The following is a 71,468-nucleotide window of genomic DNA, read 5'->3' on the forward strand; positions in this document are numbered from 1 at the left end:
CAGCTGCCTCATCGTGGCTGGTGAAATGCTAGCATGGAGCTCTTCCACTGAGAAGTTGGGTCCCTGAGAGAATCTCATATTTCTTGTGCAGAGGCCTCATGAAGCCTTACTGAATGGCTCCTGGTCAAAGCAGGTTTGGTCTCTCTTCACCTCTAGCTTTATCCATGGGACTGTAATGGCTTTGGGCAGCGAAGTAGCTGGAGGAAGGAGGATGGATTTGAATATGTTTGTTGAGGGCCACCTTCTCTCTAGTTCAACAGATGTTTTGTAGGCCATTCGTTGTTAAGAATCACTGATAAAGTTTATCTTGAACCTTGCTCTGCATTCAAAGAGGCCTTCTGCTATTGAGAGTGAAGAGTCTGAGCTGTATTTTTGATGACCATGACAGATGCATTGTCAGCTGAAGATAGGGCAGCCTGGGCAAGTGAATTCTCTCACCTGTGGAGAAGAAACACCTTGTTCAGTTTCTGTGTGCAGCCTGATAAATATTGCCCTCCTTGCAGCACAAGGGCAGGGCTGCTGACAAAGCAGCTGTCAGCTTTTAGCAAGCGGATAAAGTTTGCATGGGCCATGTGAAATTCTCTCACTGCAACTTCAGATATTGTACGTTTTTCCTTGCAGAAGAATTTGGTGTGAAGTGGTTCAGTAATGAAATTGTTCACTGCTGTTTGGTGTGCTTTTCCACCGGCAGAATAATGAACAATCTTAATAAAACTTGACAGGATTGTGTCTTCAAGGATGGTGTAAGGGATGGAAATGTCCTGGTCACTAACTGGGAAGAACTTGTAAAATACACTTCATCACCATATTCTTCTTCACTTCTGCTTCCTCCTTTTCAAACCAGATCTACTCTTCTCTTTTAGCTCTGAAGTATCTGGCCTCAAATTCCACCCTGCTGCTCTCCTACAGTTTTATGTGAAAAAGAGACATTCTGACTCAGCTTATATCTATTTTTTTATCTCAGTACGTGACTCTCTGGTGCGTTTGGTGTGGGAGTATAACCCTTTTCTAATACAAGTTTTTTGCATCCTAAGAACCAGACAACTGGAGAGCTGTTCCCTTGAGTTTGTCATTCTGTCTTCATGTAGCATTACCATGTATCTCTGTTATTGATTATTGGGAACACGTGTGTTTGAGTGGAATCTGGAATAAAGCTGTTTAGGACAAAAATTGAGGGAGATCTCTGAGGCTGCAGCAGTTTCTCCTTCATTGTTATTTTCATTTGTTCTGTGGGGCTTTCTGTTTGGGCAGGGTTTTTTGTACTTACCTTTCTATGGAGATAAACCAATCTTTTTCATTTTGTGACCAGGTAAGAAGAACAAATTGCGAGTTTACTATTTGTCCTGGTTAAGAAATAAAATCCTCCACAATGACCCTGAAGTAGAAAAGAAGCAGGGCTGGACAACGGTTGGCGATTTGGAGGGCTGTGTGCACTATAAAGTTGGTGAGTAGCAAATGCAGCAATCAAATTATCAGGATGAAAATTGTCTGAGAAAGGGAACTGCAGGGCATGTAGCTGCTGGCTTTGAGGTTTGGTTTTACTTGTAGCTGCCTTCCCTGTGCCTCGAAGTCAGCTGTTCTGACAAAGCACCAGAATAGATGGCAAGTTCCTGGATTAAACTGGATATAGATAGGAAAGGTTTTGCGACAGGATGCTGGACTGTGAACTGGAGTAGGGTGTAAATCCCCACCTGTCTTCCTGTAGTGGATGTAACTTCCAGAGGAGTGCTAATATGGACAGTGAGGGCTGGTAACATTTCTCCACCTCTGTTAGACCCTTTAGGTGACAGAGGGACTCTTGTCAACTAGCAGCTGTTCCCTTCACCAACAGGTTTCTGTGACAGTCTTTTACCATGATGAAATCATATGCTGGAACAGAGTGAAAAAAAGTGTCAGTAATATAGATTTTTAAGACTTGGGGGAAAAAAAAAGAGAGAAAGAGAGTGGGAGGAGAAAGCAAGCCCAGCAAGTGCACGAGCTTTGGGGAGGCATCTGGTAAGAGAAGCATATATTTAACTTCAAGATGATTCATCGATTCCCCTTAGCTCACAAAATTTCCTAATGCCTTCTCAGGTCCACTGCAGTACACTTATGAGATGAGGCTTATTTTCACTGAGCAGTTGCCTTTTGAATGGTGGCCTTAAGTAATTTAAATGGCTGTAGAAAGTTCCACCAAAACTAGTGGAAGATGTGTAGCATTCAGACAGCAGAGTATGCAGTGAGCCTGCTGCCCTGCAGGTGGGGATGTGAACCAAGAGCTCTTTCTCTCCCTTCTGTTTCATGATCCATCTTAATGGGCACTGGATGTTGCCTTTGATTTGCTTTCCTCCTAAGAAGCCCTCTCAGTTCCTTTCCAACTGTGCCAGTCAGTGTGGAGCAGCAGCAGCAGCCAGACTGAGCTCAGTCTCCTCCTGTCATGTGTATGCTTTTAGAAAAACCTTCTAGTGGGGTGCAATCACTAACAATGGCAGTAAGTAACAAGAGCTTGACCCCAAAAACAATTCATAATGTACTACTTCGGTGTCATACCCCAGGGTGTCAGCAGCATAATGAAGTGGCCTGTTAACAATACATGAACAGCTATTGAAAGGAGGCTTTCCAGCAGGAAAGTGCCTGAAACAAAGAGCATTGTCTTCCAGATGAAGAGAGATTTGTTACCCTGGGCTGCAGCTTGGCGCTGAACTTCCCTCTGAACCATAGACATACAGTAGACTTCTTCAGGTAGTGAGAGGCCTCTTTGACAGCTGAGCTTCAGTTCCCAAGAAGGATGAGCTCTGCCAATAGTTGGGCTCGTGGTCTGGAGGCTGCCATCGAGGCAGCTGGCACTGATTGCTTCCTTGTCTCTTTGATGCAACGGGGGTCTCGGACATCAGGGTGAAGTGGTATTTATGGATCTCGGTTGCCTCAGGCAATTTTTGGCTCCTCTAAATGATAAATTGCTCTTTTGAAACTTAAGATTTGGGTGAATTCCCAGATAGCATCCAGAGTAAAGAATGAGAATTATCAAAGGTCCCCTTTCACATAAAGGTGATTTTGCTTGACAACCCCCTTTTCCTCAAGAAAAAAAATCCAAGAAGCCTTGTAAGCTAAACAAGACTGAACAAAAGCTCTGTTTTTCAGATGGTACAGCTGTGGAGGTTGAGAGACTTTTTGTCTGTTGAAAGCACATCAAATCCTTTTAAAACTTATAGTTCAGTAGCCTTGCTTCCCTGCAGAGTAAAAAGGAGCAAACAGTAGCTTTTTCTCCTCGTTGCCTACCAAGAGATGACTACTGCAGGCTTGTACAGCAGTATAAGATATCCTGAGGGAAGCAATACAGTATTTATTAAAGAAGTGGTTTTCTCTCATGTCTAAGATTTTCAGTCCTGGTCAGTTTCAAAATCAGTTTTGTTTCAGAGATACAATGGCAGAAGGTAAAAGTGCACAGAATTATATTTAATTATATTGAAAAAGTGTTGTACTCCCCTAAAACTTTTGGTGAAGAAGTAGCAGAAATCTCCAAAGGTTTCTCAATGTCGTCCAAATGATGCTGCTGCTTTTTTTTCCCCTCCTTCCTAAACCATCACTGGAAACATGTTAAAAAAACTCAACTTTTGGAAATCCCCATGATCTGTTCCTTCCCAAACCCAAATGGAAACTGGAAATGCAGATCCAACAACAATTCTGGAATGGCCATTTCTAGACTTTTATCAGTGCCCTCCTGAGAACAGTAGCAGCAAAGAGAGGCTTTTTGATGGCTAATTTCACCAGCCGTTCTAATGTGGGAACAGAGAGAGATTTGAGAATATGTGGATCAGCTATGTCATGACACTTTATGTCTTTCTGATGAATTCTGTGGATTTTTTTTTTCAAATGAGCGTCTCAGTCTTCAGAGACAAAGGAAGGTGCTCTTTTATGAAACTTGCCCTATGAAATGGATTTGTTTCTTAACTTTTTGTTTCAGTTCCTTTTTTCCCCCCTCCTTTTCTCTGTGAGGACTTAGCCTTAGCAGAAAATACCAGTGCCAGTGCTGTGTCTGGATCTGCCAACACACTCTGCCACAGTCATAGCCTTCTTTTATTGGAAATGTCCCTTCCTGAACACTGATTTCTTTGTCTTGATGTGTAAGCACTGTCTAATGTGGAAAAAATCAGGTGTAAATAAGTGTGTACCAACTAGATAATTTGAAACATGGTGACAGGTTCATTTACTGGTAAGAGGAATGATTTTTGTCACATAAATGTGTCAAAATACTTAACAACATAGAATTTAGGAATCCTAACATGCTGCATTCCTAAAAACCTCCCAGTATATGTAAGAACAGAGAATTAGTGTTGGTTTCTGCTTCCTTGAAGTGATTGGAGTGACTTTGAAATTATTGCTGAATTCTTTTTGTTTGTTTGTTTAATTTCAGTAAAATATGAAAGAATCAAGTTCTTGGTAATTGCATTGAAGAGTTCTGTGGAAGTCTATGCATGGGCACCAAAGCCATACCATAAATTTATGGCCTTTAAGGTAAGAGTATATTTCAGCCAAACATTTGATTTTCTCATAGCCACTTGTAGTTAATCTTTTTACAAAAATATGTAAACATTTTATCATTGTCATATTCAAGTTATTCGGTAAATTTGTCGTCACATTCGTATTATATTCTAATTTAGGAGCTTCTTTAGCTCAAAGATGTGGTACACTTAAAATTCTAAATTGTAACAGAGCATAAACTAATAATAAAAATGACATAGTATGACAACTGTTCATTTCACCTCTGTAAATAAAACATTAAGCAGAGATACGTGAACCAAGTCTAAGCATCTTCATCTGAGCAGAACAAGTCATTAAGTGATAGCATTGCTATGTTTTTGAATGCAGTAAGAATGAAGTTAGCTGGCTGGGTATAATTATCAAACTGATCTACAGGCACTCAGTTACTGCCAGTTGTGTAGATTGAAATACAGGAGGTTAAAATTGCCCTGAACTTAGGGCAAAAGAGTTCTGAGTGAATACCAAACAGAACAACTAAAGTAAACCCCACAGAAAATAGCTTGCAATATTGTGTGATTGAAGTGCACCAAGGTGCAGAGTAATCTGTTCTTCTCTGTGAGAGTTATGTTGGCCTAACTAGTCTGGTGAATGGAGGCAAGAGGTCTGTGGGAGGAATAGACCCATAAAATGTACATTAGAGTATGTTTTTGTGAAACTCACTGTGGTTCCAAGCAGTAAAGTAAATCTCACTGATGGTTTTCTTACAGTCATTTGGAGAATTGGTACATAAGCCATTGCTGGTGGATCTAACTGTAGAAGAAGGTCAGAGACTGAAAGTGATCTATGGCTCCTGCGCTGGCTTCCATGCTGTTGATGTGGATTCAGGATCAGTCTATGATATTTATCTACCAACACATGTAAGAGCTGCTGCTGGGGTTGGGTTTTTTCTTTCCTTCTGGTTTTGCTCCCCCTCCCCCCTTCCTTCTCCCAGATGATCACTAGATGACAGGCTGTCCCTCAGGATCACTACCACAGGCTGGCGGGGGTGAATTGGGTAGAGGGATAGGAACAGATGTGGTCACCTGCATTTGAAGGCTCGTGCCTGACTCTCTGTCCTCTCCTCAGTGTCAGGATGTCTCCCTGGTTGGGAACTCTGACCACTCAGATCTGACATGGGCCAATGTGACCGTCTCAGGGGTAGCAGCTAAATGGCCGAGTGCATTGAAAATGCGTAGCTGAAGCTGCAGAAAAAGTGCAGTACAAATGACAGGACCAGCCCACTGATGAGGTTCAGTATGGTTGGTGGCCTTAGCTACCAAGATTTCCTGTTGTGCATTGTACACTGAGGTGTCAGATGGCCCTGCAATGTGCCATGCACCTCCCCAGGCACTAATCACTACGGTGCAGAGGTTTGAAGTCTCTGTCTGGGCTGCTTCCCCTAGGCTAGCTTTCTGCCCATGGAAGGGAATGGGCAGTCATACCAAGCAATTCATCTTTCCTGATTTTAGATGTGTGCCTTAAGATGAGAGAATTTGTGCCCCAGGGGGTTTCCTGGGTCTTCGTTGTCACTGTGTAGGGAAGCAGAGCTGGCACTTCTAAAGCAAGTGAATCCCTGTCAGCCAAAATCACCCAGCCCTTTCTCCCAGTGCAGGCTCTGTGACATTAAACCAAAAGACTCTTCCTTCCCTTTTGTCTCTGTAGATCCAGAGCAGTATCCAACCTCATGCAATCATCATTCTCCCAAACACGGATGGGATGGAACTACTGGTCTGCTACGAGGATGAAGGAGTTTATGTCAACACATATGGAAGGATCACCAAGGATGTGGTTTTGCAGTGGGGAGAAATGCCAACTTCAGTTGGTAAGTGCCTTGTCAAACACAACATGCCATGAGGGAGCTTGAGTGTGTGGCACATGAGCAGAAGGAAGATGTATCAAGTTCAGTGCTCAAGTATTTCTGGAAAAGAGCTGTGCAAAATGTAGAGTTAATTGCATGGATCTGTTCTGAGCTGAGTTTTTAAGAACAAGATACTAACAAGCAAACTGTGGAGTTCAAGACTGAAAAACTCACCAGGGTCTCTGTAGGCTGCTGCAGAATTTTTGGTAGCTGCAAAGTTGTGTAAACCCTTCAGTATAAAGGCATGTGAAGTTGCAGAAGGGTGGAATATTATTATGGGTACTTCTGTGGAGTTAACAGTCTGTATATCTGATTTGATGTTTTTACTTTAATTCACTTACGGATTACTCATCTATCCTAGCATGGTAATTCTCCCACATCTCTCCAGTTCAAAACAAAGTCGTTTTGAGAGTGGGAGCAAGGAGTTGAGTAGAATGGGCACAGATTTGTTACAGACACAAGTGCACACCATGGGATCTCTCTTACTGGTGTCTGTGCAGCTGTATTCCAGTGCTGAGCATAGCAGGGGCTGTAGTCACACCTTCCTTTTAGGAAAATGCATTGAGTTTTCATGGTTTGAAATCAATGCTTGTATTGGGAGAGGACTTCTGGTAGCTTTACTAGCAACACAAACAGTACAGGAGGAATTTTAAAAAGTTTCATGCACAGCATGTCCCCTCCTGTGGTGATTAACCCTTGACTAGATCTAAAAGCAAGCAGAATTTATCAGCTGGAGAATAGCAGAGCCTTTGGTGACTGGGGTGTCTGTGAAGTAAATGTCACAGAGGCAGCCAGCATCATCTGAACATCTAATCTGACAATTCTTATAAGCCATTTGGCCCAGGTACCTCTAGGGACATATTTAAAAACAAATAAATTTCTGGCATGATATTATATGCAATGTTACAGGTGTACATTATACTGTAGTAGATAATGAAATTTAACTTCACTGAAAATTAATCTCAACAAAAAAAATTCTGTAAAAGGGAAGTGCTGCAAAATTTAATATATTTTAATAATGCTTCCTAAGAGCTATTTTCTTCTTTTTGTTCATTTTTGTTGTTGTTTTTAAGTATGCATGCAAATCAGAAGCAACAGCTTATTTTTCATTAAGTTCCCATATGTTATTTTTGGCAGCATTCCTAAGACTGTCCATCAAGTTGCTTTTTCAATATACCTTTTCATAATGCTGGTGACTTTCTGCTCTACATGACTTTACTGCTATTAAGAACAGATTTTTTTCCTAATGTTAATGCTGTCTGTTTCACCTAGTGACAACCTTAAGGAAAAATGCTCGAGGTTTTTTGCTTTATTTGTGCACAAAAGAAAGTAGTGTGACAAATAACAATATTTTCACTTGGAGAGTTTAATACAAATCTCTTTTAAGATATACAGAATACTTTTCAGACCAGTAGGCTTTCTCTAAGAAGGAGAACATGTTTTAAAATATTACTCCTATTAAAGGAGGCTAGCTCATTATTTTTTTTTCTAGTTTTCCCTTTTATAGAATCATAGAATGGTTTGGGTTGGAAGGGACCTTAGAGATCATCTGGTTCCAAACCCCCTGCTTTCTCTCTCCCCTTTCACTGCTTTTGCTGACAGACACCTTCAAGGCAGGAAAATAACACTGTAAGACACTGAGCTGGTTCTGGGAACATGGTTTGGGTTGAGTGTGTTTAAGCCTTGGGTTCTGCTTTCTCCTTGTCAACACTTAATTAGGCGTCTCCTTGCCCAATTTGGGAGAAAAAGCCTGTGTAAAAACTCAGTGTTCCTTCCATTTAATTGAGGGTTCAAGTCTTTCCATTGTGTCACAAATACTCAGGCAAGATGTGTATTACTAATGTGGAAAACCCACAGGGAAATTAAAAATCAAAGGAATTTTTAGGCATCATGAAGCTGCTGAAGACAGGAAGGGTACTCTGGACATGTGTTTAGTCACAATAAATACATGCAGGTCATCTTTAACTGGAGTGCATCAATATATTCCTCTGCTTTTTCAGTGCCTCCATCTTGCTCTCTACCTAACAAACCCTGTGCTGTGTTTTCTTTCTAAAGCATACATCCGATCCAACCAGATCATGGGCTGGGGAGAAAAAGCTATCGAAATACGATCAGTGGAAACTGGACACTTGGATGGTGTGTTCATGCACAAAAGGGCACAAAGACTCAAGTTCTTATGCGAACGCAATGACAAGGTATAAGTCCTTCCTCCCCCTCCCAGCCCCTTGTCAAGGTGGTAGACATGTACTTGAACCTGGTTATTTGTGGTGTTGAGCCCTACCAGCACCTAGAGATCCACTCAGCCTCTCACTCACTCTCCTCTCCCTTGGGATGAGCATAAAGTAGAAGGAAAGCAAAAGACTCATGGATCCAGGATAAAGACAGCTCATGCAGGACAGCAGATGCTGCACACACTAGCCAGGCATAAGAAGGAATCCATTCCCCACTTCCCATTGGCAGCCAGATGTCCTGCCGCTTTCTGGGAAGCAGGGCTTCAGGATGGGTAGGGAAGACAGATGTCGTCACCACAGTGTTCCCCCATGTCCTGTCCCTTTCTCTGAGCTTTTATTGCTGAGCACGATGTTGCAGGACATCCCTTCAGTCAATTTGGGTCTGCTGTCCCAGCACTGTCCTCTTCTAGCCTCTTGCCCATCCCTAGCCCAGTGGCTCCTGTGGGGTGAGGGGGATGGAGAGAAAGCCTTGGTGCTGTGTAGGCATAGTTCAGCTGTAGCCAAAACCTTGGTGTGTTACTAACAAACCTGTTTAGCCACAAAATCAAAGCCCAGCACCATACAGGCTGCTGTGAAGAAAGACAACTCCATCCCCACCAGCCCCAGCAAAACACTGCAGTTTCACTGTGAGTGGCAGTGGCAGTAGAGGCAAATCAGAGCCTCTGCTGTCCTGCCTGTTGAATTTACCAGTCTCTTTTCTCTGCAGGTTTTCTTTGCCTCCGTACGGTCAGGTGGAAGCAGTCAAGTCTATTTCATGACCCTTGGCAGGACTTCTCTTCTGAGCTGGTAGAAGCAGTTGGGATATGGCGAGGAATTGCTGACATCCAGAGTCTGAGATCTTCATAACTCGGAATTATTTTTCAACTGGAGTACAGACCTGCACTAATGCAGCACTTTGTAAAAATGTGTGTGCAGGCATCACTGGTGTTAGGTTTCTTTTTTGTTTTTCAAGGGAGGCTGCGACGCAGCTGGTGCTGTAAAGATATTGCCATCAGGTGCTACAATGTCTTTGAGATTTGGGATCACGCTAGAAAGCTACAGGTCTTCTTTTCCCTTCAGCTCCAGGATTCCTAGGCTTTGAAGGACTCTGTTTGTTAGTGTTAAAACAGAGGGGGGGAAGAAAAAAGGAAAAATAAAAACCAGACTTAACCATGAACACGCTGTTGAGTGGACAGGAGGCAGGCAAAAGAAGGTGAGAAGTGGTGTAGAGAGTCAGACTGGCTGAAACAGAGGGCAGATCTAGTCTAGTAATGTTAACAATGTATTTAATTGACATTTCTTTTTTGTAATGTGACAATATGTGGACAAAGAGGAAGGTGCAGGTTTTAAGAAGTTAATATTTATAAAATGTGAAAGACACAGTGACTAGGATAACTTCTTCTTGGGGAAAGGGAGGGTGGGAAGGGGCTTGGGGTGGAATTCTTGGTTTTTTTTTTTGTTTTGCAGTTTTATTTTGGCCTGGCCAATAACTTCAGTAATTTTCTGTGTACCAGGTATTGCCTGAAACATGTGCAGATGATAAAAAAGAAAAAAAAAAAAAAAAAAGAAAAAAATTAAAAAAAAAAAAGAAAAAAATTTCATTTTCTATAATGATTCTGTGTTAGGCCAGAACTTGGTTATGTCACAGTATTAGCACTGCCTCAGTTAAAGGTTTAATTTTTGTTTAAACCTAGAAGTGCAACAACAGTTTTACCACAGTCTGCACTTGCAGAACTAAGAAAAAAGAAAAAGAAAAAAAAAGAAATAAAATCCAAACTACGTATGTTTATTTTTTTGTGCCTACCTCATTGTTTTTAATGCATAAAATAAAAGAGGTGGTTTAGTTTATACGTTTTTAGATGAAAACCATTAATGTCTAATTTAATCTTAATACCAAAACTACCAGATTGAAAGGTTTCTGACTGTTATTGGGTAGCAAGGTTCAGCAGGAGGAGAGAGTGGTCCATTGGGGCAACAGTGGTAGCGGTATGGCAGTGAGACACTGATGTAATTTGCTTACAGAATTTGGTAAAGCAGGCATTTTTTAAAACCAGTTTCGTCCTTAATTGAAGTCTGAATTTAGCCTAAAACCAGAGGTTTCACTCTCCTAACATATGGGCTTAGTAACAGGCAGGTAAAAATAACTAGGCTAGTTCTATAAACTGTTAAATGTTGTAGGAACCATTTTGGGGTGGTGATGTTTTTCTTTTTTAAGAATGCAATGCACTAAAACTCTTTTAAGAATGTAGTTAATACTGCTTATTCATAAAAACAGCGTATACCTGTGTTTAGATGTAAGATCCCAGCTCTGGCTTTTTTTTTTTTTTTTTTTTTTTCTTTTTTTTTTTTTTAAGTCAGTTTTATTTTATGAATAAGTTCTGACATTTGTAATAAATGTCTTGAGAGTAATAATTTGTTTAATGGCTACACGTTCATTACTTGAGAAACCTTGAGTGTATAATAATCTGTTGGTGGTGTAATAATGCACAGTGTCATGATTCAGCCGTTTTCCTCTTCGTTTTCACTTTTTTGGTTTTATTTTTCAAATTCCTTTGGTGGGGTACTTTGTTGACAGCTGCCTTAAGCTGTTCATTCAGTGAACAGGCTCTCAGTGTTTCATGGGCTTTGTCTTCTGCTGTGGTTACTTTTCCTTCATGGCATGACAAGGTAGGGCTTTTTAACCACGTACTCTCCAATCCAGTCAAGCCGACGGCTCGAGCGACCGGTCACACAATCAATTAAGAGCCAAGAGCACCGAGCGTGCAAAGCTCAGACTCAACAGACCCTTCTTTTGGTGTCAAATCTGACTGCTGTAAATCCTTCAACCCCGAGCAGCGCTGCTGCTGAAGACTCTCCTTCAAACATTGTAGATGGTTGAAAAGCGAGCGGTGAACGTCAGCCGCTGGCGCACGGGTGTGCACAACCCCCCAACTGCTCCCTCCTTCCCTCCCCCCCTCCAAAAAAAAAGAAAAAGAAAACAAAAAAAAATTAATCAAAACTCAAGAAAGCCTTACATTTGCTGGCGGAGGAATACCTAGAACTATTTTTTTTTTTTTTTTTTAAATTGTATGACTTTTGGATAGTGTTGAAGGTGAAGGATGTGTTCTTTTCAGGCCTGCTGTGGTCAGCCAGAAGAACGCTCAACCTTTTGTACTATAATGAACTTAAAGGGGACTCAGAAAAGCAACGTGATGGTAGATGTGGGTGCAGCCACACAGCTGCCCTTGTAGTGTAGTTTGCCGAAGCTGATTCGATCGAATGTCAGTCTGCGTGATTTAAATCTTCCAGCGCTCTGTGGTCAAAAATTAATCTATTCCTTGAAATCTGATGCTATTCACCTAGAGGAAGATGCTTCAGTTCTGTAGGGATGCCCAGGTTGTGGATATGTGCTGTTGAAGTTTTGAGGCTCCGGGGGGATGGGGAAAATCTCCTTCCTTCCTTCGGTGGGGCTGCCTGCCTGGCAGCCTCTGCCTCCACAGAAGTGCCAACACGGCGAGGTAAAAACAGTATTACAAAACCACTACATATACCAACATCAAAGTCTTCAAACAGTGCTTTTGTAAGCAAAGAAGAAAAGAAAAAAGCTCCTAGGTTTAGTTTTAAGCTTTAATAAGTAATAATTTTCTGTATCTTTAAGTCAAAGTAACCCTAACTTGTATGACTGCAGTGTTTTTATTTTTTATCTTATGCACATGTTATGTTGGAGAAAATGTTTACAAAAATGGTTTTGTTACACTAATGTGCATCACATATTTATGGTTTATTTGAAAGTGATTTTTGTGGGTTTTTTAGTTTTTCATAGTAGTCGTAGTACACTTTTTGTGATTTATAACCCCAAACTCTGCTGATTATAAAGATGCTAAACAATAATACAAAATGACAAACTGCATTAAAATTACTAATCGTAGAGCTGCAAAGCAGACTGGTGACAAGTAAAACACTCAGCCTTTTTTTTGCAGTGCTATCTAACTTGTCTTCTGTGTATTATGGAAATTACTGTTTTTTCCCCGTTTTTCCTTAAATAAAGTCAAATTGACACCTATTGTATGTGGAAAGTATTTTGAGTATCTGCTGGCTGCAGAAATCAAGCTGCATGTTGCCTGGTTGCATGTACCATAAGAACCGAAAGCCTTATTGTCAAATCTCATCATTTTTTAGAGACTTTGACAATAAACTTGGACTTTTGAGGGCTTTTTTGGTTGTTGATACATATTTTTTCATTAAAGCCCTCCCTCCTGGTCCAGTTGGTCTTTTGAGAATTACAGTTTTTGTTTTAAAGAAAAAAAGAAAAGCTAAGAAACATGAGTGTGAGTGCCCAGTGGTACAGAAACAAGTTGCACAAAGGAGAGGCTGGGTGTGTGGTGAAGGTGCTCTCCTACCACGGGGCTTTCAGGCTTGTGATTTTTGGGAGCTGGCATTTACATCTTGCTGAGAGTGTGATGAGCAGGAGTCCCAAGCCACATTCTTGCACAGCATAAGAGCAAAGCTCAGAGAACATCAGGCTTTTCGAGTTGCAACCTGCAAGTACCGAGTAGGTTTGATGCAAAGCTGCTGTTATGCACCCTTGGGTTTCTTGTTGGCCTTTGCCCATGTTTTCCCACCCTGGGCTGCATCTGTTTTCTGGAGTGGAGATAAGGAGCAGACATTTCCTTCTGGCTAGGCTGGTTTCTATGGGAGGAGGAAGCAGTCTGTGTTCCCGGGCTCTTGCCTTTCCTTGTGGTTTCAGCTGCAGAAGGCAGGGGATGTGGTGTAAGTTGGAAAAAATGTTTCAGGGTTTCACTTGCTTCCTATGGACAAAGGTATCTGAAATTCTCGAGCCCCACAACTTTTCCGCTGCTGACAGTGTTAGATACCAAGGGGGGGCTGAGCTGCAAAATGCCAGTCAGGCTCTTACTGGCACCAGTCCAGTTGCTGCTCTGGAGCTGCTGGTTTCCTTCAGTCATTCCTGATCCATTGATGTCTTCCCTCAGTAAAACATGCTTGGCAAAATCAAGCACCTTTGTTAGCCAGGGGGACTGATATGAGCTCCTCTCATTACAGTAAGCAGTGACTGGAAGCAGCAGCCCCAGGTGTGAGCTTTATGGCAGTCGCTGGCAGAGGCAGTAGAGAACATGCAAGACCTTCATGTTCCTGTGAAGAAAACCACAACTGCAGTGATGTACAGGAAAAAGGAATTAAAAAATAAGGAGAGCATTGAAAACTGAGCAGCAGGTATCATTTCTCTATGGGGCTTGTGTATGTAGCAGTTGTGGGGTCCAAAATCTCTACCTCATTAGGAGAGGAGGGATGGACACAGAATGGAAAAGAATGAAGTCCATGGCAGAAGAGTGTAAGCCTTTGAAATTAACTGCAGTAGCCCAACCAGGCAAAAAAAAAAGAAAGATCAAAATAAACATTTTGGGAAAAATATTTGAAGCTTCTAAATATATAAGTTAAATAGGATTAAAAAGTAAAGAACTCTCAACCATGACATGAAAGGTAAAAACCTGTAAATTACAAGTCAGCCCTTTACAAGGGGTTGCTTTGCTGAAAGACACATTCAAGAGCATTAGCATTGTATATGACCATTAGGATAGTATTTGAAGAGGAAAAGCCTCGTTTTGTGGGCTGCCTTCTTATGTGCAGAGAGCTTGTAATTTCTTTGGCTTGTATCTACACCATGATGTGGGATGAAGACTGTTCTACTACTTCAAATGCAAGAAGGGGGTATATGGCAGCAGGGGGGACTCAGCACTTTGTATTAAACATGGGATTCTGCTCTGTCAGAATGGTCCAAAGCAATTTGCTCAGTGTCCAGAGCCCTGTGTCCCCCCTGACTGTGAGCTGCAGCATCTCAGCCCAAACATATTTCTCCCATGGAAGAAAAACCAACACTGAGTCATGCCCTGCTGCTTGTGCATCATTCCCTGAGCACTTGTCATGACCAGCCTGGTTTTCTTGCTCCTGGCTTTTACTTTGCCCTTAAATCCCAAACAGCCCAGTGGGGAAGCAATCCTGGGAACTTAAATGTGAGAAGATTTCTTTCACTGTATGAGGGATGTGCCTTATGGCCAGGATTTCAGCTCCACAGGAAGGTTGTCCCTCCTTATGTCAGGCTATTTTGGTGCTTGTAGTGAGGGACCCAAGTTCAAAGAGCTGTGTGTGCCTGGCAGCTGTAAAAATGTTGGCTGCAGCTCTGAGCTCCAGCACCCAGCTGTTGGCTTGTTTCCAAGCCATCAGAGATGGAAAGACTGGTAACTTCTGTCTTCTTTCCACATAACCCCTGATTTTTTTTTTTTTACGAGCTTTTTTTTTTTTTTTTTTAATACATTGTGGTCTTGGTGCTGTTGGGAAGGTGTGGAAACACAGGGTCAGGCACCAGTGTTGGCACTTGGAGTGCTGTGGAGGCTAATGGTTGGGGGAATTGAAGAGGAGAACATCAGGTAATAGTTGCTTAATTTTCATTCTTATCATATGGCTCCACACAGCATAAGCTCTGATAAGGGAATACCAACCGTCTTAGTCTTTCTTCTTATCTCTCTGATTCACCCCACTCTTGTTCTAAACAACAATAAACTTGGGAGAGAAAGAAGGAGGAAGGTGTTTTGTTATTTAGGAAAATAGATCCCTGTCTCAATATAAGTATACCCATTGCAGCTGGGGAAATGACAGGGCTGTTTTTTTTTTCCCTTTGTTGAATTATAGCAGGAAATTCACTTCAACATTTCATTCTCAAGCTCTTGGGAGTCTGAGGAGTAAACACGTGGCATGGAAAAGTCAGATAAATTTGTTCCAACTGCCATGCACAGCTCAAATTTTGCTTGCCCTCTGTGTGGAATTTTTATTGCACAATCTCATTTTTGTCATTCAGCATAATTTTTCCATTAAAAGGCATTACCACACTTCCATTTTATTTTAACACGTGCATCTCCTCAGCAATTTTGCCTATGCCACATTAGCCATGGGAAAAACCAAAAAAACAACAAAAAACCCAAAATGCTTTCCTGACCGTGAAACAGCTATTGGAGTGAAGGAATTGTAAAATCATGTTTGCCTCAGCTCTTGTCACAGGGGGATTGCAGAAAGGTTTTGGGTGAATGCCATCAGGATGGTTAGCAAGACTATGGTCTTGCAGACAGGCAAAGCTGAAAGCCAGAAGAGGGTAAATAATATTTGGGAGCTTTTAGTGAGCCAGAGAGATAGTAAGGGAACAGAGGTTTTAATTTGAGGTCTTTGACCTCAACCATGAAACCATCTTAGCCCTTTGGGGTAGGTACTGCTGTCTCCTGTAGTGTTTGCTGTAGGATAACCCACACGGTCACTTTCCTGGGCCCAGAACTGCTATTTGCTAACCTCTGGCAATTCAGACAGAAAGCCATTAGCAAGGCAAGACTTGTGAGAAAGCAAAGCATAGAGGGAATCATAGAATCATAGAATTAGCCGGGTTGGAAGGGACCTCAGAGATCACCTAGTCCAACCCTTGACCCACCGGAGCAGTTGCTAGACCATGGCACTGAGTGCCACATCCAGTCTTTTTTTAAATGTCTCCAGGGACGGAGAATCTACCACCTCTCCGGGCAGTCCATTCCATAGCCTAATCACCCTCTCCGTGAAGAAATTCTTTCTAATATCTAACCTAAACCTCCCCTGGCACAACTTAAGACTGTGTCCTCTTGTCTTGTTGAAGGTCGTCTGTGAAAAGAGTCCAGTTCCCACCTCGCTACAGCCTCCTTTCAGGTAGTTGTAGACAGCAATGAGGTCTCCCCTGAGCCTCCTCTTCTTCAGGCTGAACAGCCCCAGCTCTCTCAGCCTCTCGTCATAGGGCCTGTGCTCGAGTCCCTTCACCAGCCTGGTTGCCCTCCTTTGGACCTGTTCCAGGACCTCTACATCCTTCTTAAACTGAGGGGCCCAGAACTGGACACAGTACTCGAGCTTCTTTCAATCCTCTTCTGTTGCGATGGTTTTTGCCAAATTTTTTCATCAGTGTGAAGCATACGTGTGAGTAGATGGCATAGATCATGCTTACTTTTCCAGTGAGGCAGGGTTCTGGCTTTTGGCAATACTGTGCCTCTTACTGGTGGTGCCACGGGGCAGAAAGTGGAGCTGGGTCGTCCTTAGAACAACCTTGTCAAGAGCCTTGTCAACTTCACTGTGAGTTTAAGCATTTTGTTCAACTCCAAACATAACATAACCATAATCTAATCTCCCTTCTCCTATGCACTTGCTTGTGTCCTTACCTCCACCCAGTGCTTAAATGTACTCTCAAACCTGCAGACAGGCTTCCAAGCAATGCATCCCATCATGGTGCTGACCAGACGGAGCTGCTGGCAGAGCCAGGCTTCTGTGCATGTACAGAAGCTCTGTCCTAGTAACTGGCTCTCTGGGCTTCATTAAGTCCTAATCCTACTCGAGTCAATTCACAGGAGCTTCCAGAAAATTCATATGGAAATTTTCTCGATGTTTTGGTAATGAAATTAACTGAAAGATAAGAAGAGAGCACAAGCAGGCGTAGAATGTTAAAATGCAGAGTATGTAATTACAGGCTCACAGTTGTAATGACTCTAATGGATATCAGAGACAAGTAGAAAAAGAGAATAAATTATTTCAGGGCATAAAAAAATCAGTTACGGGTAATTAGGCTGCAATTATCATTACTGTGCTGCTGTGATAGGTTTTTTCAAACTAATTTTTCTAAAATGGAATAATGTAAGTTAAGAACGAATCCATCTCTTATCTGCCTTTCAGATGAAAACATTTTTCTAGTGCTTTTTCAAAATGTGCCAGTGGGACACATCTCAGTTTTACACTACTGAAAACACGACGAGGGATTTTTATGAAATGAATTATTTCATGTCACACAGCTGCTCAGTGGCAGTGTTTAAACTCAGATCAGTCATTCAGGTTAGCCAGGAACTGGGTTCAACAGAGTTCTTCACATGCTGAAGATGAAGTGATTTGGTAAATTGGCAAGCCAGGGCTCTAATTCAGAGCAAGGATGGTGCATCTTAGGGTGGCCAATGTTCTTAATTTGATCCCCAGTGCTGAGATGGCTGAACCTGGGAAGTGATGGTGCCAATCTGTGGCCCTGTGCTTGGCATTGGTGAGACTGCACCTCTGGTACTGTGTTCATTTTTGGACCCCTCGCTACCAGAAAGACATTGAGGTTCAAGTGAGCTCAGAGAAGGGCAACCAAGCTGGTGAAGGGTCTGGAGAACAAACATCTCCTGAGGGAAATGGGATTGCTTAGTGTGGAGAAGAGGAGGCTGAGAGGAGACCTCATTGCTTGCTACAGCTCTCTGAAAGGAGGCTGTAAGGAGGTGGGTGCTGGTCTCTTCTCTTAAGTGAATAATAGCAGGACTAGAGGAAATGGCCTGAAGTTGCACCAGGGGAGGTTTAGACTAGATATCAGGAAGAAATTCTTTACTGAAAGAGTAGTTAGGTGTTAGAATGGGCTGCCCAGGGAGGTGGCACCACCATCCCCGGAAATATTTAAAAGCCATGTAGATGAGGCACTTTGGGACATGCTCTAGATATTGATACATATATTTTATTTGGGGAGATGCTGACCATTGGATATTAGAGGTCTTTTCCAACTGTGGTGATTCTGTGTGAAAATGTTCAATTTCCAATATTGAGATGAACGGTCACTGATATCACCTTGCCTTAAAAAGGCCCTTGTAAAATGTGTCAGGTGAGCAGCCGATTGATCCATGAGCAGGTGTGGTGTGTGAAGGACCTGAGTTCTGCTTATGAAACCAGAGACCTGAGATGGCAGTGGCGTTGCAAATCATGAGCCAGAGAGGCAGCAGGCACCTTTTGTCCATCTTAAGGCACTGAAGAAGTTGCAGCTGGAGAGTAACTCCTTATTGGTATCAATGTACAAACTCACACCTTAGAAGTGACAATGCAAAATACAGGCAGGGGTTAACTTTGCCTGTATTGCACAGTAACCCACACAAAAGACAAGGAAATGAAGGTTTGCTCCTAGCAGTGACTCTCTATAGATAACCCTAGTGGTATTTGCAGAGGGATTAATAAAAACCTGGAAGGCCTTTGGTATCCTGGCCAGCTTCCAGCTGCTGCTGCAGAAGTGTTGGGGTTCCCAGGGTGATGGGGGTGTCTCAGATACATCTGGAAGGAAACTACATGCTTGGGTAACCATCAGAGGTTTCAGCATGTTTGTCATGATTCTGAACTCCTCAATGTAGGGCTTGTCATCCACGGTGGGTGAGTGTGTGTACTGCCCTGCATAACTTAACCAGTTGCTGTAATACAAACCTAAAAAAAAGTTTTTTTTAAATGTAGCAAAATTGGAAAATACCAGCGTTTAATGTTCCTAATTTAAATTTAATCCAGACACTTTTTACTACTGCTCAGCATTTAATTACATTCAGAGACTTTTCTTGAAGTGCTATACTCACTACACAGATGGTCCTCATGGGAGGAATAAGTGTTCAACAGCTCTCTTTATCTTCATTAATTAGTTTGGAGCCTTATGTGTATCTTTTTTGGTGTCATCCAAAGTGCTCATTTTCTCATAAATTATATCAACTTAGTATGGTTCACAAATACTAATGAATTTCTCTATGTTCCTGTAAAATGAGGGAGGATTATTATTGAAGCATTTTTTTTCAGGAGCAAGAGGTTGGGGTTTTTTGGCTTTGTTTTGTTACATTTATTTTTTTAATGGAAGAGAATTTCGAAACCATCTTGTTTCAGAGAATTAGAAGTGAAATATTTCAATATTTAGTAAAAATGAATTCCTTCACTTCTATTAACTGTAATATTTGACTTAATGTAATAACCACTCAAATGTCATAATGTTAACTGTAATTTGAAATTTAATGGCGTTTTCATGTTGCTCCCTGCATCTGCCATCCCTACATGTGATGCTTTTTGAATGGACAGCTTCTCTCATGGTCCAGCTCATAAAGGTTATCTCTGAAGGAAATGTGTTACAACAGGTTACATTTACATTTTTGAGAGGTTGGTTATACCTGTAAAAACTCCCATGCTGGGTGAGAGAAGGAGCTGATGGGTAAATGCTTTGTAAATTTTATAGCATTGATTAAGTATTTCAGAGTGTATGGATTAAACAAAATATTCTGTCTCGGTCCAGCTGACCCATGACAGAATTTACCTCTTGCCTTCCTTGGTCAGAGAGTGTGTATTTCACAAGACCAGCATTCTTTCCCGTGGAGAGTCTAAGTTAAATAGAAAATTAATTTTCCAATTAAAGAAGATTAAGCTGGAAAATGCATAGCTCCCTGTGATATTTACATATGAAGCACTGAAGGGATGTGTTGTCCAGATGGCCAAAGTTTTACCTTGTGAGCTGCCCCGTGCCTTGCTATCTGTCCGGGTGAGGAGCCTCTTGTTGCCTCCAGGCCATGGCCCCCATAGGTCTCAGCTGCAGACTTGTGGACAAACAAGTGCTGGTCACACGTATTTTGGGTGGGTGCCTTGGAGTGATGGTTTGTGTTAGAACAACTGATATTTGGAGGGGGAAACCACAACAGACTGGAGAGCAGACAGACAGAGAGGGACCTGGGAGTTTGGATTGCCAGGAAGCTGAACATGAGCCAGCAGTGTGCCCAGGTGGCCAAGAAGGCCAATGGCATCCTGGCCTGTGTCAGGAACAGTGTGGCCAGCAGGTCCAAGGAAGTGATTCTGCCTCTGTACTCAGCCCTGGTGAGGCCACACCTCGAGTACTGTGTCCAGTTCTGGGCCCCCCAGTTCAGGAAGGATATTGAGGTCCTGGAGCAGGTCCAGAGAAGAGCAAGGAGGCTGTGAAGGGATCCAGCACAAATCCTATGAGGAAGGGCTGAGGGAGCTGGGGGTGTTCAGGCTGGAGAAGAGGAGGCTCAGGGGAGACCTCATCACTTTACAAGTCCCTGAAAGGAGGGTGTAGCCAGGGGGGGATCAGTGTCTTCTCCCAGGCAGCTCCCGGTAAAACAAGAGGGCATGGACTCGGGCTCTGCCAGGGGAGGTTTAGGTTGGATATTAGAAAGAATTTCTTTACCGAGAGGGTGATCAGACATTGGAATGGGCTGCCCAGGGAAGTAGTGGATTCTCCGTCCCTGAAGATATTTAAAAAGAGACTGGATGTGGCACTCAGTGCCATGGTCTGGTAACTGCAGTGGTAGTGGAATGCTGATGTCTACAACAGATGATAATTTCTGGTGCCTATTTTTTAAGCTTGTCTTTGGAAGAGGGTTTGTTCACTTCCTTTAAGCATGTCTTCTGCCTGCAAGGCATATACCTTGATCTTTCTTTTGTGAAAACAGTGCAAAGTTGATTTTTCCACACATTTTCTGCCTGGGGGCTTTTAGAGCAATTCATTGCATCACTGCTGCATGGAAGGTAGGTACAACCCCTCAGGCCACAGCACGTGTGCTCCCTGTTGCACATGTCCATGTGAATACAAATCAAACAGAGCATTATTCAGTACTGTTGTTCACACTTGCACAGAAAGTGTCTCACAATTGTGTTTCTTAACTGAGATTGATCCATATATTGATCGCCTGGGATGAGTTTGCAGCTGCGGTTCATTAGAGTAGAATGTTGGTTCCTAAAATACCATTCAGAACTGAGGGTCTAGAGAGTAGCCAAGAGTTAAAAGTATTCCTTTAGGTGTTTTTTTGTTTGTTTGTTTTTTGTTTTTTTCCAGTCAGTAAAACTGGAAGTGAAATTTATTAATCTGGATCCTGCAGGGACTTGAGTGGAATGTAATATGTAAGAAATCTGGAAATCTCTGTGCCTCTCTAAAGTTGACTGCATTTCAGGTATCTCGGGACAATGAAAGGTAATTCAGGTAATTTAGGTGAGACATAAGGAAGTGAGCAATGGAGAGCTGCATTCTACTGCTAGAAGCTGGTGAGCTCCACCTTCTGCTCTCTGATTTTTATGCACTCTGTGAACACAGCACAGCCAGAGATCACACTTGAGCTACTTACATACCTGTCTGTGGGCTCCTGAATGCACCAAGGCAAGGGAACAGGCAGCTCCACAATATCCTTGTGTCTGGGGTCTTCTGAATTCTGCTTCTGCAGGACAGACAAACCTCCTTTACCAGACCCTTTGGAGCCACTGATGATGATGAGGCTGGCCAGCCCGTGGCCATAGAGTGATACCAGCAAGCCCACATGAGCCTTTGCTGGCCCTCAGCATGGAAGGCAGTGATGTGCTCTTAGATGTATCAATGGTCTCCTTTCATGGAGTTGTCAATGTGGGTGACTTAAGCTGGGCTGAGGGATCTGTTGTGCTGCTCAGCGTGAGCTATAGTGAACTGTGCCATGCCTATTCCTCCTGGCAGCTCCACCATGGAGTGTAGGGAGAAGAGCAAGAGGTCACAAAAATTAACAAAGTGAAGCTGTTGATTTTTTTTTTTTCCTCACTTCTATAAATAGAACCAACCCTGTTGGTTTCAGTTTTATTTCGAGTCATGAAAAACATCAGGTTCCCACTTTCACTGCTGAAATGGCTAAAGTGGCTTCTAGGATTTTTTTTCTTATTCCTTTGAGATAACAGCACTTGGTGGAGGAAGAGATGATTTCCCAGTGTCTGTGAGATGTTTGCATGGCAATGCCGAGTATACAAGAGCTGAAGAGCTCACCTGACACCCTTTGGAGAGGAAGCAAAGACACCAGAGACTGCACACCAGTGGAGCTGGGGTTGAATGCTGCACCTTGGGGCTTGCCAAGCTGGGTGCCACTGCCTTGGGGAAGTTCCTTGCAGCAGATCCTACTGCTTGTTGAGGTCTGTTGTTTAGGATCATCCCACACCTGGCTACATTTGTTTTCTTCCCTCTGGCAAGCACCCCTTTAGGGCCTGCAGGACCTTCTCAGAAGCTTGAGAGGCTTGTATTTCAACTGTAAATTCAGTCTTACTTGGAGAAGTGTTACTGGTCCTGTTCCCTCCTCTTTTTCTTTGCTCTCTCTTTTCTGCTGTCTGTCCTTCCTTCCTTATTTGAGAAGCAATCATACTTCTGTTTCTGTCCAAAGCAATGTTTGTCTTGTAGTGTAATGGGTTAAAGAAACACACTGGAGTTGTTTTTTTTTTTCAGCTATTGCTGCTTCTAGCAAAGATGCAACTACATGATAGTGGGATTGCATTTCTGCACTGCAGTGTGAAACTGCGCGTATCCCAGTGCAAACTGTCCCAAGATGGACAGATACCCTAGCTTTTAATCAAACAGCTTTGGGCTAATGTGAAATATGTGAAAATAATAGCTTATTTGCTAGTAGGAATGAAACTGCAGAAGAGGTTTTGGGCAGGCCAAACCCAAATCTTGCTTCTAAATTGGCCATCTGTTTGCAAAATGTATATCACCAAATGCTATAATTTCATGTACGTGACTTGATTTCAAGTTGACTGTGGTAACTCTAAGGCTTGACTAACAAAGTTTTGTAATCACCATCTTCACTACTTGCTCTGGAAAGTGTTCTCTGTGCTGATATTTCTCAAACACCCCATGCAAAAGCCTAAAGGTTCCTTCTGGATTTGAAATATGGTGCTATTAAGCAATTCTGTTTTGCAAGTTTGAATCTCACTCCAGGAAACACCATTTTCATGAATAGGTGAAAAGATCAGAAAAGAGCATTCAGCTTCCTTCCAATAAGATCTGGTTGAGCTCGTATCTCTCAGCATGGATGATGAGTGCATACAGGATGGGCTCTTGTGGGAGTTTGTGCAGTAAGAATAGATTGAGAGATGCTTAAAAACCTTAAGTTTGCAGTTGCAGTGACAGTAAACGTTTTGCGAAAGTTGTAATGCTTCAGAGATTAAAAACTAAACTATGTTTTTGTCAGGTGGATGACACTGATGCTGTGCATGTAGATACTTCTAATCACAATGCACTAATTCTGCTTCTTGCATTATCTGGGCCACTTTGCATGTTCTAAATATTCCACATTCTTTTTTTACCCTTTTATTTTTTGATGAGCACTTTAAAATAGCCAGCTTCAGGCTGCAGTCCAAAGAGGCTCACAAGTAAAGAATGTTTAATTGCAACTTCACAGTAGGAGTTTTTACACAGATATTGGAGACTTGAGAGCTGCTTGGTGGTTGTTATCAGTGTGTATGATGTTCGTAGCATGCAGGCATAAAGAGGCTGCAAATCTCACCTTGGAAAGTTTTAATGATGACTGTATTTATTTGCAGATTTGTCAGATGTTAACGTTCAAGCCTACCCTAATAATACCTCCAGGAAAAACAAAGCTTCATTTACCCAAAGATAAAAAGCAGTTCTATTAATTGGGATTTCTTTTGGGGTTTTCCAAAAGCAGGGAAGTATTTCCTGGAAGGAACTTTGAGGTCACTGCTGCACTGCTGCTTTGATGATTAGTTGGGATAAAATCCTAGTGACAGCCAGCAAGGACCATTCCTTTCCCAGCAGAAATGCAGTACTTTTTAATTACACAGTCTTAGTCCCTTAGATGGAATGTAGTCATCTTTTTACTATGTTTTTAAAGTGTATTTTGACAGAACATATCAAGAGAGTGAGCTGCTAGCTATGCAAACTCACTTGTGGCTCCTTCTTATTTTCCTCTTCTTATTTCTCTGAGACTGGTGGGATGGCACTGCCTGCAGAAGCTGGTTGGGTACAACCTTTAAAAAAGACATTGGGTAAGACCAGAGACATCCTCTTATTTTGTCCTTTAGATTCTGCTTTCTGTTCCTTAAAAAACCAGAACATAACAAAACAGAACAAAACAAACTCAAACCAAACCAACAACAAACCCAAAACATCAAAATCCCCAAAGGTTTTGTCTAAGTGCTGTCATATAAATGTGTCAGAGACCCATTTCAGAGTCTTTCAGAGTTCTTTCCTGAGCTTAAAAGTTTCACCCTACTTTAGCTGAATATGACTGGAGTGTCAGATCCACCCAGTTTGGAAGGCATGGAACCTAATTTTGCCAAGGAGAGGGGTGAGATCTTGAGGTGTTACCTGGATGTCCTGTTCACAGCACACTACTGCACCCAAATACTGGCCAACCCTTTCATCAGAGTATGCTGGTAGTTGGGTTTCTTGAGGATTTGAAACAGATGGTTTGTAGTCCATCTTCCTATCAGTTCCCAGAGGGGTTCCCTTGACCTGCAATGATCTTGTGGCTTCTTCTTGGCTAAGTCTCTGACCTCCAGATGTAGTGACAGCAGACATGTAGCACCTCTGTTATAGCTCAAGTACTGTAAAAATGGCAAGTGTGCAATTTCACAAGTTAATCTTAAAAAAGCACAAGTGTAAATGTCAGTAACTTTTCACATAGATGCATAGCACTTTTCATATTGCTTTACTTTTTATACTTTTATATGGCCTTTTTATTGCAAGAAAATTGATATTAAGCTTAGCTATGATATTTAAAGGGTACCACAAAGAAATTAAAATGCTGTCTAAATAAACTCTGTCTAGGGACCTAGACCTTTCCTCATTGAGAGAACACATCTGAATTGTCTAGGCTGCATAAGAGTTAGAATGATAGAATCGTAGAATGGCTGGGCTTGGAATGGACCTTCAAGATCATCAAGGCCCAACCTGCCTGAATGGGCAGGGACACCTCCCACCAGACCAGGGTGCTCACATTCCCATCCAGCCTGGCCTTCAACACTTTCAGGGAGGGTGCAACCACAACTTCCCTGGGCAGCCTATGCCAGGGCCTCACCACCCTTTCAGGAAATAACTTCTTGCTAATGTCTAACCTAAATCTCCCCTCTTCAAGTTTTAAACCCTTCCCCTTGTCCTCTCATCTCACTACACACCTGTGTAAAAAGCCCTTTACACAGGGCTTTCTTGTAGGGCTTTCAAGTTGGACTTCAGCAAATCCCTTTGTGGTTGACAGAGGTTTTCCCCATTGGTTCATGTGGTGCTAAGACAAACAACCCTGAGACAGTCTCAGATGCATTCCCTGGGTCTGGGGTTTAGGCCAAATGTCCCCTTTGGGGTCATGACCATCTAACATTTTGCATAAAGTTTTGTGAGTATGTGGATACATGGATGGATGGATTTATTTTTCTCCTCAAATGCTGGTGTGTTGGGACTTAATTAAACTGATTTATTCCATCGCTGTTTGGAATTATTTTTAAAAAGTGATGTATTTGAGACATATTTAAAGGAAGCATGGCATCCTTGAAGTGAACAGTGTGTGATATGCAAAAAGAGAGGAGGGAACAAGCAGCTAAAAAAGGAGATAGTGAAGTTAGCAGTGTAAGTGCCACTGTGCACAGACAGATGGGTACCAGATGTCTTTCTGGTAGGTGTTAATATATACTGTATGAACTGATAAAGAAGAATGTACTTTGACTGAACACTTCTAACCTTGTAGAGGAAAAAAAATGTAAAAACCTTTATGAAACCTAGTTATTTTAATTTTTTTCTCAAAATAAGTAGGGCCATATTTGGTTTATGTTTTTCTTTAAGGGCATGTTTTTCTTTCATAATCTAATGGGAAAATATTTCAAGATGTTCCAGTCTCTAAAGCTGCTGAAAAACCTCTGGATAAATTATAAAATGAATATTTTTTTATATACCAATACACAAGGGAAGGGAACAGTTGTTTTTGGAGCCAGGCAAAAATGATGCATGACTTCTTTTTGTTGAAATGTTGATTGAATCTTCCAGAAAAAGAAAACAGATAGTGGACCAAAAAAGTACAAGCACCCATTAGAAAACACGAATTTTGTATCATACATTCAAACTTGACTAAGTGGAGAGAACAGTCCATTAAAAAAAGTCCCCAAAGAAATGGAAGAAGAGTGAAGAACAAGGGCTGAAAGGAGAGGTAAGTGAAAGACTGATGTGACAAATCACAGTGTGTCCTTTCCAGCAGCCACCTGCCCCATTCCACTGGCACTATGAACACAATTTCATTTGGCTGGATGCACACCCACTGATTCACTCTCCATACCTTACCAACAGGAATCATTGTAAAACAGTGTAAACCTTCAGCTCCAGCTGCTTGAAGGAAAGATTTTGTAGGGAACTCAGTCTATAATTTTCATAAAACCCCCAACATTCTGCCTTGATGCCTTGTTAGGTTGAGCAGGTCATGCTACCACCCAGCCTAGCTACCTATCTCTGGGTCGTATTTAGGGCAACCTTGACATGCCTGCTATTCACAATTACGGCTCTCAGTACTTTCATGTGGAGGGTGGTGATGAAATAAAAGGGAAAAAAATTCCCACATCCAACAAAACTGAAGAAATGTAGCTTGGAAGCATCCCACAATGCGGAAAAAATTCCTTGCCGTGTTTCTTAGGAAAAAAATCGTGCAGATACTATTAGGTGTAATCGATGTCCTGCAGAATGTCATAATCAGTAATTTGAGGCAGGATGCTCGAACTCCTGTATCTTAGGCTCTGCAGAAAACCTTGAAAATGTACTTCAACAAGCCACATTAAACTTTATGACATTAATGATTATAATGGTAATTTGGCTTGATATCTTCCAGTACTTATTTCCAGACGTGAATTCTAATTGTCCATAGAATTACAGAATGGTTTGGGTTGGAAGGGACCTTCAAGATCACCTCGTTCTAACCCCCCTGCCACGTGCAGGGACACTTCCCACAGGCAGGGACACCTCCCACCAGACCAAGTTCCTCAAAGCCCCATCCAACCTGGCCTTGAACACTTCCAGGGTGGGGGTAGCCACAACTTCCCTGGGCAACCTGTGCCAATGTCTCACCACCCTCAGAAGGAAGAATTTCTTCCTAAATCTACCCTCTTCCAGTTTAAAGCCTTTACCCCTCATCCAATTGCAACATGCCCTTGTAAAAAGTCCCCCCTCCCCAAATTTTTCTCTCATCCTTTCCTCTCATCTTGTCCTCCAGCACTGCTGACTTGCTTCAGTTGAAAACTGGACCAGTTCAACAATGGGAAGTTTTTTGTTGTCAGACGAGCAGCAAACTTATCAAAATCAGATCTGTAAAGAGGAAGCAAGTTGGAGCTTCTCAACGTGTGGCAATTCTTCCGGAACAGGGCAAAGGACACGCAATCTGGGATGGCCCCGGGTTCAACAGATCAATGAAGACTTGCACGGGGATGTTGCCTAAGTAAACAGAGTCACAGGATCTTATTTCGCAAGCTTTTCTTCCTATTACTTGAGTACTAGTAGGATGCTTTTTGTGCAGTGACCTCCGGGTACCTTACAGCTACCTCACTCACCTAGAAAACCTGCCATGTATAACTTCAAGTGCCAGAGTGCAAAGCATGAGTTTCAGCATGAAACAGATGCAAGGGATGAATGTTTTCTGACATAAGGTTGCCTGTGGGGCACATCTACATTTTCAGCTCCACGTTTGTGCTGGAGCTCCTTAAGGTTGCGTGAGCAGTGCACGTACAGTACATTTTGTTCTGCAATTTAGTGTCTATAGGTCTCATTTCTCTGCATGAACATGGATTGCCAATAAGAGCTGTGTGTTCTGGTCAGCTGTCTCATCAAGTGTTGCCCCAGAGCCATCCCGGATGTTTCGAGAAAACCTGTGTGTGTTCTGCACAGTGCCCTAGAAAACACAGGACACCGGGGTCATTCCTGCAACTCCACCGCTCCTGCAAATGTGTTCCTTTTAAAAACTGTGCCTCCTTGCATGGAGAAAGTCTTGTAATTTGTGGTCTTTACAGTCAGCCACATAAGCAGGGGACTGGCAAGCAGCTGACCTGAAAGTAATGGGAAAGTCATATGGAACCAATCAGCTAGAGCTGCTTCTGGAGATGGGTCAAACAAATGCAAGCAGAAGAACAGAGTACTGGGGTCATAGGGGTGGGATGGCAGGGACAGACCTCCATTATATCAAAAGCCACTTGGCTCCAGGATCAGGCTCAGCCACAAGCTGTAGAAAGAGCTTGCTGCAATGGCCTGGCAACATGGGGACTCCTGCATGTAGACTTTGGTCTGCAACTTTGCTGTCCCTTGTTTGCTAACCCACTTGGTAGATAATGATGATGCATGACAGGGGAATGTGCAATGACACCATAAAGCACCTTTGTCCAGCACTGAAGTTGCAAAGGGGAAGTTGCTTATGACTGGACACAGCTGGACTTCTGGGGCTGCATGGTGTTGGATTCAGCTGGTAGCAAGAGAATAAAGGGCACAACAGGAAATAATGTTGCAGAACTTAGAAAATTCATTGTATACATTATACATTCATATTATACATTATACATTCATATTATATGCTGTGGTTCCAGCAGCCCTGCCTCAAGTGGGGTATAAAATTACAAAATTGGCACATGTGGGCAGCATGAAAGACAGAGAACTCGGAGCTGCATCCTCTCCAGCAAGGTGAGGTACTGGATAGCACAGAGAGGAGTGGGCAGCTGGAGCACATGGTCAGGACTAGTGGAGCACATGGTCAGGAGCCATGCCATGTTCCTGAAAGCAAGGTGCTGTTGGGATCAGTCCTTTCTGGAGGCTCTGAAAGACCTTAATTGCTGGGAGGCGCCTGGCCAATCATGGATATTTATCTGTGATGCTGCGAGCCCCAGTCCCTGACTGTCAGATGGGCTATGAAGGGTCATAGGATCTTTAGAAGATGCGGAGGTGTTTCCCACTATTTTGTCTGTTTTTTCCTGTACAAATATGTATTGCTTTTTTTTTTTTTTTTCTTTTTTTTTCTGGTGTCTGTAAGGTCCAGAACACCTTTTGATCTCTGCTTACAAAAAGTTTTTTTTCTTTCTTTTCCCTTGTAAGGGAAAGAGCTACTTCCCAAGTAAGCTGTAGGTCTATACATGGACATAGGTGCATATATGAACACAATGAAGCATTTATTTGCAAGACAGAAAAGAGAGTATCTTGTGACCAAAGCTAAATTTTGCTGAGAAACACCTTCATATCATGAGAGCTGTTGGATGTGCTGTCGGCAGCCTTCATAAATGGACCAGGTACATGGCAGAGAGTCCTCTCTACAGTGGTGCAAAGGTGCAGAATGATGCAGTTGAATTCCTTATGGTATCAAGAGCCTTCCCTGCATTTGTACCACTCTGTGCACTGTCCATCTTCTGTGTCCTGGCCCTACTTCTGCTCATGACCTATCTTTTAATGTGGTTGTATCAGTATGTACAGAATTAAGCTTCTTTTAATTGCAAAGAATAATAAAGTCACCCATCTAAACATATGATCCGGATAAAGCATGGCTATCAAGACTGATAAGGGCACTGAGAGGACAGAGGTCTGCAGAGAGGTGAGGGTTATGGAGGACAGAAAGTTGAGATGGACAAGAACATGTGTCAGAAGCACAGCAAAACCTGTCTCAGAGTACAGGTGAATTTATATCCACTTTACTTCAGGCAAACTTGTCCTCTCTCTAGAAAGATATGTTGCTGGAAGGGGCTTGATGATGTGTATTAAAAGCTACAGGGCTTACAACCCTGCATTTTATTTATTAAACATGAAACAGCTGAGCCCAAAGCAACAGGAATTTACCCATGACAGAGTCTGGCATAAACCCTGTGGGAAGCACAGCCTCTTTAGTTCATTATTCCTCCTGTGCACCAGTTTCTGATGAAAGCCCCCCTTACAAAAATACCAAGGTTGGCACAGTTACAGAATCCTTTCCTCAAGGTGCTGTTTCTTCATCTTCTCAAAACGTGCAGCCTCAAGGAACAGTCCTGCCAGGCACTTTTCTAAATTACAACATTACAATGTTTTGAAACGCTGATTTAAGTAGGGCGTTAAAACTGGTGGCTGCTTATATTGTTAAGCAAACACTGCACATCTCCCTTGGGCAGACTTCAGTGCCAGGAAATTTCAGACCTTTCCTCTGTTCTACCACACCTTTCAGAAATAAGAATAATTTGATGATTTGAGGATATACTAGGAAAAACATCCTCTTCTATTATAGCAATGATTTCAGAAAGTGAAGAACTAAATTTATGCTAAGATGAGGAAGTCTGAGCAAGCTCTAGAGGATGGCATCTGATGGCTTTGTGAATACCAAGCTTCAGGGTCCTCACAAGAGGCTGCCAGCCTCTAACAAACATGGTATCACCAACAAACTTATTAAAAGATCTTGACCTAGAATAACACAGAACTGCTGCTACTGAATCTTTTTTCATGTTGTAAAACTAGATAAAGCAAATACTTTTTAATGTAGTTCTCAGGTTCTCACTCCCTGTGTAGACCTCACTAAAATGCTATTAGATGTGTTATGAGTAAGTAAATCCTTCCTGGCTGTATTTTGCTGTAAACCAGTTTTGAGTTTCTGAAAACATTTGCTAGTTTACACTGAACAGTTTTGGACAGATTACTCCAGTGCCTTCTAGTGAGCTCAGCCAGAATCCTGTAGCTTTTCCACTTCGCATGGGCCAATATAAAAAAACAGAAAAAAGAACCCTGCAGGGCTTTCATTTCCACCCTTTTTTGGGGGACTTTTGCAATTGGAACAGAACCCTCTATGTTTCTCCATGTATGGATATGTATATGTGTCTCATTTTTTTCTTTCTCTGTGCCTCAATCTATGTATCTAGAGAGAGAAGGAGTTTCTTACGAGCATAAAAATTACCACTGAAGTACCAAGGAGTATGAGCCCTCTTATTTACCTCTTATCTCCAGGATTTCTTTTGGCTATTTTAAAATACAACAAAAGATCCTGTTACGTCTGCATGGGACACACAATTACAACCCTCTCATCTCATGCCAGTTTCCTAAGCACCTTGTGAGACAGGAAGCAGCTCTGAAGCTCTGAGGAGCAGCTTGAGACCTTATTGCTGAGCTGTGTAGCCCTTGCTGTGTGGAGCTGGCGAGTTGCAACTTCAAGGGAGCCAACGATGGTTAAAAGTTCCAAACAGTGCTGTTGTATCATTATGGTATTACATGGTTAAATTCAGTTCCCCATTTTTTCTTTTGTTCCCGTAACTATGGTATCAAGCCAAGATCAGTATCACTTATTCATGCATCCTGCTGAAACCACTCTCCCTGGGAAGTCTACTCACAACTTGTACATTCACCAAAATAGTAACTTGTAAAGGTCCTGAGATCTTTCAGATTTCTGTGAAGAAAAGGCTCAGCACCTATGAGAAGATCAGGTTTGATGAGCTGTCCTTAAATAAGTGCAGAGCTCTGCTGTGTCCCCAGTGAAATAAATGTCCTTGAGATAACAGATCCTTGAAGCTACAGCCAGAAGAACCAACAGGGATCTCAGATTTGTTGGGAAGAAAGCTCTCAGTCTAGTGATTTTGTTGAAGGAAAACCCCACCACTTGCTCACAATGTTTCATAAAAGTTACCCAAATTTTCCTGTAAATGGTAAACCCTCATGTTGAATTCTCCCTATGTCTGATTCCAGCTTATGACTAAGGAAAATTTGCATAACAAAGAAACACTGAAACATTCTCTTCCCTTCCCTTCCCTTTCTTCTTTGATTTTTCTTGAATTCCCATCATGTATAAAATCCTCACAAATTCTTCAAGAAACAGTTGCTGAAATGATGAGTTGATGAGTTCCCTTTTCAGGTGGTACAGAACATCATCATCATGTGCTGGAGAAGGCCTTAGCTCAGTGCATTTGAAGGCTGCAGTTGTCCCAAGATAAGTTTTTGCTGCCCCATGTGTATTTGTATTCCTGTTCCATGGTCAAGCATAACAAATATAACAGAACCTTCCAAGCTCAGCTTCTGTTAACTGTTTTTATTAAAAGAAACGTGTTTGTTGACCTGAATGGATGCTACAAAATCTTACTTTCTTCAGTGCTTCGCAGTGTATGTGCACCAACTGAACAGATAAATAGAAGATAAAATGAAAGATTTAGCCTGCCTCATCTGTATTGTAACCAAATGTCATCTTGCAGCATTACTTTGGGTTGCTCTTGCCTTTCTTTAGGAGGACAATGGTGATGTCCTCCTAAATTGGATATTTTTCTTCTGAGCTGACTTGATTTTTCCTAATTCCTGTTCTCAGGTACACTGATTTTGTCCCCCACATTAGGATGCAGTAGCAGTTGTATCTATTTGTTATTCATTTATTTTTAAACCCCTCTTACATTATATAGTGTAGTGTAACAAAGCAACCAGGTGCCCCTAATTGCCAGGGAGTGAGCATGAGCTTGTGTCAAGCCCACCTGTGCCCAATTAGGGTGGGCCCCCACTGCGCATGAGCAGGACCAGGGGCCAATAAAAGGTGAGTCCTGAGACACAAGCTCAGCTCAGTCCTGAGCACACTTTGCAGAGAGGTCAGTCACTCTTGGAGCACTGTATTACATTCATTGTGCCACTAGCTCTCATCGCCCTCAGGGTGAGGCTCTGAGGAGTCTCAAACCCGGGGCCTCGGCATTGCAGGACTGGGTCTTAGCCAGCTACACCACCAGAGCCTCACCCTGAGGGCAATGAGCACTTGTGGCACAATGAAGGTAACACAGTGCTCCAAGAGCAACTGACCTCTCTACAGATGTGCTCAGGACTGAGCTGAGCTTGTGTCTTAGGTCTTACCTTTTATTGGCCCCCAGTCCTGCTCATGTGCAGTGGGGGCCTGCCCTAATTGGGCACAGGTGGGCTTGACACAAGTTCATGCTCACTCCCTGGCAATTAGGGGCACCTGGTTGCCTTGTTACACTACAGTATAGAATAGAATAGAATCACAAATTCAGAACAATTTTTTTTGTTTAATTTTTTTTTTTCAAGCAACCCTTGATGCCAGTCAGAATTGCTAATCATTGTGACACTAAACACAGGAGAAGCACTAAGGAAGAGTGTCAGTACAGCTGAAACCTCAGTGTCTTTATTTCTATACATTATGCAGTTTCATATGTTTTGGACAGTGTCCTCCTCCCCCACCCCTCTCCTGGGTCCCAGCTTCTTTGATAATGAATCACAGGAGGTAAAAGACTCCTGTGAAAAATTCACTGAGGTAGTAAAATAGGGAAAAAAATACCTTGGGTAACTTTCTCCACTAAGAGAATTTCATACTCCTGCTTCTTCAAAGAAGATCTTGAAATTGCCTTCTGTGTCAGAAAGTGAGTAAAACAAAGATAAATGAGCAGATTTTCTGCTTGCATTAAATAAATTACTTCATCTTCTTGGTGAAACAAAGACTTCCCTCAGGAACATGTCGTAAAAAATGAGTGTCTAATATTACCCTCCCAGTACACCTACAGTAATGTCTGATCCAGATCAGCTCAATTTTTTCCAAATCACAGATCATATATTGGTTACTAGTTTTCAGAGCTATAAAGTTACTTTTTACCAATTATATTTAAGTTCAGCTGGCAGAAAGGTAATGATGAGCGAAAGGGTTTGTCATTTGTTTTCCTCTTTGCTTCTGGAATTCCCTATTTACTGGGTTATCTCCTTAAACAAAGCACCATGACTGATTTAGAAATCTAAATGGAATGGGGTGCCCAGGATGGCGGTGGATTCTCCATCCCTGGAGGTTTTTAAGAAGAGACTGATGTGGCACTCAGTGGTCTGGTAACCAGGGTGGTAGTGGATTAAGAGTAGGATGTGGTGATCTCAGAGGTCCTTTCCAACCTGGCTGATTCTGTGATTCTGTGATCTTACACTGTCCCTGTTGTTCCAGCTCATGTAACTCTACACAACTTTGTGCTCCTCAACTGGACACAGTTCTCTACTGTCTGCTTTTATGGTGGGCTTTTTGTAACCACGACTGTTGTTAAATCCCTTTACACTTTTCACATGCAAGATTGCAGAGTACATTCTGTTGCTTCATATACAAAAGGACTGACAGATCATGGTTGCAAGCTCGCACTGCAATTTTGGAAGTGAAGAAAAAAAAATCTACTCTGCTACTCTGCAATTTCAGAGTGTTTTACTGACTCAGTGCCTGAGGTCTGTGATGGTGCCCATAGCTGTGGGAAATGTCTGCTCACTGTTCTCCTCAGCATCGTTATCTTCCAGGCAGTCCCACCACTCAGCCCTGACATGGCAAGGGACTGTAGGAGCCACTGCCATACCACTGAACAAAATTCATTATGTCTACATGTAATTTTATCCATGGGATAATAAAGGGCAATAAAAGATTTTTTTTTCTCCTTTATTACAATTTTAGATTGTGGTGATGGTAAGACTGTCACTGTTTAACAATTTAGATCACTGTTTTCAGTTCAGCGTGTAGGGAAAGAGAGCTCATTACCCCTACAACTTTCAACAAACTCAGCTTTGCAACAGTCCTTCTTCAGTGCTTGTCTACATGACATCACGTCATGTAGAGTGTGCCCAAAGATACTTTCGTCTCTGAAACAACAAATCCCACTTTTTTTAGAAATAATTTATTTATTGCACCAGTCTCTTGCTGCCTGTCTATGGACAGACAATTTAATCTGCTGCTGGCAGCTCTAGTGGGTAAAAACCCTTCCAAGGTCCCATATAATTATTTCAAACATGGATGTGATGTTTGCACCATGGCTGACCAATGCTAGGAGAGTCCCCTTGGCCAACCCAAACTTCGGATGTGGTTAGGGCAGGAGAGGAACTTTTTGGTGTCTGGCATTCTTCTGGACTCATTGTTCTGTTTGGCCTTTTCTAGCTACTACTTTGTCCCGTGAAGCCTGTTGAATTCTGCAATGAAGGTCTCCTCCACCCTGCCCCTTCCAGCTCTTGACAGTGTAATCATTCTTCACAGCCTGCCTGGATTATTTTGCAGTGAAAGGCTCTGTGGAAATCCCAGGAGCCCATAGTGGGGAGGCAATCTGTATCCAAGCTGTCAATGCTCTGGCCAAATGAGCACTCCCTCATAACAAGGTCTCTTGGCCCATTTCCTCCTGTTCCTCCCAGTCTGTCATATACAACTGGTGTGTGACAGCACTTATTTCTCTGAATAAGCATGTAAATTCCTGTATTCTTGGCAAACGTTGTATATTGGGCTAAGTCCTCTGTTTAGTCTTTCTCATTTTGTCCCATCTATATGGTGATTCTCAGAGCTGGATAGCTTCTTTTCTTCCTCTTCCATTCTATGCTCCCCAAGAGCTCATGTGGGAACTCTGCACAAAGGCATTACAAATTATTAAATCCAGGTTTGCCCGTATCAATAAACCCCAAAACATGTGTTGGTGCAATAGTTGTGGTTTACTTTTTGCATCTGCTTGCCAGTCAGCTTTCAACATTCAATATTTCTTAATGCTTCGCCACCTTATTCTTATGTGAACCAGAGAGATTTTCTCCTATTTTTAATTGTGTGAAACTGGTTCAGCCAAACTGAACAACAGAATAAATAGAAAAGTCCATGTGAGTGCAGTTCTTGGATACCAACCATCATCAGCCATGCAGCAGGATGAGTTCCTCCAGGACAGCCAGCAGAACCTGGGAGTTACTATAAGAAGTTGGCACCATAACTGTCCCTTATAGAAATGGCCTTATCCCCACTCCATGATGCCTGAATTTCCACTTCCCCTTCCAGGGACTTGGGATAATGAAAAGACACACCTTGCTTCTGGAGGCCTTTTGAAAGCTTCTGGTGCAAGGAACTGCAAGAATGCTAAATATTACTTGAGATTCTGGTTATTTTAATAGGATCAGAGAATCATATGCCCTAGGAGAGCAAAATGCCCCCAAATGCTACAAGGCAGCTTCCTATAGCCCTGCTGCAGGAAATAGTGATCTGGTGAGATGAGCAACGGGTGAGACATATGGGGAATAGCCTGGACTTCAAGTTAGGAATTTCACAGCTATGGTCCAGCATCTTGAGCTGCATAAATGAATCATCAGCACAGTGAAACCACAGAATGACTGCAGCTTCCCTAGAAGAGTCTCTCTCTACATATAGCTGCTAGACTTGCATATTTCTGATTATAAATACTCAATAATAACTGACCGCAAAATAACCTGACAAAAAAACCCTGGCCTTCTCAGCAAACAGGTCCTAAAAACTACCTTCTATTTTCTTCCTGAGTTATTTTAAGCCAGACTTTTGCACCTCCAGATATGCTATTTTAACTAAAACTCCTGGTACTGCTGCATGTAATCAAAGTATTTTCTGAGTAAAGAGGCAGCCCAAATAGAGGTCTTCTGAAGAAAGTTGGTTAAAAGTGTTTGTCATTGTTCAGTCTGTCTATAGACATGATGCTATCTGGGCATTGCACTGCAAGTCTGTAAATATTTTCTTTTAGTTTAGTTTTCTAAGGCAGATCACCAAATGCTTCTGTACTCTAACCTCATTTTGAACCCTCTAGACTGCTTCATCTGCATTTTCCAAGAGGCCGTGTTTTTAGAGTCTGGATTTGTGGTAGTGTGATGAAAATTGCTCATTGGTATTTGGTACAGACTGGGAACACAAAGAATTGCCTCATGGAGGGAAAGTGAGGCAGAACTCGGTTCTTATATGTGGAGATGGACAATGATCATTTGAACAATGACCAAAATGACCACTTAGCATTGATGCTGTTGCAAGAGAGCTCAAGGTTGTGCTGCACCTGGCCTAGACAACCAGGGGCAAAGAGGGAGCAGAAGGGAGGAGAGGGCCAGTGGTATGGTGGGGAAAGGCCATGAGGGGAGAGCCTAAGTGTCTGCAGAGGAAGGGTGTGTGCCTGTGTGTAACAAATCTCCGGAAAAGCAAGTTCTGCTGCTCAGTGGACACCTTGCTGTTGGGTGCCTTTACTCGGTAATGGCAATGAATGCATTTGCAGTTGTTGGTACGTGCAATTTTTCCAAAGACATCCAAAGTCATCAAAAGCTTTGCTCTTTTTTGAGTCTGGTGAACAGGTGGGAACTCACCTGACTCTTGTGCCCCAGGTTACCATTAGAGACTCCCATATCTATTGAGTAAGTCACTCATATAGTAATAGCCTGATCTTAGAGTTAATGTAACATGGGTCACCCAGTCCAACAGCCCTTCTGTCTGGTTGCCGTTCAGTGAACTGGAAAAGGAAGGAATGAAGTAATTCTATTATTCATGAGATTAGATTCTTAGAATGAAGTTCAGAGACTCCAGAAAGCAAGACCAGTGGTTTTAAAGCCTAGTGTGGGAGTTTAGTGTCAGAGGAGAGGAGTTCTTTCTTTTAATCAAGAACACGGAGCACCACAGGGCACTAACTAATTTTGGTTGCGTTATCAGCCCTTGAGGTTCACAGATAGAGGGACTTAAGGGAAACCAGGCAGTCCTGTGTTGATCAGGTTACAGAACCTCTGAAGACCATTACAGATTGAAATACGCCCAACATGAGCCAGCAATGTGCAGCTCAGGAAGCCAACCTTATTCTGAGCTGCATCAAAAGATACATGACCAATGGGTTAAGGGAGGTGATTTTTGCCCTCTGCTCCACTCTTGTGAGATTTCACCTGGAGGTCTGTGCCCAATTCTGGTGCCCTCAACACAGGGAAGACATGGAAATGTTGGAGCAAATACAGAGAAGGGCCATGAAGATGATCAGAGAGCTGGAGCACTTTTCCTATGAAGACAGGATGAGGGAGCTGGGGTTGTTCAGCCTGGGGAAGGAAGGATCCAGGGAGACCTTAGAGCAGTCTTCCAGTGCTATGTCCTATAAGGGAATATAGTGATAGGATAAGGGGAAACAGTTTAAAGCTGAAAGAGGGTAGATTTAAGTTAGATATTAAGAAGAAATCATTTCCTGAGAGGGCGACGAGACACTGGTACAGGTTGCCCAGAGAAGTTGTGGTTGCCCCCTCCCTGGAAGTGTTCAAGGCCAGGTTGGATGGGGATGTGAGCAACCTGGTCTAGTGCAAAGTGTCCCTGTCCATGGCAGGAGGTGGCTGAACTAGGTGATCTTTAAGGTTGCTCCCAACCCAAACCGTATTTTATGATATGGGACTTCCTGATTTTTTTCTCTTTGTTTACTTACTGAAGTTGCTGTAATGTGTTAGGTGTTGCCTGCACAAAAAATATGTGCAAGCTAAGCATATGACACATCCACTAGGATTGCACTATATTAATAGGTGTCATAATCTCTATGTTTCTTGTCTCCATAGTCAATGGCAGCATAGTCTCAAAAAATGCCAATTTTTCAACCCTTAAACAAAATTCTGAGGTTTCCAGTAGAACTGAGGGTGATACTAGTTAAGGAAGACGTTCATTAATTATGTTAGGATTACATTAAAAATTGGTTCTTAAATGTTTACTGTGATAAGCAGCTATGTTGGTTTTATTACTTAGGCATTATTTCATTAGTGAGAGCACCACAAAGCGTTAGCCTTAGGCTAGGACCCCAGTGCTCACACCAAAACTGACCAGCTGAAGTCCAAGGAGGGGAAGATATTTTACTGAGGTCTGCTAGCAGGGACCTTCATGCTGACTCCAGATTTATCTGGTTGGACAGACACCACTCACAGTCTTCCTGGGCTAGCAATGATGCAGTGAATGCCAGCTGCTCCCTGAAGGACCCAGAGGCTGTGATAAATGCAGAAGCAGATTGCAGGAGGAAGAGGCATCACATGTCACATCCAGGCACAGGAAAAGCTGGCTTCTGGTCCAGTTCCAAGCTGCAGTTTCTCACTAGATTGCCCTCTTCTAAAGAGGTGGAAGCCAACACCATCATAATTCATAACCCATTTCTTTTTCTTCCTGCTCATGAACCTGGACACCATAATTTGCTTATTTCTGTTAATTCTTTAGACTCTGTGGCAAAGAGAGCCCTCATGTAAGCTGTGACACTAAGATGGGTGTTAAGGAAGGAAATGGGAATCAACCTATTTGTGATTCATAATAATCACAGAAGTTTTATGTTGTCCGTGAAGAAGTTGCTAAACCAGATTATATGAAGATTACAATTATTTAGCTGCTGACTATGCTGCAGGGCACCTTTCTTTACCCATGAGAATTTTTATTTGAGGTAGAGAGCAAAATAGTCATGTGAAGACGTGAGCGTATGCAAGCCACTGTTCGTCAGAAAATGGGAAATTTAGTCATATATTTAGCAGTCACTTCCCCTTTTTTTAGGAAATCCAAATACATAGTTTTTTCTCTCTGTGTCTCTATTTCTTTCATCCACACTGTACGGAAGGAAAGAAAGGTGGGTCTAAAATGTCATTTAGTTCTGACACAAATCTGATTGGGCAATGAGAGAAAAATTTCCGCTCTGTGTTGAGCTACACCCTATATAAGGTCCTCACTGGCAGTTTTCAGCCTTATGTCTTTTCTTGAGAAGCTAATATCTGAAAGACTGCAGAACCACAGGTAAGTGAATCTGATGGAAAATTGGGAATGAAACTTCCCTTAAGCCTTCAGCTTGTGTAGGGCTGATGGGAATTGCTAGACACTAAACCAAAGGGACTGGAAAGCTCTAAACAAAATAACCAAGTATTTTCATCAGGCAAAGAACCACAGGCAGAGCCACTAGCACCAAGTGTAACCCTGAGAGGGGCTACAGCCCAACAGGAGTGCCCTGGAAGCTCTTTCAGATCAAGCACTCGAAGAGATGATGAGTGATTATGAAGGTTTTAACAAGGCAAAGTGTTGAGTCCTGCACTTGGATCACAACAACCCCATGGAACACCACAGGCTTGGGGAAGAGTGGCTGGAAAGTTGCTCAGATGAAAACAACCGGGGAGGTTTGGTTGACGAACACCTGAATATGAGCCATCAATATGTCCAGGTGTCCAAGAAAGCCAACAATAGCCTAGCTTGCATCAGAAATAGTGTGGACAGAAGGACTAGGGAAGTGATTGTCCCCCTGTACTGGGATGAAGCTGCACCTCAAGTACTGTGTTCAGTTCTGGGCTCTTCACCACAAGGACATTGAGCTGCTGGACTGAGTCCAGGGAACTGCAACAAAACTGTTGAAGGCTTTGGAGAGCAAGTCCTAAGAGGCTGAGGCATCTGGGATTGTTTAGTCTGGAGAAAAGGAGGCTGAGGAGAGACCTTATCACTCTCTACAACTCTCTGAAGGGAGATTGTAGCAGGGTGGGTGTAGGTTTCTTCTCCCAAGTAACAAGCAACAGGACAAGCATAAATGGCCTCAAGTTGTGCCAGGTTTAGATTGGATAGTAGAAGACAGTTCTTCACTGGAACAGGCTGCCCATGGAGGTGGTTGAATCACCATCCCTGGGGGTGTTTAAAAGACGTGTAGATGTGGTGCTTAGAGAAATGGTTTAGTTGAGTTTGGTTAAAGATTGAACTCGATGATCTTAAAGGTCTTTTCCTTCCAAGAACAGTTCTATGATTCTGTGAAACAGTATTATTTAGCAAGAGGTTGGCTTTGTGGTGTTGTAGAGATGACAATAAGCTGGATATAGTTTTTTATAGTCGTGCTATTAGATGTCAGACAGATATAGTTATTAGGAGAGGAAGAAATTTTGATTAAAATTATGTTATAAATGTAAGCATGGTGAGATACAAAGAAGATTACTGAAAGAGAGTAGCTACAAATATAACTGTGTGGTAGAAAGAGGTTTTTGCTTTTGATAGTTGTCCAGTCATTTAATATTCATCCTATGGACCAATCATAGTATTCAGCTAATGTTAAATGTATGCAATTTACATTTCTGCATATGAAATGGAAATAGTATGTATTGCATCCATATGTGTACTGTATTGCATATAAATACCTTACATAGAGCATAAACTGGAGCCTATATAAAGGAAGTTTTATGTATTTTTGCCTGTGGTACACTGAGGTAACACAGAATCCATCAGCTGAAGCCTCATGGCAGAGCAGAGAGCATTCAGTGCTGTACACGTGAGCTGTCTCACCTGTGCCAGGCAGATGGCAAATAATGAATGACTGACAGCAGATAGTTTTGGTTTACCTTAGTGTCACTGTGCTGGATTTTTAGGACAAGTTGTTTGGGTTTTTTCTCACCTGTTTTTGGCATGGATAGTAACAGCATCCATGCTTAAAACTCCCTTATGCACCAAAAGTGAAATGGGGCTTTGCCACGGGAGTCAGTTTTTTGGCCCAAGATAAATATTTGTTGGAGGCTTTGGAAGCTTGGATGTGGTTACAGCAGGAAATTTGCTTTCAGCCCGATCTACGCTAGCTGGTCTGCTTTTGTAGCCATGGTGGAGGAGATAAAGTGACACAAGGCAGGACTTAATGAGATGCACACAGCTTTGGGAGACAGCTGAAGTGACTGTTTTTAAAAGAGTTGAAGTCGATTCTGCTTCATCTTCACTCCTATGTTCACCCAAGCCACTACTCTGCAGCTAACTGGAAACTGCTGACCTATGCCTCAGCCACATCTTATTGCAAAATAAGCAGAGCTAGGCTTCTCCACTTGTAGATGTTGCAGTGAAAAGCTGTGGGGACAGCAGCATCTTGTGGTATGTTGTTTGAATCTCCTATCACAAAAGAAAAGGGACAAGATGTGTTCGTGACAAGCCAGCCCCCATAACTAAGGATGAAGAAGTCTTTCTGCTCACTAAAGGTGAACCAAAGTCCACCAGGCCCAGAGTGAGGAAAAGAACAGTTAGCTCTCAAGTTAACACTGAGTATTTTCATTCTCTCTTCTGTCTTGTAATAAACTTTCCCTGTAGATTTCAAGAGGCTTTCCCTCTCTCTCCTTCTTCTGATTTCCTCTGGGAAAAAATGCAGTGCCTTTACTTTATCCTCATGATGTGCACAGCAGGCACCTCCGCTTTCAGACTCCAGCAAGTCAAAAGCACAGGTAAGGGCATGCTATTTTATTTTATTTTTTATTTATTTATTATTTTATTTTTATTTTTGTTTTGTTTTTCTTTTTGTTTGTTTGTTTGTTTCTGTCACCCTCTTCTTTTTAATGTGCCTGGCTGACAGTAATGTAAAAATATCTCTAATTTATATAGAAAACTGCTCAGATCACACCGTGTTTTTCAAACACTACTATGAACTGCATGGAGAACCTGTGGTTCTGAAATGCCCTTCTCCCAGATACAAACATTTGGATTTTTCTGCCTTGACCCATAACACCACATGGTATAAAAATGGTTCAGAAACCATGATATCAGGAAGAGACGAAGCTCCAAGAATCTGGGCAAAAGGAGATGAACTCTGGTTTTTACCAGCGATGTTAGAAGACTCAGGAGTATATATCTGCACAAGAAGGTGGGTATTTAAGAGAAAATGCACTGTGCTAAAATGCACAAGCTTGATTCAATACTCCAGTTGTGTTTGGAGTATATCTGTGTGATTTCTTTGATGAGCTGAGTAGGGGAAAATGTGGAAAATCAGAACTCTTAAATGCATATATCCCATAGACGTAAATACTGAAATCTGGAGAAATCATGACATGGTATTGGTGCTCTGGGGACTGTCTCATGAGGAAACAGTGTACAGAAAGTTTGTTCTAGCCTATTGACAAGGCAGTCAGGTCTGTGGCCAGTGGGGACATGCTATAGGCAGGGGATTCTGCAGAATGCATTCCACCTGATACAGCTCCAGAGAAGCAAATAGTCGTTTGCACTTCAGCTTGCCTTACAAAGCATGTACTAAGGCACTGGAGTGGCTTCTTTCTTCACTCTTCCCTATCCCTGGTGTTTACTTTTCTTCTGCTTCACATTTTAAACCAAACTTCTTGCCTTGCTGGAAGATCTTTCATGAGACTTGATGTGTATTTACTAGGCTGGGACCAGACTTGTGGTACTGCAGTGAGTTGAGATTTGGTCATCTTTTTCTGAGAATCTGACAGCCTGCTGTACAGTTTCAAGAGAGGTACTAGGATCTGGATGTGTGGGGAACTGAGGAAGACAAAAACACCTTTCACCATAAAAGCCTGAATTCCAGAAGACATCCAGGGTCCTTGCTCCATGTCAGCTCTTCCTTCCAGTCATCCTCCCAGTACTCTCCTGTCAACTGGAACCTTGCTCTGGGGTCTATAGTGGAAAACATATCTCTACATCCCTGGAATGTAGTTTCCTTGCTGGCAATGCACACCTCAGGAGTGCCATGTGTCAGCAGTGGAAGAGACAGACAGGGAGAACTCAGTAAATCATGCCCGATGTACTGGCTCAGCATGTCTCAGCAGCAATTGCAGTAGTGGGGCAGCAGAGAAGACTTTGATAGTAGGGCCAGAATAACAAAAGGATGCAAACATTGTCCTATAGCACAGGGTAGTTGCCTGAGACCTTGAAGTGTGTTCTCAGTCTCCTTTCTGGACTGCTCTGCCTCAGTTCATCAAGCTATAGGACTATATGAGTCTTACTGACAACTATAGTAAAATGCTGTGAAATCTGTTTGGAAAAAAATATGCAAGAGACAAGTACATATCTTTATCACTAACTTTATTACAGGATCAGTACGGTGCAAGCAAATAGTATTTCCTTTGAAAACTGTCTCACAGGGAAGCCTCCTGATTTTTTCAACGCTCTCTAAAACGAGAGTAAACTAACATAGATCTCTGCTTCTGCTGAGCTAGTATTCTGGATTTAGATGCCTGACCTCTGGTGATAGCATGTCACAGTGTCCCAGATGTAGTACCAAACCATTTGTCCTCAGGCCCCAGCTGCTCTTCAGGTAACTGACTGACCACCGTGGCTTTGCTGGCCCCCACAGAGCTCAGGAACTTCCCTGGGTGGAGGCATCTCCAAGGTAGGCTTTCAGAAGTTGTAAAGGACATAGCTAAAACACCTGTATCCCCCTGTGGTAGTCCTTGGGACTGGAAGAGACTGTTGCTTGGGGCCAGAGAAAAAAGTTAAATATTGAAAAACTTTCAAGGCAGGAATGCCTTCTTTTCTATGCAAAATAATATGCACTCACAAAATTGCTTCTGGTTGTGCAAGAATAGCTGCAGATTTAAATGCATGCTTTAAGCTTTTTATGTCATCTTTTGCTCCCAGTCAGTGTTTTCACAGTCAAGACTTCTTTCAAGGAAATGGTGGAGGGTTCATGACACACCTGTTACTGTTCAGGTGGACATGTTCCCCCTCCTTGCAAAATTAAAATAATCCTGTAGCGTCAGGGTGCACAGCAAACTTGGTGTACAACAACAACAACAAAAAAGACTGAACCTCTGAGGCAGATTTGTGTCAGCAACATGTTTAGACCGTACCAAAAAACAGCACCAGGGATTTTACAAGATCCCTCCTGGTATGGTCTCAGTCTTGACCTCTTAGAAACAGCTAAGGAAGGAGATGGAGTCAGGATTAAAACGAGGGTATCCCTAGATTTCCTCTTGCCACTAGTGGGTGCTCACCTCTCCCTGCTCTGTCTGCAGGAACTCCTCCTACTGTGCCAAGGTCTCCATCCACCTCACGGTTGTGGAAAACACAGCTGCTCATGAGATTGCCTATCACCAGGTCCTCTTCACTTTCACCTCCGGAAAGATTGTCTGCCCTGACCTGTGGGATTTTACACCAAACAGAACAAGCTTGGAGCTCAAGTGGTACAAGGTACAACTTTCACCTCCTCTTTGTGCAAAGCGTAATCCTGACCTGTTTGGAAAGGAATGTACATACCCATTTGCTGTTTCTCCTGAACATGATGTAGCTAAAGCCATAAGCACAGCATAATGTACTGGGTATCTTGAGGCTGATGTATGTATTTTAAGAAAGGTTCTCTGGGTAGAGTCAGCACAGGGTGAAGTGCTCCACATACTACATGCTCTCACAGGCTGTGTAACTATGTTTAAGGTTAGATTACCCTCCCTGACTCCAGGGTGTGCTACTTCAGATTAGGCCCTTCTCCTTGGTGCTATGCTTGTCATTGCCTCTCTACAGAATCCCATGAAGTAGGAGCTCCCAGTGATGCTTCCCTCATGCCAGCTGTATCTGATGGGATAGTTTTCATTAATGAACTGGAATACAGCATGTGGAAAATACTGGATTACAGTGCTTACAGTGTTGTCAAATTTACCAGCTCATGGCTTTTCAAGTAAGCAAGCCTGGTTCTACCTGCAAGGTCAAATATCCTTCACTTGATCAATCTTGTGCAATCTGGCACTGCACAACACAAGCTGCTTCTATTTTCACCATACCATGTCATTTGCAGTCCCACTGTGATCGCATGCTCTGTTTGAGCAGCTATCATTCTTACCTTGGGATGCAATACTTCAGCTGCCTGTGTTGTCCTTGGTACCACACCAGCAAAATATCCCTGATTCCCTTAGGAAGCAGCCTATAGCTTGATTGGTTATCTAAATACAAGCCTGTCCACCTGTTGTTCTTGCTACAGCTGTCTGAAAGAGCAAACCTGACTTCATGGAGAAGGGATGTCATTGCTCCTAGCAGGGCTCCAAACTCTGTGTCAACAGAGTCTTAGTGATACAGAACTGGAATTTATCACAGTGTATGAGATCATGTGAGGCAACTAATAGTTTTGTGAAACGAGTGTGATTACTAAAATGTATTTGTCTTAGAAGAATGTCTTAGAATATTATTCTTATGAGGACACTTACCAAAAGTAATAGGTTGTGAAAACCTTCATGATTATTAAAGTGACTTCTGTCTTAAAAGAACATGTTAGATAACTGCTCTTAAGAGTACTCAGTAAAGAACCACATGTATCTTTTACATACTAAAACATACATTTTATTGAAAAGTCAAACACCCACATTCTAGATAGACTGAAATAGTTATTCTTCAAACTTCATACAGCGCCTCAGAGGAAGGCATGGAGAGGGCATTGGAGATGGGAGTTGGAACCTGATGATCTTCAAGGTCGTTTTCAACCCAAACCATCCTGTGATTCTGTGACCATTCTATACACAGTTTAAGAACTTGCCCTTTAATGGGAAAGTGGATCCACTTGGATTTCCCAGTGATAAGTCAACTTACAAACAGAGACACAAGGATGAGTAATTTTGTCTGGAATCTAGATGGATTGCCACCACAGCTATCACCTGAGATGTAACACCAGCTGCTATCCTTTCTCTAGGGTTCTCTGCCTTTGGAAGACGACAATGAAAAATTCGTAATTCTGAAAGGTTCGACTTCTCTGATCATGACTTCTGTGTTACCAACAGACGCTGGCTACTACACCTGCAAGATGCCATTTCCATTCGAAGGTGTAATGTATGAAATCACCAGAACTATTCAACTGGAGACTGCTGGTAAATATTGGCAGCTATAGACAATACATCACTTAAGAAAATACCATCTTTGTTGATGAAACTAGGGAGAGGAACTCATCCTCAGCACTGCCAAGGAAAGGAGCTCACCATGAGTGCTTGCACTGATAAGTTTACCTCAGCAAGTGTACCCCCTGGTCTGGTCTGAAGCAGATGTGTGTATGGCAGAGTGCAGTGCTGTGATTTCCCCAAATGGGGAGGTTTAGTCTCAGTATGAGGAAGAATTTCTTTACCGAAAGAGTAGTCAGGCAATGGAATGGGCTGCTTGGGAGGTGGTGGGGTCTCCATTCCTGGAGGGATTCAAAGGCCGTGTAGAGGTGGCACTTCAGGGCGTGCTGTAGGGGGCATGGAGGTTTTTCTCCTGGGTTGATGGATGGTGATCTTAAGAGTTCTCTTCCAACTGTGACAATTCCGTGTGTGATTCGAGTGGCCGTGGGTGTTAAACCTAATCATCGATGCCTTTGGGGAAGTGCCTGTGGGTGTTAAACTGAATAATCGATGCCTTTGGGGGGTGGGGGAGCGGAACCAGAAAACTACTTCAGAAAGCTCAGGAAATAAAACACTTCGTTCTGGCTCAGGAGTGGCGGAAAGGGGTGTTGGGGGGCGAAGCCGCCATTTCGCACCGGAGCGAGGACTGCCGGTGCGGTAATGCAGCCATCGGGCAGCAGGGGGCGGGCGTTCCCGGAGGTGTCCCCGCCTCACGGGTCAGCGTTGCCGCCGGGCAACCGGGGCTGCGGGGGAAGGGATGCGGTGGGGTGATCCCCGAAGGAAGCGGCTTGAGGGTGCTGTGCCCTCCGGGTAGTGGCTGGTGGCGCTTGTGGAAGTGACTGTGGAAGCATGAGCGGCTCTCTGACTTGGGAGCGCTGAAGGCGAAATTCCCGGTCCACGCCTCTCTGCTCGAGCTCGTGGCTTTTTTCTTGCAAATATGGTGTACCTCAGCGCTCACTGCTCGTAAAAAAGACCGTACTTAGGGCTTCATATTACTGTTGATTGAGCCAGCAGCGTGCCCAGGTGGCCAAGAAGGCCAATGGCATCCTGGCCTGGATTAGGAACAGCGTGGCCAGCAGGACCAGGGAAGTGATTCTGCCCCTACACTCAGCGCTGGTGAGGCCACAGCTTGAGTCCTGTGTGCAGTTCTGGGCCCTTCAGCTCAGGAAGGAGATTGAGGTGCTGGAACGGGTCCAAAGGAGAGCTGGTGAAGGGACTCAAGCACAAGTCCTGTGAGGAAAGGCTGAGTGAGCTGGGGGTGTTCAGCCTGGAGAAGAGGAGGCTCAGGGGAGACCTCATCGCTCTCTACAACTCCCTGAAAGGAGGGTGTAGCCAGGGAGGGGTTGGTCTCTTCTTCCAGGCAGCTCCCAGTAAAACAAGAGGGCATGGACTTAAGCTCTGCCAGGGGAGGTTTAGGTTAGATACCAGGAAAAAATTCTTTACAGAGAGGGTGATCAGGCATTGGAATGGGCTGCCCAGGGAGGTGGTGGATTCTCCATCCCTGGAGATATTTAAAAAGAGACTGGATGTGGCACTCAGTGCCATGGTCTGGTAACTGCAGCAGTAGTGGATCATGGGTTGGACTTGATGATCTCAGAGGTCCTTTCCAACCCGGGATGATTCTGTGATTCCCCAAAAGAGGAGTCCCACATCTGCCATAAACTCCCCATGGCCCAGCTTGCAGTGTCACAGCCTGAGCTTCATCCTGTCCTGTCCCCTCAAACAAAAAGCTCTGGGCTGGAAACTGGAATGTCTTTCTTTGCCAGTGGGATTTAATAATCAAATCCTGGGATATGGAAAGATGCTGAAAAAAATGGCACATTTCTATCTATAGTTGTAGGGTACAGCAGCTCTCTATATATAGCAGCTATAAAGTTACTAGCACTGACTCTTGGTTCTTTCTCTCTCCAGAACAAGAAAAGAGAATTGCCCCAATAATCGTGTATCCAACACAAAAGACAACATCAGCTGCTCTTGGTAAGGCCCAAGATTATTTTTGGAAACATCAAACTCGGAAGAAATTACAGCAGGTCTTCATGTGGTGTAATTTGTTGGCATAAATTGTTGTATTTCTTTTGCTCTCAATTATATTACCCAGGAGTTGGTGCTGGTTTTCACTTCTTGTTGTCTACATCTAGATCCCATCTTTCATGTAGGAGGAGCTGCAGAAATGCTGCAGATTTTAGCCTCTAACAGGGCTATAAAAGCATGTGTGCAACCTTAGATCAGCTGCTCAGAGTTTGCTTTCACTAAGAACTATTAATTTTCAGTATTCCCAGAAACTGTGCTAGGTTACCTGCCAGCTTTGAATGAGCCACCTAGCCCTTTTGGGAGGAGGCATTTTTTCATTTCTCTTTACTACTTTAACTAGGCAATTTTTTATAGTTGGATAGTGCCTTGATAGGGCTCAATTTTACTTTCTCAATCAAATTTTTGTTGCATTTCCTATTCCCAGAAAATGACAGACATATTTTACACTAGGCTTTTTTAACTTAGGTACTGTACACATAGCTTTGTCTATGATGTCACAGTATTTCCTACCACTTTTCTTTCCATTAGTATATGACCACCAAATCTTTTTTTTTCTTCTTCTTTTTTTCCGCTTTAGCTGTACAGAGTGTTTTATCCCCCTTTTATCACCATCTGCACAGATATAATAACACAATTGTCTGTCTTCCTGAGTCCTGTATTTTCTGCATAATGTAGATATGCACCAGGCTGAAGGCTCTTTAGCTCTGAGTTACAGTAATTATAGCAAAATTTCTTAATTTTTTCATCACTGCTATATCTCTGGAGATCTCACCTTGAACTGAAGGGCCTAGCCCACAGATACTCAGAGTGAATCCACACTTCTGGTTAATCCATTTGCTCCAGAGTGGTAAATCACACCATGCCCTTTGGGCTGTGGTACATTAGAAGGAGAAGGGTCACTGAGAAATATCTAGTGCAAGAGCTGCTAACTGTTGCAATGGGAAAATAATATGTTTAGTAGCAGGAAGGTCTGCCAAACTGAAAGGTCGTGCTGCCAAAGAGCAGGGGTTCAAAAGCAATCTGGAGCTTAAATTCAGTTTTGAATGTGGTGGTGCTTGACCTGTGTGGAAACTTGATCTCCTGCTAGAGGTTTTGCTTTACACCAAGAGATGAAAGTGGTTTTACATATATATCTAAATGGGTTTTTTTAATTTTTGTTTTACCAACAGGTTCCAAGATGACTCTCCCATGCAAAGTGTTTGTGGGACAGAGCAGCCATGTCCACACTGACGTGGAGTGGCTGGCAAATGACACCACTGTCGACGTGGTTTACAAGCAAAGCAGAGTTACAGAGGGGGAACGACAGTAAGTCTGGCTAAAAATATTTCCTTGTGCTTGTTGCTTTAACCTGCAGTGTCACAGGGGCTCTCAGTGCAGCTGAATGCTGCAATGGGATGAAATGGGATATGGACAGATTTGAAGTGAAGGTGAGAGCTGAGGAGAAAACAGGCAGGCAAGTAAAAATCCCCAAAGTGAACCCAAGCAGGGTGAAATCAATTATTTATTTGTGGTTTTTATTCATGGACTACTACAAATTAGCCAACTTCAAGGCTTAAACTTGAAGCACATTTTCCTGGGCAGCCAAGCTGGTGTAAGAGATGTCTGCAGAGGAAAGCAAGGGGACTTCATCCTTCCCAGTGCTTATCTGTCTCCTTGGCCTGTGCAAAGGAAACAGCAACATCCTCTCCCTGACATTCATGAGTATCTCTGAATACACTAAAGGGAACAGAAAATTACCCAGTGGTTTGTATTTTTTTAAAAAAATATAATGGCTTTTCCCTTTAGGGTTGGTCTTTTCCACATTGTTGAGCTGCTCAGTGAGCACTAGAGCTGGCACCAGGGAAGCACTAGGGAGGATGCTGGTGGGTGGGAGAAGCAAGATGTCCCACATCCTCTTGCCCTGATCCATTGTTTCTCCACATCTTTCAGAGCCTTCTATCAGCTGCCTTATAGCTGTGTTCCTCAAGGCTATTCCCACTAGGAAAGGAGCAGAAAGATCTGCTTTCTGTACCTGTCACACCTCACCTGACTAATGCCAACTCCCTGAATTCAGCCACTCTTCTATTTCTTTGCAAATATGAGGCAAACCTACTGACTGAAGTCCTTTCGTTGAGGTCCAGGTTTGCACGTTTTGTCTCTCATTTGATGAAGCTGACAGTGTCTGCGAAGATCATCACCCTCACTTGGGTCACAGTGGTTTTGGGGGTCTGGGATACCATTGCCTCTGCTGCTGATGGTTAAACTGGTCACTCCCCATCTAGCACCTTCCCAAAGAGGTCCTGGCTGTCGATTAGGATTTAACAGGAGGACCATTCCCAAAAGAATGTCGGGATGTGCCATTCCTATTTTGAGGGACAGGAGTGTTCAACAGTTATGGATGTGGGCTGGTTGTGGGCATTTGTGGCCGTGTTTAGTTTATTAGACAGCTGCAGCCAGAGGCAACACAGTAACTCATCTGTGTGTATTTTCATTTTTTTCCCACAGCATGATTGAAACCATTAATTAATAACATTCTTTATGTGGATAAGAGACAGTGCTTTAAACCTGTGGTCAGGAGCCATGAAATGAACAGTGGCTATAGTTTCTGCAGGCTTTAGAACATAGCAGCACATGTACTTTATGAGTTGGACTTTAGGAGTTGTTTTGATTATTATTATCACTATCAATATGAGTGTTATATGTTATTATACAGTTGCATAAGAATTGAGCCCATACTAGCGAGGGCTCATGTGGAGCCCATAGTGTGTGAGGCACCCCAGTTCTGCTGGATGCCCTCAGAATGGCAGCCAGGCAAAACAGGCCAAATGCCACCCAGAAAACAAATTCCCTGCTGAAATCTCTGGCAAAGCACCCATGGCCACTTTCCTGCTGAAAACTGCCAGGAGGAACACACAGGGAACTCCATTGCCACAGAGCAGACTCGTGAGCAGATCATTGCAAACCAGCAGGACAACTTCTCCAGCAATGACTGGAAGATACCAGGAGACAATGTTTGACTACAGTTAGCAAACAGCTTTTAAATCGTTGGCCTGATGAAACAATGAGGTTGAAATAAACTGGAAACTTCCTAGACAGTTTCTTGTATTGAACTCTTGGCTTTGGGTGCATGACAGACAGGAAAGGTGGTTCACTTTGCTGAGTGAGCTTTTGCAGGGTTCTGTTCTCCATATGTCATCATCCAGTTGATAGTAAGAATTAACCTCAGAAATTAATAGCTGGTCAGAGAGAAGAAATGAGGTCTTTCCACAATGTTGTGTAGAGAGCACAAAGATAGAAGTTTGCTTGCCTTTCTGCATTCCTTTTTCTTTTATTTTTGTAAGACAAGAACAGATCTTTTTTTTCATGGAAGATTCAACAAATGCATAACAGGTACTGACAGCTGACACTCAAATAGTTGCACAATGGGGCTGGAAGAAAATGGTGTCCTCTAATGCTGAGGGGGTAGTTTAGAAATGAGCAAATATCTGATGTGTTTTCTTGCAGTGTGCTGTTAGAGTCAACACATCAAATACAGAAGAGCCAGCTTATAAAATGAAATGATGTAACACAAAATTTTTCTTCCAGAGAAATTGTAGAAAATGGTGAAAACTTCATTGAAGTGCCACTGATTTTTGATTCTGTTGAAGAAGTGGATTTTTACACAGACTTCACATGTGTGGCCCAGAACATATTTGGCTATCAAGTTCTGCCAACGAGGGTCAAGCAGGAAGGTAACTAGTTTGACTGCTCATTTGAAAGACAAACATGCTATAATTGTTAGCATTATTCTAATGCTAAATTATCATCCAAGCTTTTTACACTGTCAGAGCTGGTACTGGGGGGGATTATTGCCTGGGAAAAATGGATTTCTCTTTAACCTGTAGAGTTTGGAACGGCCTGTTCAGGGAAGACACTTTGTGTGGGTGAGTCACTGATATTTTCTGCAGGGAAAAGGCTCTGCACTGGTGTATCTGTTGATGGGACAGCACTCAAATTTAGATACACTTTGTGAAATGATGTCTCCAGTGAGACTACTGGCAAACTCCCATTTGATGCAGCAGGGTCAAATCTCCTCCAGTTCCTCAACAGTAGGGAAAAAAACCAAACAATGGCAGAATAAAGATCAGAGTGTTCCTTCTCCTCATGCACAGACTGCTGCCAAAATAGCAAGAAGTCCATCTTATGATGGGTGTTGTTAATTTGGCTTTTAATGATGGGAAGAGAAACCCTAAGATCAGTGGAATTTAAATTGCAGTCTGATAGACCATTGGCCAAGAACCAGCTGTAAAAACAACATGAAGCAATGTTAATTGTTTCTTTGCTTGACATTGATGAATCACCAAAGCTTGCTCACACTGTCTTAGAAAGGGCTATGAACATTTACAGTCTTCTTTATAACTCATAACTCACCAGCATCCTATGATGAGGGGTTTGCATGCACACTGCTAGATGATGTGCTGCCCTTGTCTTCTGTGAGCTACACAGATAATACTACAGGGGAGACAATTCATGAACCAATGCAGGCTGGAATAATCCAAAATGGTCTGGATGGACACTGGCCTTGGAAATTAGCTGCCTTTTCAGAAAAAGTTCACAGTCTTGGCTTGATGATTAGCAGTTTATAAGCTGCTCTGTAAGTGAAAATGGTTCACAGAGCATGAGACTGGACTAGGTGTTATGTACTGCCTCTCCACATGCTGCTTTTATTTCCTGCTTGGAGTGTTTCTGCTTCCACCAAATTAAGAGAGAGCATATATGTCTCCCTGAGCAGATGTTGCTAAGAGTCACATGTCTGCAAAAGGACTGAACTTTAAATGCTCACCCTCTACTGTTTTCCAAATGTTCCTCCCATATTCATTTCCCAGAGCACTCAGTCAATAGGCCTCTTCATTTCACAGGTGATCAACCCTGCTGGAAGGTTAACTTGCAGACATCCTTTTTACTGTGATTTCTCCTCTTCCTCCTTGAAATCACACAAGTATGTTCCTGGGAGGTTTCTTTGAAAAGCTGTTATTCCTTTACTTTTCTAGCTGTTGGCTTGTCCTGGTACATTGCAATGATTCCTGTTGCACTGACTTGCATGATCCTGGGGGCAATATGCATGCACCAGTGCTGGAAGAGGAGAGGAGAGAAAGGATACACCACAGCAAGAGTTTAAAATCTGCTTTATTCTCCATCCACCAATAGAAAAAAAAGTATAATCCTGGCTGTCTTTCACATGAGACACACAGACATTTCAGATCAACTGCTTTCTCAGTGGATTGATACATCAGCTGTTTTTGTCTTCTCCAAGGCTCTATGATCTGATGGAGTTATCAGTTTGTATTTTCACACTGCCTAGGTGCAGGAAGCCTTCCTCTGTTATTTTGCAGCTATTTGCAGCTTGCAGAATTTTGGAACAGAATACCACGAACATGCCCTGGATATGGGAAGGATAAGGAAAAGAAGATGCTCTTGTTCTCTGTAATTTCAGTAGTCTTATTGTTTAAGAAAAAAAAGGAGAAGAAACCCCTTGGAAGCCTAAAACAGAAGCTAAGAAAACTTGCTACACCAGAGTGCAAATGCTGTTCCCTTATGAATTGAAACTCATTTTATTTTACTTCAGTCTAAAGCCACTTCTTTCCCTTTTCCAGAGCCAGTTGTCATGGCAACAGTATATTTGTGGACTTTACCACAGACGATCTAAATTTTTTCACCATTAGGATTAACCCTTTGCTTAAATGGACTGTGTCAGAATAATTCCTCCCACAGAGATAACTACATCAGTGTAACATATAATAGAACACTAGAGAATTCAGCTCTGGTTTATCTACCAGTCTCTCAAAGCTGGAGATTCATAGACATCTGTAACATATTGTTACTTTTGCCAAGAGAAGAATTTGTAAGGATGTATTAGTGTTTTGAGAGTCATTTGTCTAATATAAAGTTTTATTCCTGGAAGTGTAATAGTAATGTGCAATAATGTAGATTCTTGCTCTGCTGTGCCTTTAAGAGGTCTGTCATGACTGGCCTGATTATCCTTGCTGATATGAGCATGAAAGTCTGCCATATATTCCCATAAAAAATGAATCTACACCCATCAAAACCAGTGCATCTTCAGGAACTTTTTGTCCTTTAGATTGAAGTATGCAAAACAATTATTCATAGTGCAAAACTCTGTCTGTGAGGTTAATCTGGATTCCGGTCTTAACAGAAATCAGATGGGACAAATAAATAATCAGTGACCATGTTGTACGTTGAGGATCAGAATAATCAGAAGGACTTGGTAACACTTGGTAACACTCAGGTCAGCTGAGACATAATTCTATCACACATAATGTGTATGATCTACAAGTGAAATGTCCCACAAACCAGGGAAATGAATGACTCGCATCCCTCTGGGAGAGGCCATAATCTAATTCCTTCACAGCACCGCTTACATCTGGCTCTGAGATTAGCTCAATAAACATTTGGCAGGATTTTAAAAATTAGGACTTGGCTGAAATTAAGAAACCCGTCAATCTATTGGCAAGAACCTTCACGTTTTATGAGATTTAAGCCAAAATCTCCCTTTAAATATTCTAATTGCTTGCTATGAAAATACAGGCATAGAGATTAGATTTCTGACACAGTCTGAGTCAGTGGCAACCAAAGAAGACCACAGGATTTACTGTTTCCAAGTGCAGGATGTTCATGTTGGTGATAAAGAACACTCATATTTTATGAACAAATGGAAAAAAGCTGTCTGCAAATCTGAAAAACAGTAAATTCAATTGGATATCTGTTCTTTGAAGGAAGAAAACTGTAGATGAACTGACCTGTGCTGGTATGAATATCAATAACGTTTTGGGTACATCATGAATGTTCATTTTGATCAAGCAATTGCCAGTTTGCAATTAGGTTTTCCAGTAAGTGTAAACTTCAAAAATGCAATTTTTTCTTCCCATCCATTTGTGTCCTCCAAGAGTAGTGTGATAACACATCTGGGTGTAGGAGCAGGCTTGGATCTCGCCAAACAGTGAAAAAGAAGTAAAACATTTGGTATATGGAGTATCTGGGACATATGAAAGTTAAATACCTCACCCCCTCCAAACTAGAGAAGGATAAAGAAATGTAAATGTGGGATAAAAATTAGACATACAGCAAACTGATGTTACATACCCCGTGGCATCTTGAATACAAGGGCAATGTAAAGAAACAAAGTTTTATCTTTTATAACGTGATATTAGCTTCTCTGACTACTGATGCAGTAATGTTCTGAAGACTTTTGTCATAGGGAGACTTGTTCAAGTGAACTGCATAGTGTAAATGTTTTACAGACAGACCTGAACAAGTGGCTTACATAATGTAAATCTTTTACCTTGATCTGTATTGTTGGGTAGCATGGTCTATGTTATTTTTGAAAATGTTACCTGAAAAATGAAGAATGAAACAAAGAGCTGGTGTGTGAGTTGGGTGGGATGGAAGATGTGAGGTGGGTCTTTTGGGGGTGGTAGCTCTTTCTTGGAAACATGTGGTTTTTCCAGTGCTCTGCTGCAGAGGGTCTCATCCTCTGGGGGTGCAGGGACCCCCACTCTGCTGGGCTGTGGGACCAGCTCCATCCTTCCAGCTTCTGCTCTCACCCTGGGGCTGTGCCATATCACACCCAAGGGAGACCAGTCCCTGATGGGCCACGCTGCTTTCCTGCCACCACATTCATGACTGTTCTTGCTTTGTAGTTCCCTGAGTGTTTGGGCTTGTGGCAGGTGGTATCAGTTTTGGGTTTTTTTTAAGTAGCTGGGGAGGGGAAGGTATGCATGCAGGAGGAGAAGAAACATGTGAAATACCATTGCCAGGAAGAATGCTTTAAATATGAGAACAGCTGATTAAAGTTCTTGATGATTATTCTGACTCAAGTTTGCAAAGCAAGAGACTCAGGGGAGAAAAACAAAGTAAGGAATAGATTTTATGTTTTGGAGCTGAGAACTCCCTGTTCACTCATAATTTTGGAGCTGCTAAAGATAGCCTGGGGTGGAGTGCCTCTCGTCCAGCCTTTGACTTGCTGAAAAGGATACAGCTGATCCAAGCCTGCTGTTGATGTTTCCTCTCCACTCAGTGGAGAAAGAGTTATCTCTGGTGCTGAAAATAAACGGGATGAATTGCCCCTTAAAGGTGTCTGTCTTTTTCCACCAGTTTAAGACACAGTGAGACAAATCCACCCTGGGTGGATTATCATTCACAATGGTAAATTGTGAACCACTGGATTTAAGATTATCCAAGAGGTTATGGAATTTACAACTCTACACCTGTATATGGTAGCATACATACCTATATATGCTAGATATATAGTCATAGGTTCTATAACATATATATATCTAGTTTATATATAGACTTAAGCCCAAAGACACCATTTCACATAGTTGAGGCTGCTGGGCTTTGCAGAGCAAGGAGACAGGCTCACACTAAATGAAAATACTGTGAAGGGGCTGGGAAGCATTCACAGATGTATGTATTCTGGGATCCATCAAAAGAGACAGGCTGAAAATATCTAGTCAGTGACTTGGAAAAGTATCTGGTTCACAGACCATGTGGTCATCCAGTGCCACAGCCATTACAGGAAGAAAAGGAAGAGCTGCCACGTGTGTGAGCTGGAGTCTGCAGAGCCTTCCTGGAACCAGGGGGAAGTGAAGCTGCAGGTGAGCTGTGGGCTCCCAGTGCAGGCACGGGGCAGAAGGAGCAGCCCGTGCCCTTCCACTCCCAGCTGGCACTGCTGGGCAACAGCAGCAGTTTGGAAAAAAATATTATTATCTACAAGCAGTCTATCAGAAAACCAGCTTGCTGCCAGTGGACAAACACAGGCTGTCAGTAAGGAAACCACTGAAAATAGGTGAAACTCATTTTCCTGTTTTAGAGTATTCATTGCTTGGTTATAGTCTGTAGCAGTTTATTTATCAGCTGGTATACACAAGGTAAAGAGCTTAACAAAGCAGATGAAAGGTAGCACCAGTCAGTTTTCAAGGGCATATTGTTAAGTTTCTGCAGTTCCCCCAGGGAGAGCTAGGCACCTAATAACAGCAGGGTAACTTCTAAAAACTCACATAAATCCAAGCTCACATGTGAGAACTTGAGAAATTCACCTAGTACTGAATCTTAGATTCAGCAAATGATTTGCATCGGAAGGGACCTTAAAGATAAACCAGTTGGCTTTCATACCCTCCTACCAATTTCAGGTTTTTGCACCAGTCAAAATTGTCTCAGAATCCAGTAATAACTTCAGGTGTAAACAGTGAACTCCTTTGTAATGTATTAGAAAAGTCAATCTCTTGGTCCTGACAAGAAGTGAAGGTCCTCTCTCACTATTTTTCCTGGTTTGTCATGTGTTGAATAGTGCCACATGAACTTCATTCTTATGTACATGTAAATGTTCATTGTTATTTCACAGAAATGCAAGTCTTGATTTCTTTGCAGACAGGGAGACATTACCAGCATTTCTGTCTCATGGGGCTTGAACAGTGCTATTTGTTTAAAGCCTTAGAGCTCCTGTTTTGCCTTGGTTATAGAGGATTCATCCATCAGCTAAGATGTGGGATAAATGAATCATCTTGTTTGCTTACTTTGGCTCCCAAATATGCTTCCTAATATGTACTAGGGAGGCCAGACTATGACTGGAAATAGTTTATACTGTGTTTGTTTACTTGAAAAAAAACCAAACCCTTTCAAGCAACTTGTGACTTTCGAGCTGGGGACACAAATGAACTAAGCAATTAAAGGATATTGTTATATTTACCCTCAAAATGTTGCTACCACTCTTTTCCTTTTGATTTGGACCATGGCTGGTCTTCAGTCCATCTGAGAACTCTCCAGAGGAGATGTAGGCAAGCCGTTGTGGTTTCTAAGATTTTATCATTGCATCCCATCCAGACTATGGGTACTACAGACTAGGGCCTCCTTCTGGAGAGTATAGACTTACCAGCTCAGGATAGAAACAATTGCCCAGATCACCTGCTGAATCTAAGCCAGTAGAGAAAGATCAGAGACTCACATCTCCATCTGAGAGTGGCAGAGCTGTATGACTGTCTCTCTTTGCTAGGACAGAATACATGAGGATGTTTGTTTCTATTTCTACACAGATGTGGTACCATTTAGAAAACATGGATTACGTGGGAGAATGTGTGTATGAGTGGAAGAGGGTGGCTTCCCATGGGAAGAGCTGTGAAGTGCTGAAAGGACACCTGGAGAGCTTGTGAGAAGAGGCAAAATGAGTTCATCTTCTGCCTGGAAAGGCAAAGACAAGCCATGGTAACTGCCTGCAAGCACATGCAGTGGGACAGTGAAAATGCTAGGGCATGTAATTATTTCTACTAATGAAGGAGACTGGGATGAAGAATGCATAACCAAAATTAAGTTGTTTAATAAGCAATCCAACAGTGAGGTCCTGAAAGAGCTTCTTAGCTGGAGTCACAGTTGGAAAAACAAATTACTTTTAACCTGGAGCTGGGTGCAGCTATGAAAGGGATTTAGTGTGTGTTCCAGCAGAGGGTCTTCCTGCAAGGCTACAGTATATCTTCTGGCTTTGTGCTCTATTTCCATTGAAAAAGGGCTGGTCAGATGAAGATAAAAAATGCCATCTATGAGTTTAATTTTTGTGTTATTATTACTTCCTCAGTTAAATCTCCCGTGCCCATATTTACAACCCTTTCAAGCTTGTAAGGTCTGGAAGATCAAAAGAATTAAATACACAATTGCTGGATGTGTCTTTGTAGACATGTCCAAAGTCCTAATCGGCTTTAAACTCTGCTGGGGAGATGCCAGTTACCTCTGGAAAATAGCACTTAATGAGAGTTGGCTTTCCTACTGGAGGGAGTGATCTAGGGTCTAAATAAAATTCTGTTGTAACAGATGCATTAGCTCTTCATATAACCAAGTGCCTATGTTATGCAGCAATGAGGAGTTGCTATGTCCTTTTCCACTCATTCTCATGATGTTGCTGTCTTATTGCTTGTTTTCCTGTTTAATGGCTGCTCCAGTGGCATTAACTCTTGGTTGTGCATTGTGAACCACAGTGGAGCAACATTGCCCCCAGCGAGGGTCCCAGGATCCTGCTCAGGACAGCAGGATCTCTCAGACTGCAAGGAAGCAGCAGGAATAAAATCTCTGTTGGGAATGTCAAGCCACTGGAGACAAGGAGCAAAGTGATAATGATAAGTGGCTGTGGCATCCCAGCCCTGGAGGAGTGCTTTAGGACATAGAAACCAGCTGCTGAAACACGACTGCTAGAGGCTTGACAGAAATACTTCAGAGCTTATGGGATAACATTTCAGGATTAGTTCCTGTGCCTGGATGTTGGGGTTTTTTTAAACTTTAATGATAAAAGTAGGGTGCTGATTTTCTCAAATGCAGTCCCCTCACTCCTCTTTGAGTCAATAACTCAAGTTTTTCATCAACTCTCTACCCAGTATGGGACACACTGTGCAGAGGCACTCTGAGACTGTATATTATCCGTCATCACCATTGCAGTTTAGATTTAGTGCTTGTAATATTAACATTGGCATTAATTTTTTTTTCTCATTGAGAAAACTAATTAAATCCTACTTTCACAATGATTTTTAAAAGTGGGTCATGGCACTTCAGTCCCATTTGTTAAAAACAAAATTATTATGATACAATGCTTTGAGGAGGTCTGAACATGGCACAGCTTGTTTGCATAGCCAAAACATGATTTAGAGAGATTATCCTTGGTCTTAGGTCTCTCCAGGCAGTTGGTCCAGTTTCAGGACTTCCATTTTTTAACATCATCCTTTAATTTATTATGCTTGTAACATACAGTTCAGTAAATATATATTTTGGATGCCAGGGGACCAGCTGTAACAGACAGCCTGCTCAGGGTGGTGGGATGGGTTCATTTACTTCAGCTGTGTACTTTTGCCAATGTTCTAAATCCACACAGCTTTCCATGGGAATTATGAGGCCTCACGTGGATCTGGTGTGACCCTTACATGATGAGCTAAGTGCAGGACTCTGTCAGATGAGTTCAGAAGGGGTATCACTCAGAATCCTCTCTGAGTGGATGCTATACCCATTTATCCACCTTCAACTGAAGAGCAGCCATCCAGAAAACCCAGCAGAAGCAAGGAGGACTCTTCCCTCCTGCTTGGGGCTGTTTCAGTATGGAGATGGGGAGGGAGAGCAAAGAGAGAATCCCCAGTGCAGCTTACCTGTGAGCAGCAGCCCTTCTGCCTCCTCTCTTCCCAGGACATCTTCTTGTTCAGGGAGGTGAGACAGAAAACTCCACTGCATCTTCTCACACCTCTTCTTTTCCTCTGCTCTGTTAGGGCAGAGAAGAATGGAAAGGGGCACATGGTGGGACCCAATCTCCTACTGGGGTGTGTTGGGGGAAACAAAAAGACCAACCTCTTGGTGTTTTGGTGGGGTACAGACAGGACCTCATAGCACAAGACCTGGTACCCTGTATTTCTGGGCATACAATTTTCCCCCTCAAAACAAAGTATTTTGCTCAGTCATTGACAGAACCACCAGAGAAGGAGAAAAACGGAAAAAACAGACATGTTGCACCTTAATATCACTGTAGCCTGAAAAGAAGGCTTTTATTTTTGGAGAAGCACATCTTTCCCACCTTCCATTCTCTTACATCCCATCCCTCATGGTGGCTTGACACCCTGCCTGCCTTCTAGACCCCATCTAGACCCCACCTCCTGTGAGAAAGGCTAAAACCCTGTTACACCAGTGGCACATCTCTACCTTTGTAGAGTAGAAGGCTCTCTTCCTTTCAGGCTATTTTCTCTGGTCATCCCAAGTCCTCGGTGATACTAAGCTAACAGAGAGCCCCAGGCCTGGTTGTTCCTCTCCCTGTGAGGGTGTCTGGATCCAGTTGCTTTGACTTCAGTTCTTAATATGGAGATGTTTTCCTCAGGACTGAAGCAGTTCAGATTGGCTCATGAGGTGGGAGACTTGGACTCCTTACTATATACAGCTATATATCTGTGTATCTGTATATCTCTATATCTTTATATCCATATATCTATCTCTCTCTATATATAAATATATGAACATAAAAATTCACAGAATCACAGAATTGCCATGGTTAGAAAAGACTCCTAGTTTCACCATGTCCAACCATCAAATCCCCTTCCCCCCCCAAATAAGAGATATTTATTTATATCACTATGCACACTAGAGCATGTCCTGAAGTGCTACATCTACACGGTTTTTAAATACTTCCAGGGATGGTGACTCCACCAATTAATTGGGCAATTAACCAACCAAAATATGTCACCAAGTCACGGATGCCTGTGGTCATATACTGTCATTCAGCCTTTCCATGTGAGCTGAGTAAAGTTTTAATGCATGAGATCAGACACCACAAAGTATTTGTATATGACAATAAAATAATGTAAGTGGAGATATTTTTAGTGGATTTAAAAAAAAATGCAGATGTTGATAGCATTGCATTTTCAAACTATTACATTTCTCATGTCTATGGTACACTGTAGGAGTGATGACTCCAAGTTCATATGAGAGAGGTAATTTAGGTTGTGAAATGGATGCCAAGCTCCTAATGAAACACAGCAGGTTATTAAGCTTTAAGTGACTAACACAGTTGAAGCTTTTTTCTCTTGCTCTGAACTTGTCCATTCATGACAAATAGTTAATGTGTACATGTTTTGGTTGAAGAAAGGGGCAGTTGTAAAGTTAGCACAGTTATTTTTTGCCACATGTGATTTGTTTGCTCACTTTTTGACCTCCTTGCATTCAGAAGTCATTGAGTTTACTTACATTTGTACACATGGACACAGCAAAATTAGACTAAACCCAACATTAGAGTTTGGATATTTTAATTTGACATGCCACTAGGCTGAGGGACATATGCTTCCCTCTGAAATATTCCAGATTTTGCAACTTACTGTTCAAGACCTTAATATATTCTTTAAAAAAAAAACAACAAACCAAAAAACCCACAAACCCAAACTTATGAACTTGAGTTCTTCTTATGAACTTGAGTTGCTCTCACAGGGCCCAGAGAGCATTTTAGGATATCACAAATGCTTGGGTCTCCTGAACCCACTGCCTGGACCTTGTGCCTCTCCAGAGTTTAAAGGCAGGGTCTCAAATGCTGTTTTTCAGAGCTATGTTTTCTTGCTCATACTGAATACACACAAGTGCGGGAAGGAAGACAGAAAGAAGGGTGTCCAAGAGTTCTGTTTGTTGCTCAGATGAAACTAAAAAACTTTTCTGTGTCTTTTGGGTATTTCTTTTGGCAACAGAATAGCTCTGATTTTATGTTATTGCAAAATAAGAAAGAAAAAGAAAAAGAAAACAAAACAAACAGCTCAGGAAAGCTTTCTTAGGGTAATCAAAATTATTGCTTATCTGTAATATGTTTATCAGGGACATTAACAATGAGATGTCCATTCATTAACACATGCAGGTAACTGTCTTTTACCAGTAAATTCAAAGGGTTTTTTCTGCATCATTTGAAAGAAATAAGTTAATGATCCAGCTGGCTACCAAAGGATGGACACATCTGCATGTTTGGCTTAGGTGACTTGTTTGTCATTCCACAGGAGCTCTGTGGCAGAGCTAAGAATGAAATCTGCTTCTCAAAGGCAGCTTTCACATTCTTAAAAAAATAATGTCTTCTTTTTCTCCAGCCCCTGCTTCATCCCTTACTAGCTTCCAGCTTTTACAGTGAATAAGAAAGGAATCCTGTAACAAACAACATCTTGTATGGTGCAGGCCTGATTCACTTCCACGGTTTGATCTTGTGCTCTGCAAGGTGGGGAGAAGAATATAAATCATCCTGTGTTTAAAGATTATATTTTAATTTGTCTCAGTCCTCAGTTCTCATATTGCCTAATTTTACAGGGATTGATTTTGCAATCTTATTTATGTTCTTCTAACACTTTTTGTGTGTGTGTGCATGATTTCCTAAAATTTCTTGTTTATTAAAAATCACAGTGGGCTGTTGAGTGTTAGGCATCAAAGGGATGCCCAGCTGGCACCAGAGGGATGGAGGATGCCAATTAAAGGAGTACTGTAGTGTACATCACATTTCTTTTGGGTGGACACACAAAATTAGGGATGATGTTGTTATTTCTACTATTTGCCTCTTGCGTGACTTTTTCTTTCACTGACTCTGACCCCCCTGCTACTGTTCGTGACTCCCTGTCTCAGTCCATTTCTCACTGCATTCAGTCTCCACCCTGACGTTTTTCACATCTCTCCTTCCTGGTTTTGGGCCATCTCTTGCAATTTGGCTCTGAGGAGTAAAAATACAAAATCATGCCATATGTTCTCACTCAGTATCTCTGTACTGCTTTCCTGGCTTCATCTGAGAAGGAAAGCTTTTCCAGAAACATCTGCCAGCTTATGACTGCTTAAACTGGAAAAGAACTCCTTGGTTCCCATAAAGAGGTACTTTTCCTTCGGTACTTTTCCTTCCTTGTTTGGGAACAAACCTGCACTTTTTCTAGGAAAGACATAAGCTAATGCTGAAAGCCATTGGGCTCTAAAGCTTTTTTTTTTTTCAGAGACTATCAAGCACTTTGCAACTTAAATTGCATCCTTCCACACTGCACACACAACATGACTATGCACAAAGAGGAGAGATTGTGTTTGGCTTTGAAATATATTGTCATCCACATCTCAGGACTAAGATCACCTGTTGTTTGATCTCCATTCTGACTTGCATTAGACCAACAAGACCTAGACTGAAAACACCATCTTTTTCTTTAAATGTGAACTTTGACTCCCTGAACTTGCAGTGTGTCACAAGTTCTGTCCACCTTGCACTTTGGTCTGTAAATTAAACAACTCCAACTCCTAATTGCTAGTATTTTCTAACTTTCCAGGTCTAATTCTACGTGGCCTGAAAAATTCCTACATCCCTCCAGGTGGATGCTGATACATGCACAGAAGTGTGTGCTGTAGAGTGATGTGTTATTAGAGCTGTGCTGATATTCAGATTTCTGTCTCAGAGAGGCATTTGGCAGCACAGGGCAGTCTGAAAAGCTGGATGTCTACACAGATGGAGGTGTTGTTGGCTTATGCCACCAATTGCTGTACTTGGGATGTACATGGCTGCCCCTGGGAAGCTGAAAGAGCAAATTGAAGATGGGGTTTTTTTGAATGAGAAAACTCCACCCCAGAAGACTGCCACAGCATGCCAGACTGCATGTTCCTGAAACAGAGGAAAGGGCAGGGGGACAGAACTGTCTGGTCCTGTGACTGTCATGGTTTTCTTCTGCTAAGCAGCTAGTGTAGGAGGCAGGCTCAGCCCCTGCATCAGGGAGAGGAGCTCCCCAGCCCTGCTGCTTCCCAGGGAGGTTGCCTGACTCCCTTGTTCTGCTTGCGTTGCCCATTTCCTGGAGCTTGGTGTGGCTCTGTCTCCCTGGAAGGGAGGAGATTTGGGAAGGATTGAGAAGGGGAAGGCTTTTTTATGTCTCCTTCATGTGAAGGAATAAAATAGCTGTGCCTCGTTCTGTTTGCTAGCTTTTGGAGTTTTGTGAATTCAGACTATTTATTTATAGCTGTGGCTATTGATTGTACTTGTCATTTTTTGGTGCATTTCCTTTTGCATTTGAAACTTTTTAGCAAGCTCCTTATGTGACCTTGTTGGTCCTTACCTCCTGTCATGCTAGGCCAGCAGTTAAACAAATGACAGATGCTCTCTGTGAACCCCTTTTCCTCCCCCTAGAGGGAAAGGAGAGAGAATAAGGTTCCAACCAGAACACCTACCCTAAAACCTGTGTTACACTGAGATTGTCAGATGGCTCTGTCAGTTCTGGCAGCAGCTGGCAACTCTTCTGTACTATTTTTTATTTCCTAGGAAAGCCTCCTATTTCCTTCCAAACCAGTACTAGCCTGATTGCATTCTATTGAATCAAAGATTCTCCCAGTCTCTTGCAACTTGTGGTACCGATTTATTTATGTCATTCTAGATACATAATGACACAATTAGGGAAATGGAAGAAATGTAGGAAATATATTACTGTTAGTTAATTTCCTGCTCACAGATTGTGTCAGAGAGTCAAGTATCTTCCACATGAGAGGTATCTTTAAAAACAAACAGTTAAAAAAACCCTTTAGTAGTTAATATCTGATTTTAGAAAAATCTTTGGTGTTCCATTATTTCAAATAAAAGAGATTCCCTCTGAATTTTTTATTTTTATACAAACATTGTAGAAACACTACAGATATATTTATCTAAGGTATGATTTATTATTACATTTTAATTGCACGGTCTTTTTTACTTTATTCTGAAGCTTTGTACAATTCTTCCTTTTCTTTTTCTCAATATACTGAGAGAGATTTTATTGCAGTTAATAAGATAGCTAGATCATACTAGAATGATGATATACAAAGATACGGGAGAGGACAAGAAAAACCCCTTAGAGGTTTTTGGCCGCATAGTTAAATTATATATTATTTATTCGAAGTCTAGGAAGAGATGAAAGGCAGAATTCTTCAATGTTTTTAGGTAAAAATAAACATTGAAAAGAAGAGGTAAAATAAAAAGCAAAAAGAAGAGATGCAGTCTCACAGTAAAGACAAAGTTAAAACTTTGCCAGTAGTGGTGATCTGAACTATTCCAGTATGTGTTGGGAAAGAAACAGGGGAGGGCACAGATGATCCAGCAAGTTCTGGGAATGTGTTAGTGGCAATTTTTTGTTGTAGAATCAGAGGAAGTTAATAGATAAGGGACATCTGTCCCCTAGATAAGGGAAATCTGCTTGAAACTCAATTCAGAGTTGAAATTCTGGCTTGAAACTCAAGCCAGAGGTCAGACGGTAATGTGAGTTGTAGGAGACTGCAAAACAATAGCATTTCAAATAAAGGAAGGAAGCCCCAAATTGATGGGAGGCAGGCAGGTAGGAGGATATCTTTGGAAGAAATTCCAAGGAGTATCTAAGCAACATGGACATATCTAAGAGACAAAAATCTGATTAAAGCAAGGTGGGTTTGCCAAGAACAAAACGTGCTTGCCAGTCCTGTTTCCTCTTTTCCAGGATAACTGTATTAGTGTTAAAAAGGGAGCAATAGTTGTGGTACATGTCAGATTTAGTAAGGGTTTTGAGGAGTGCCATAAGTCAGCTAGGAAAATGTGGTGGAGATGATGGGAATGTAAGGTTGATGCTCAGCTAGTCAAAAAACACTACTCATAGAGTAGTCACCAATGGACTTCTGTGACATGGGGGATACTTCAAAGCAATGTTTCAAATTTCATTCCTGGAAAGGTTTGATCCTACATGATGGGATCATTTAGGTTAAGATTGTTGGTGAGGGACTAGGGAATAGTTTAGTGAACTTCAAGTTACAGGAAGAAAGGATGGAGGCACTTTGAAGGCAAACAATAAGGGTAAAAGTGAGTCTGGCATGTTGGTGCAATGGTACAAAATTGATGAGGATAAATCCAAGAAAGAAAATATGAGGAAAAAAATGTAGTGGTATTTGTGGAACTAGCTGGGCAATAACAGCTCTGCAAGGCATATGGAAAGCAAAGCCAGCCAGAAACTGAGTTAGTAATGCAAAGTTGCAACAGACAATTTGTATCGACATGTATTACCAGGGTTCTTTTTCATTTATTCTCCTCAATCCTTATTGGGAAGATCTTATCTGGTGTTCAAACTTAGTAAAATTTTGAAATCAAATTTTGAGGAAGAGGTGTGTAAATTGGACCAAATATAGAACAGAGATCCAGGAAGAAGAGTTTTGGGAAATGTGATTTATTCAGAAAAAATTTAAACAACTGACTTTGTTTATATGAGAGAAGACTACGGAAATATTGAAAAAATTATACAGACTTCCAAAATTATAAGAGGATAGGAAACAGTTGGTTTCTGTGTTCAATCCATTAGGATGAGAAGTAATCTCTTCAATTTTCCATGGGAAAATAAACATTTATGTACTGTATCTTGAGCATGTAGTATTGCATTAGAAAAAAAATCTTTTGCTGAATAAGTTTTTATAGTTTAAACTCAGAAATAGAGTATGATGCAGGGGATGATGACTACGAAAACTTCATGATTATGTTGAATATCGATCAGGATGTTGCAGATCTACCAGCCATACTTCAAGATAAAAGCACAGATTAGATGAATTTGTGAAGTCCCTTCAAGCTATTTCCCAGCTTTTTCCTCCAAGGTCCTGTGCAAGGGTTTCTGGAGTCATTCCCTACTCCCTCAGGCAGCAATATACCCATGCATCAGATTAACAAATCAGGTCCTTTTTCAAGAGGCTTCTGTCTGTAGTTCAACAGTTTTATCAGTTTTTGTGTCATAGTTAACCTTCTCCATGTATGCACTGAAAATTTTGACTCTCTGTTTCCCCATTAATCCATGGTAGTTTGTCCTGGAACAGGCTGGAAACATTAGGAAGAAAAGCTTCAGTGAGCAAAACCCACACTAAGCTGCAGGGGAGAGAGAGCTGAGTACCTGCCAGCATCCCATGTGTTCCTATCCCTTCTGGCTATGGACAAATAAGTGGTTTAACCTCTTCACAGGAACACCAGGTGTACTTTTGGTACTCTGAAACTACATTTCATTGTTGAATGTTTGAACTCAGTAGGGCATAAAATCTGAGGTTTTCTTTGGAAGACTTCAGTGACATTTACAGATAGCAGTGTGCAAAATTCACCTCAGCATCTCTTCTACATGCTATCTTTCTAAGTCTGTGGAGACAAATACACATTTTATATAAACATACAACTCAATTCCCATTCAGGTTCACTGATTAAGTAGCAATATAGCTATATTATTAACCTTGTGATTATTCATTTGAACCTTTATTTAATATTTCCTTTTGCCTTTTTTTTTCTTGTCGTTCCTTTCTTTCTGTATAAGCTTCCACCCTATGATATTTGCTTTGACCAGGCAAACACTATAGCTCCTTTCTTTCTGGTTTTGGGTTTTTTTTTGGTGACTTACACAATGGCTATTTTAACTGCAGGAATCTGGACGTCAGCAGCTAGTTAACAAACAAGTTGGGTTATTGACATTGACATTTGAATCGATCACACATCCTGTAAATGTTTCTCAAGGCTTTTTTGTTGAATTTAGGTTCTGATTGTCCTCTGGTGATTTTGTAACCGGTCTCAAATAAGCACATTTGCATTTTTAGTTACAGGGAATGTAAATTCTCTGATATAGCTTGGAAGTAATTAAAAACAAAAAGCATTTATAAATGGTTTCAAAATAATAGATCAGGAATTCATAGCTCAGAAGTACAAGATCACAGCCAGTGTCCAGCTATCTAATTGTTATCTCACCATAAGAAATATCTTTGCTAATAAGGTCATTACAGAAACTGTTCCTAGTGAAGTTAATTGTAAAGCAAACTCCTTTAATAAAATTGATTTCCCCCCCTTTTTAAATGTATTTAATTTTCTTGATTTATGTGACTTTTACATGCCAAAGTTGGAAAACAGCTGGAAGAAACTCATTATATTCTAGAGATAAACACTATGACAATGTCATTAGGAAGAAGAACTTTTCCTCCCCTTGACCCCACCCTTCTGCAGAGGGTTAAGTGACAGAGGGTGACCTGTATAAAGCTATAGATGATACAAACCATGAGCTCCCTCCTGCATGTGGAGAGAAATGTTCTGTTTACAACTGATACATGGGACTGAGGGACCAAAAGAAGCTGTTCTGGAAAAGCCCTGTAGTGGGAAAAAAAGGAGATGGAGCCTCCAGGGAGGATGAAACCTCCTGTCCACATACACTTTCTCTGCACATCCTGGCTGAGCATACCATGAATATACAAGCTGCAAATATATGGCTTGGCATGCAGATGTGTTGGGTTATGTGGGGCTGAAATGAGTCTAAAGACTAGTTAAAGGCTGGCTGACATTTCCAGTGATTTTAACAGTGATGTGATGCTGTCCCCACCAGCAGCAGTAGAAAGAATGAAGTATGAGTGCAAGGAGCAGCTTTTCATTCTGCAATGCAGATGGCAGTGGAGTGTTCTGGGAAAGATCCCAGAGTTTTCATCAAGTATTCTCTTAAAAAAATTAGAATGTTGACATAAAATAATCATGCAGAAAGATTGTTTGGTAGAAGTTTGGCTGAAGACTAACTGTTCAGTGGGAATTTGGACTGAGACTAATTGGCTCAAACCTGAAACCCACTGAGATGAGAGGCTCTTTCTTCTTTTCTGACAGCTTGCCTCTTTCCTTAAGTGCACACAGCTGCCTTTTCAGTTCATCCATAGTCTGCTGATTGCTGTTGGCCAAAATGTGCCTGTCATTCAAGTACTGCTCCATCCTATCCCAACACAGCTCAGAAGCCTTTTGGATGGTTTTCTTTTTTGAGAAGCTGAATTACTTTTGAAGGTGCTAAGACAGGGACATGCCACTTTGACAGCTTTGGTTAGCATACCTTTGGAGATGGTACTCTTCAAATTGTGCTAGATCTGGCCAGGCAGAATAAATTCATCCCTTCTAAAAGAAAAACAGGATTTAGTATGGAATGAAACAAAAGTTTACAAACTTATGCCCAGCGCTGTGATTCTGGAAAGAGGCAAATACCTGGAAGGAAAGGACGGGAGGTTTGCAGCAGCATAATTAGGGCATGGATAGCTATAGTTCTTCAATTAGATCCCCAAGGTTTGTTTTTTTTTTTAATTAGTACTGTTCTAACTTCAGTTCTACTTCTCTTCAGATGAAGTACTTGGTGTGTCTACAAGCTCAGTGGATAACCTTAATTCAGAAGTGAAAGGGCTTTAAAAGAATCAGTTCAGGAAAGACATGCCATGAATAAGGGTTTAGGATTTTGGCTTCCCAAGAAACAGTGGAAACATCTTCAGGAGAAACTGTGCACGTGTTTCCAGATGGGCCTGAGATTCTCCAGAGCAGTTGAGGATTGTTACTGTGGGCTGCAGTTTGCACAAAATCTGTACACACAAGTAATTACACCCGAGCAGTCTCATGGTTACTTGTTATTCCTGCTGCATTAGCAGCATCAGGGCTGCCTTCTGTACTTCATAGAACATGAAGCAAAGAGAAACCACTTTACCTTCATACAGATATACATATTTCTGGGTCTCTTCAAACCTATTTAAAATTTCAGTCATTCTCTAGTTTTCCATCGACATTTCCTGGAGCCTTTCCCAGAACTTTAGTCAGAAGCAGATCAGGTCTGTAAGTGAAAGAAGACAAGTAAAAGACATGTACCCATCACTGGGATATATGGCACTTTCCTGTGCAAAGGGAAGCTATGCAATGAGCCTGGCTCTTAAAATGGAAGGATAAAAAGCAAATACCATTTTTTCTTTTTTTTTGTGGGGGGTGGGGTGGTGGAATTTTCCTAAAGAACATTGGATTGTGACATGTGACAGCTCCTACTTTAACCAATTGCTCCTGAGATATATAAGGAAGCTTTGCAGATGCCTTTTCCAGTAAATCCATTTGGCCAAAACTCTTGCACAAAAGTCTCAGAACAAATAGGACTCATGCTGGAGAACAGCTTGCCAAAGAAGTTCTTGTGTAGGAGTGGTCTAAAGGTTTGTCTCAATAATTAGTATGTGCAGTCAGCAGAAAAGCAGACCAGAAAGCAAATCTCACTCCCAATCACTGGTGTGACACATGAGCAGATGCCACATTGAAGGTGAATGGAGCACACATTTTTTAGGGATGAATGGTACTAGAAGTGTACAATGGGGTACAATCCTATTCCCACAGAAATAAGGGCAAAGCTCCCACTAACTGCAGGATCTTATCCCACATACATATGCACATATTGCCCTGGTGGCAGATTATGACTATGGATTTGGATACTGGACACTGAGATTACAGAAAAAAAAGCCTTCACTTGATTTACACTCCTATAAATGTGGGCTTGGCAACTTCCCACTTTTCCTTACTAGCCCTTGAAATATTTAACTGTGAAGTTCTCACTACATGAAGACTGTAATTAAGCAAGAGAATGGAAGATTTCTTCCTTTAGGACAGGTGATTGCTCTCCCAGGTAGGTTTTACCTGGCATAACATGGACTTTTGTACTGCAAACCAGAGCTTTAGTTTTGTTGTGACTCATTTAAGGTCCTAATAATTCATATTGGAAGGAGCAGATAAGCCCTC

At 42.1% G+C, this 71,468-nt stretch overlaps 2 protein-coding genes across 10 annotated transcripts in view; both read left to right on the plus strand.

The window, feature by feature from the left end:
- MAP4K4 (mitogen-activated protein kinase kinase kinase kinase 4) overlaps nucleotides 1–9,967 on the plus strand; it is a 163,933-nt gene extending 153,966 nt beyond the window's left edge. For all 8 annotated transcript variants that reach the window (XM_030448518.1, XM_030448527.1, XM_030448542.1 and 5 more), the window contains 6 exons: nucleotides 1,310–1,444; nucleotides 4,394–4,494; nucleotides 5,229–5,378; nucleotides 6,163–6,322; nucleotides 8,414–8,553; nucleotides 9,296–9,967. In XM_030448518.1, the coding sequence (XP_030304378.1) occupies nucleotides 1,310–1,444; nucleotides 4,394–4,494; nucleotides 5,229–5,378; nucleotides 6,163–6,322; nucleotides 8,414–8,553; nucleotides 9,296–9,379 (770 nt within the window). In that variant the 3' untranslated portion in view covers nucleotides 9,380–9,967. The remainder of the gene's footprint in view (nucleotides 1–1,309; nucleotides 1,445–4,393; nucleotides 4,495–5,228; nucleotides 5,379–6,162; nucleotides 6,323–8,413; nucleotides 8,554–9,295) is intronic.
- Nucleotides 9,968–39,535: 29,568 nt separating this feature from the next.
- On the plus strand, nucleotides 39,536–53,905 carry LOC103532365 (interleukin-1 receptor type 2). Of its 2 annotated transcripts, none has more exons than XM_030469099.1 (9): nucleotides 39,536–39,614; nucleotides 41,913–42,043; nucleotides 42,201–42,459; nucleotides 44,567–44,741; nucleotides 46,225–46,399; nucleotides 48,317–48,382; nucleotides 49,606–49,741; nucleotides 52,001–52,146; nucleotides 53,446–53,905. In XM_030469099.1, the coding sequence occupies exons 1-9, from the start codon at nucleotides 39,568–39,570 to the stop codon at nucleotides 53,571–53,573; spliced, it is 1,263 nt and encodes a 420-aa protein (XP_030324959.1). In that variant the 5' UTR covers nucleotides 39,536–39,567; the 3' UTR covers nucleotides 53,574–53,905. The 2 variants fall into 2 exon arrangements, with proteins under 2 accessions (XP_030324959.1, XP_030324960.1); XM_030469100.1 differs by lacking the exon at nucleotides 39,536–39,614 and adding an exon at nucleotides 41,404–41,803.
- Nucleotides 53,906–71,468: the final 17,563 nt, after the last annotated feature.

The sequence above is a fragment of the Calypte anna genome, chromosome 1 (genome assembly GCF_003957555.1).
Source record: "Calypte anna isolate BGI_N300 chromosome 1, bCalAnn1_v1.p, whole genome shotgun sequence".
NCBI classification, from domain to species: domain Eukaryota; kingdom Metazoa; phylum Chordata; class Aves; order Apodiformes; family Trochilidae; genus Calypte; species Calypte anna.

What these genes read in the sequence shown, in the direction of transcription:
- LOC103532365 (XM_030469099.1), top strand. Translation starts at nt 39,568, where the DNA reads ATGTCTTTTCTTGAGAAGCTAATATCTGAAAGACTGCAGAACCACAG. An exon ending in GAAAGACTGCAGAACCACAG is followed by an intron (nt 39,615 to 41,912) that starts GTAAGTGAATCT and finishes CTTTCCCTGTAG; the next exon opens with ATTTCAAGAGGCTTTCCCTC. An exon ending in CCAGCAAGTCAAAAGCACAG is followed by an intron (nt 42,044 to 42,200) that starts GTAAGGGCATGC and finishes TAATTTATATAG; the next exon opens with AAAACTGCTCAGATCACACC.